At 34.9% G+C, this 72,089-nt stretch overlaps 6 protein-coding genes across 9 annotated transcripts; 2 read left to right on the forward strand and 4 right to left on the reverse strand.

Annotated features, from left to right (window-relative positions):
* Positions 1-2,053: 2,053 nt before the first annotated feature.
* Positions 2,054-2,779, reverse strand: LOC112099680. Its single transcript, XM_024187102.1, has one exon. The coding sequence runs from the start codon at positions 2,777-2,779 to the stop codon at positions 2,054-2,056; it is 726 nt and encodes a 241-aa protein (XP_024042870.1).
* A 12,455-nt stretch (positions 2,780-15,234) lies between these two features.
* LOC18046851 (phospholipase SGR2) lies at positions 15,235-29,737 on the forward strand. Of its 3 annotated transcripts, none has more exons than XM_006441594.2 (21): positions 15,235-15,612; positions 15,735-15,835; positions 16,639-16,827; positions 17,623-17,778; positions 18,286-18,357; positions 18,457-18,609; positions 18,868-18,918; positions 20,399-20,569; positions 21,327-21,476; positions 22,205-22,270; positions 22,379-22,924; positions 23,114-23,177; positions 23,287-23,408; positions 23,667-23,739; positions 24,363-24,465; positions 25,417-25,510; positions 25,618-25,680; positions 26,199-26,247; positions 26,571-26,674; positions 28,173-28,219; positions 29,005-29,737. In XM_006441594.2, the coding sequence occupies exons 1-21, from the start codon at positions 15,432-15,434 to the stop codon at positions 29,243-29,245; spliced, it is 2,796 nt and encodes a 931-aa protein (XP_006441657.1). In that variant the 5' UTR covers positions 15,235-15,431; the 3' UTR covers positions 29,246-29,737. The 3 variants fall into 3 exon arrangements, with proteins under 3 accessions (XP_006441657.1, XP_024043966.1, XP_024043967.1); XM_024188198.1 differs by having other exon boundaries at positions 25,618-25,674; positions 29,005-29,695; XM_024188199.1 differs by lacking the exons at positions 26,199-26,247; positions 26,571-26,674; positions 28,173-28,219; positions 29,005-29,737 and adding an exon at positions 25,801-25,903.
* A 560-nt stretch (positions 29,738-30,297) lies between these two features.
* Positions 30,298-32,361, forward strand: LOC18046852 (succinate dehydrogenase assembly factor 1A, mitochondrial). Of its 2 annotated transcripts, XM_024189184.1 has the most exons (3): positions 30,298-30,493; positions 30,699-30,743; positions 31,799-32,361. In XM_024189184.1, exon 3 carries the CDS (start codon positions 31,882-31,884, stop codon positions 32,149-32,151), a length of 270 nt encoding a protein of 89 aa, XP_024044952.1. In that variant the 5' UTR covers positions 30,298-30,493; positions 30,699-30,743; positions 31,799-31,881; the 3' UTR covers positions 32,152-32,361. The 2 variants fall into 2 exon arrangements, with proteins under 2 accessions (XP_024044952.1, XP_006441658.1); XM_006441595.2 differs by lacking the exon at positions 30,699-30,743.
* Positions 32,362-38,512: 6,151 nt separating this feature from the next.
* LOC18046853 (protein FAR1-RELATED SEQUENCE 5) lies at positions 38,513-39,496 on the reverse strand. Its single transcript, XM_024187104.1, has one exon. It carries the CDS (start codon positions 39,494-39,496, stop codon positions 38,513-38,515), a length of 984 nt encoding a protein of 327 aa, XP_024042872.1.
* A 429-nt stretch (positions 39,497-39,925) lies between these two features.
* Positions 39,926-41,140, reverse strand: LOC112099681 (protein FAR1-RELATED SEQUENCE 5-like). Its single transcript, XM_024187105.1, has one exon. The coding sequence runs from the start codon at positions 41,138-41,140 to the stop codon at positions 39,926-39,928; it is 1,215 nt and encodes a 404-aa protein (XP_024042873.1).
* A 3,741-nt stretch (positions 41,141-44,881) lies between these two features.
* Positions 44,882-47,153, reverse strand: LOC18046854 (F-box/LRR-repeat protein At4g14103). The gene is made up of 3 exons (XM_024187106.1): positions 46,640-47,153; positions 46,200-46,525; positions 44,882-45,406 (listed from the first exon to the last, which is right to left on the reverse strand). The coding sequence occupies exons 1-3, from the start codon at positions 47,151-47,153 to the stop codon at positions 44,882-44,884; spliced, it is 1,365 nt and encodes a 454-aa protein (XP_024042874.1).
* Positions 47,154-72,089: the final 24,936 nt, after the last annotated feature.

A 72,089-nucleotide genomic window follows, 5' to 3' on the forward strand; every position in this document is an offset into this window, starting at 1 on the left:
AATTGGCTAAGGTCGTAAAAGCAGATAGAGTGAAGATCAGAACTGATTCCTAGCTGGTTGCGAATCATTTCAGTGAAAGATTTCAACCGAGAGAGGAGAAGATGGAGCAGTACCTGAAGATAGTCAGGCAGATGATGGGGAAATTTGAGGCTGTGGAGGTGGTACAAATCCTTAGGGAGCAGAATAGTCGAGCAGATATTTTGGCCAGGATGGCAGCAGTAGCAGATCCAAAAATGCCAAAGTCGATCCCTCTGGAGGTGAAGTCCAGCCCGAGTATTGAGCAGAATTTAGGGGTGCTGCGGATAGAACAAAAATACTCGTGGATGGAGCAGCAACGCATGCAATAGTTGCTATAGACTACTTTACGAAGTGGATAGAGGTAGAAGTCTTTAGCAGGATCATAGAGAAGAAAACAATAGACTTTGTGTGGAGAAACCTGGTCTGTCGATACGGGATTCCTTATGCCTTGGTAACGGATAATGGCAGGCAGTTCGATAATCACAGCTTCAGGGATTTTTGCCAGAACCTAAGGATATAGCTGAAATATTGCTCGCCTGCTCACCCTCAATCGAATGGACAAGTAGAAGCAGCCAATAAGACCATCAAAAGGCTTTTGAAAATTAGGGTTGGAGCAAAAAAGGGTGCATGGGTTGATGAGCTGTTAAGTGTTCTATGGGCATACAAGACAACCCATAAGACAGCAATTGGGGAGACACCGTTCGCCTTGGCCTTCGGACATGAAGCGGTCGTACCAGCCGAGATATTAACGACCACGCACCGGACAGAACATTTCAATGAGCAGGAGAACGACGAGCAGATGTGCCCGAATCTAGATCTACTAACGGAAAAGAGGGAGCAAGCAGCAGAACGATCAGCCATTTACCAGCAAAGGGTTGCTCGTTATTATAACCAGAAAGTGAATGTACGGTAATTCAGGGTCGGAGATTGGGTACTGAGAAGAGTGAATCAGAGCACCAAAGACTCGACTCAAGGAGTGCTCATTGTCTTTTATTTTTTTATGTCAAAGCAAGTTCATGTAAAATTAAATCCTGCAATTAATGGAACGTCGAGGAATTTCATTCACTTGAAACTGTGATCAATTTTCTAAGGCATGCAAAGGCTCACCAAGTCTCAAAGTCTGTTTTATGGCGAGACCAAAGCCAAGCATGCCAGGGTCTGCTCGACCATGCGAAGGCGAGCAGAACCCCCAAACATCGAAATATTTTCTAAGGCATGCAAAGGCTCACCAAGTCTCAAAGCATGTTTTATGGCGAGACAGAAGCCAAGCGTGCCAGGATCTGCTCGACCGCGCGAAGGCGAGCAGAACCCCCAAACATCGAAATATTTTCTAAGGCATGCAAAGGCTCACCAAGTCTCAAAGCCTGTTTTATGGCGAGACAGAATTCAAGCGTGCCAGGATCTGCTCGACCGCGCGAAGGCGAGCAGAACCCCAAAACATCGAAATATTTTCTAAGGCATGCAAAGGCTCACCAAGTCTCAAAGCCTGTTTATGGAGAGACCAGAAGCCAAGCGTGCCAAGATCTGCTCGACCACGTGAAGGCTCACTAAGTCTCAAAGCCTGTCTATGGCGAGACCGGAAGCCAAGCATGCCAGGATTTGCTCGACCGAGCAAAGGCGAGCAGAATTCCAAGTCATGTAGAAAGACCATATGCTAAGCCAGAGCCTGCTCAACCAAGCGAAGGCGAGCAAACTCTCAAACGGAAAAATAACTTGTAAATACAAACGCAAAAAAGTAATCAAAAATAGTTTTCATTAATTTATCAATAACCAACAAAGCTGTTCATTACAACACAAGAAACATGTTCAAGAAGATGGCAGATCAGTAAGCCGAGCAGCATCGGTTGGTTGGACCTCCTCAGGTGCAGGGGGGTATCACCAGTTGTGTCCGGGGAGGTGCTCGCCTCGCCAACATCAATAGGGATTGCACGAGGAGGAGAGTTTTCCTCCTCAATCACGATTGGCTCCACCCCTTCGGCATCTTCCTTGGCCGCCTCCTCGTCCATATGTTGAGCAACACCAGCTGCAAGGTCATCTATTGCTTCCCGAGGATGGCCATGATGCAACGATAGGAATGCCGAAGTCCTTGGTCGTACTGGTTGTCGGCCTTCTTTTCCAAGTTCTCGACCTGAACTCGGTGGGAATCGCAGAGAGATTCGAGCTGAGCCTCATACATAGCCTTCTGCCTTTGAAGATCCTCATTGACCTTGGTTAGCTCCTCCTCGAGGGTAATGGCTTTTGCTTGAGCAAGAGATTCTTGCTCTATCAGCTTCAGGTTCTCGACATTCAGCTCCCCTACTTTCTTCTCGGCATCGTCAGCGCTGGTCATCGCCGACTGAATGTCCTCTTTCATCCTCCTGTCATAACGGCCAACCTTGGCCTTATAGTAGGTGGTCATGCAGCTGAGATGGAAAGCGCTATACTGCATGGCTTCCACCAGCTCGCCTAAGGTATCAAAGTCCTCCAGGTCCTTCTTGCTCACGAGTTTGGAAAGCTCGTTGAGATAGGGGGCCAAGTGTTCTGCTCGGCTGTCAAATAAACGAGATCTAGGCCCGACAGGAGGAGAAGAGGAAGCAGGATCAGTGGCTGCTCCACTAGTTTCTCCGACTTTGGCAGGATGAGGAGGTAGAGTCTTCAAGGGGGGAACCTGCTGCACAATGTTCACCCGCTTCGCAGTGGGAGCGTCCTTGCTCTGGTCCCTCTTCGCAGTTTGAGGTCGAGGACGCTTCCGAGTCAGAGCCCCAATCACAGCATCCTCCATCTTATGGCCAGGGGGCACCAAACAAGACTCGAGCAAGTTATAGGTAGTTATCAGCTCTCGACTCGAGCAGGAATTAGCCAGTACAGCCTCGACCCGTTTGAGCTGGTCAGGTTAGAGCGGGAAATGAACACTCCAAGAACCTACAACACAAACAGACACTTGGTTAGAGACAAACCAATAAAGTAAGAACAATTATGAATACAAGACATCTAAAGCGAGCAGGCAACCTGAGACCACGAAACGGGGTGGGACCCGATAATCCTTCCCATCAATTTGTGCAACCTGACCCCAAGGACCCCCAGCAAAAAAGAATTTCCTCTTCCAAGTCCCACCACCACCACCAGTTGGAAGGTCAGTTATGGGTTTCCTGCTCTTGGTACTAGATTGGAAGTAGTACCAGCCGGCATCTTTAGGGCTGCTCTTTAGCTGGTACAGATGCTTCACCTCATCAACCGTGGGCTCACTTTGGCATCATCTGTCCCACAATATGAAAAGACCAGAGAGCACTCTCCACCCGTTGGGGTTCAGCTGACCAGGAGCCAGATTTAGCCCGTTAAGTATCCGAACAAAGTAGGGTTGCAAGGGACACCTCAGCCCATACTTAAAGCTCTCTAGAAACAGGGTAACATATCCTCTAGGAGGCCGGCTAGGTGTATCCTTCTTTCCTAGGATCTTAAGAGGTATCTCACCAGGAATACTATACCTAAGTCGGATGTCATTGAGCTCGTCAAACGTGGTCGTGCACGTCATATAATCAATGGCATAATCCCGCGACAAGGCTCTACCTCCTACTGTACTCCGCCCTTCTGGTCGCGATGTTCCTGGTGAGGATCCCTCACCAGAGTCACCTCCTTGATCCTCACTTAGGGTGTTTTCCGAGCCAGAAGATCCCTCCTTACCACTACTTTCGCTCGTGGAGGTTGTTTGGGGGGACATCCTCCTAGTACTAGTCCCGACACTAGACCTAATGGGTTCTAAGGGGATCCCGGGGTCAAAAGCAGGATCGGTGAGCAGACTAGACAAGAAACCTAGTTCGTCGTCATCAATCTCAACGACTTTCTCCTTACCCTTCGACATTCCCTAGGTTATAACCAAAACACCACTACCAACTACTACCCCAAGCAAAGTAAAGAGAAAAGAAATTATCTACAACTAACCAAGACCGAGAAAATAGAAGAAATACCTGAAGCAGGGACTCAGTCAGAGAGATAGGGATGAAAGCTTTAATGCCGAGGTTCATTCGCCGGAGAGACAAGAAGGGAAAAATTGACGAGTTTGTGTTTAAGGATTTTGGGTTTTCTTACTGAGAAGCAAACTCTTGGGCTGCCAGCATTTAATGACGCATATTCCGAGAATCTTGCAACCGTAGGTTTGAAATTCAAATGGAGGGGTAGATTTCTGCCACATCACTGCATCCGCAATTAAATGCGACACGACTCTTGGCAGCCTTTTCCAGTCCCACGCGAGCAAGAACCGTTGAGTTTCTACTGCTGGTCCATTACATTACCCAACACCAGAAACTGGGGGACCGGTGTTTGAGGGAAATACCACGACGAGACCAGACGTGATGAGCAGATATTTTGTGGCAGAGTTCTGGGAACAGGTGTGTCCTGTAAGAGCCTGGTAGCAGGGGAACAAGAGCAGGAATATTCTGCTCGTCCACGAATATGCTATTCACGAGGACGAACTCCTGTTAGAGGCATAAGGTCATTCCTGCTAGGGGTCGAGGCGAGGAGACCCGGTCAACGACAGTTGACAAGACGTGCATTCCTATCCGAGAATCAAGGCGTGAAGTCCATCTTCATTCGCCCACAATGACGACAATGGGGCATCCACATCCGAGGGTGGGGAGAATAATGGGCGTGGACTACGGAAGACCTGAATTTAGAGGAAGCCTATAAAAAGGTAGCCAGCGAAGGTAAAAGGGTTAGATTTTTTGAGATTACAACGAAGAAAAGAGAGCTTTAAGAACTGAAACTAAAGAGAAGCCATAGGATTCGTGGCAAACATTCTCAGAACCTTCATATCTGACTTGAGCGTCGAAGGATTTACGCCGGGAAAACAACCGGCGTACTCTGACCTACTTCTGTGTACGCAAGAACTTTTGGAGAAGAAACCTTACGAGGAGAGATCTTGGTCGTGGTAGAGTTGGTCGAGCAGAGGTCCTGGTCTTGGTAGAGAAGGCAACCAGAATCTCGCATAAATAGTTATTTTAACACATTATAATACCAAACACATTGTTAAGGGTTGGGACGCCTGGCTTGGGCTCGTTTAAGCTTCAACCAAACTGTGGTTTAAGCTCCGACCGAACCCAAATCAAATATGTCCGGTTTAAGATTTTTGAATAAAAGGTGGATTGGTGAAATTTGGGCTCATCAAACTATCTAATCTCCCCTCTCCCCTCACTTTTCAAGTAACATCACATATTTCTAAAACTATCCTTATAAGAATAAATATTGTACTTTTTTTGGTCTCATCGGCTCTTTCTTGCACAACTGAGCATCTTAAACTCTTGATAATCTAAAATAGATAGCAATTAGCAAGAATTAGATATACAGTAAAAATACATGATTCATGGGGTCCCATTTTGGAATATAAATCATAGGGTTATCCTTTTGCTTCCTCATATTCATTATTATTACTAATTCATTTTACAGTTGCCCACCCACTTCTATGCAAGCGGTGATGGTATTTGCATATAAGATGGCGGTAATGGTGATTATGATCCATGAGAGACAGTGAAGATGGGAGGAAGTATATATGTGTGTGTGTGTTAGGCAATATATATATATATATATATATATATATATATAGCGCATGTGTGTGTGTGTGTGTGTTTATACGCATATGTTAGGAAATATGTGCATCTTTTTGTGAGGATTTGTAAATCCTAAGTTAAGATATTTCTTAATCTTTTCTTATTTAGCCTATTTTTAAAAATTTAGAATGATTTCTATTTAAGGAATAAATAGTTTTTTCGTTGGAGCTTAGCTTATTCATGAAGGAATGCAATTTACATAAGGAAAGAAATACTTCTCTTATAAGCAATAATCACTATATATAGGAGGTTAACATAACATAACAATCAGTTTCTCTACAAGTATACAATTTTTTATTTGAGAGAAATTGTAGATCTATTAAGAGATTGGGTGTTAATGGGATTTTAGGTGTGAAGAAAAAAAGAATACTAGAATGATTGTAATAATTTTTTAAGTAGTGAATTTTTTTCTCGTCGTCCTTGGCGGCCATGGTTTTTCTCCAATATCGAAGTTTTCCACGTAAATTCTTATATTGTGTAATTATTTTTATTCTCTATCCACTTTCTGTTTATTATTTATTTGATATTTTTTCTTCCAAGATCTTAGGTGATATTAAAATTCCCTAACAACGTGTGTGTGTGTGTGTGTTTACCCTAACTATATTCAAGTTAGGCATAATTAAAAAAAAAAACACATATTTCAATATACTATATGACAAAATATACTGCTTTAAAATATGTGCATTTTTTTCTTTTAGCTTATATCTGACTTTAATATGATCAGGAATCTTTTGTTGAAAACCTACTACACACACACACTGATGCATTGGTACCTTTAGATAAGTTAACAGAGCATTTTCACTTTCATCATCACAAGTAGAAGCTCCTACTTTCGAATGAACATTGACTAAATGTAGACTAAGAAGCAAGCAGAGGTCAAGAGAGGCGTAGTAGCACAAAATCAGTCCTATATAATGAAACGTAGTCTGCTACTCAATTGTCATGAGCAACGATGGGCGCACGGTAGACAGCTTATGGCCCATAGGGTCGAATTTTCTAAAGCAGAGGTCAATAATGGGCCAAACAGCGTTATCATCAGATGAGAAATATTGTTTAGGGACCGTTGATCAAAGGCAGGCATGGGATCAAGACTAAACAATTCGTTCAAGCCCACTACCAAATAGTTGAAGGGGTTACCCCGTTCTAGGGGTGTCAAAAAAGTTTGCCCGGACCGGACCTGGCCAATCCGGTCCGGGCGCATGCACATAAAAACCGGACCCGGGTTTGAAATTCTCAAACCCGGACATTTCCGGGCCCGGGTTCGGGTTCAACACAAAAAACCCGGAACCCGGACCGGACCCGGTTTTTTTAATAAATTTTAAAAAATAAATATATAAATATATAATTATGAATTTATGATATGTTGGATGTTATTTAAATTTATTGTGTGATTATTGTGTTGTTCAATTTAATTTATTTATTTTATATATAGATTGAATGAGTTTAAGTTAGAAATTGAATGAATTTAGGTATTAGAAAGTAGATTGAAATAATTTTTATTTATCATTTGTGCAAAATTTGCATTGTTAGTGTGTTATATATTTGTATTTGACTATTTTCTTTTTTAAAGTTTGAGATTGAATGAGTTTATTTGATTATTTTCTTTTTTAAAATTTGCATTGTTAGAGAAATGAAAGAAAAAATTGAAGTTATCACATGCGGGTTTAGAAAGCCCGGATCAAAACCCAGACCCGGAAGGTGCCGGGCTCAAGCCCGGACCGCACCCGGAAAAATCGGGTTAAAACCCAGGTCCGGCCTTGCATTTCTCTCATCCGGTCCGGTCCCAGGCAACACCAAAATTCGGACCGAACCCAGATTTTGCCAAGCCTACCTCGTTCGAAGAGACAAAGATATATAAGAAGAAGAGGTAGTATTCCATATTGTGTTGTGGCCTCCACACAAAGTCCGTGTCTTTTACACACACACACACGGTCTTCCTAAGTTACAATTCATGAAACATAAAGTCCACACACACACACACGCGCGCGCACGGTCTTCCTAAGTTACAATTCATGAAACATAAAGTCCATGCAAAAATAAAGTAGACCTCACTTTTATATTACTTTTTTTTTTGGCACATTTTAGGGGCAATGCAATTTAAATGAATCGTAACTTAGCTAAAGCCACACACACGGTGGGTTTCTAATAAAAGATTCTTCATCATATTAAAGATAAAGATAAACTAAAAGATAAATAGAGTATAGATTCTAATATACTACAGGATAAAATACATTGTATTAAAGTTTTTATTTTCTTCTATATATATATATATATATATATATATATATATATATATATATATATATATATATATATATATGTATGTATATATATAATCAGGAATCACCGACTATATTAAAGTCAGGAACAAGTTAAAAAATTTAAAAAAGCAGCAATTTCAATATATTATAGGACAAATGCACTGCATTAGAGTTTTTTTTTAATCTTTTAGCTTATTCTTGATTTTAATATGGTCAAGAATCTCTTATTATATATATATATATATATATGTAGTCATTATTTAATAAAGGATCTATTTAAATTATTAAAGTAGAAGATAAACTAAAAAGGCAAACAAAACACACACTCCAATATAATGTATTTTGTCTGTATATTAGAGTATGTGGTTTTTTTTTTTTTTTACTTTTAGTTTATCTATTATTTTAGCCAGGCAACATTTACTTCTAATTGGAAGGAGAATCTTGAAATTTGGAGTATGGAGTAGGAGTGAGAGAATGTTATTTAATTACATTGGAATGAGAGTGTGTAATAGGAATTATAATCTAATTTATGTGTTTATTTTGTCTTAAATTGAGAGTGAATTATTTAAAATTATAGTTTTATCTTTATTTAAAGAATTATAGTTTTTAATTACAAAGCGATAAAAAAATATATTTGTAAAACAAACTATTTATTTTATTATTAATTTTAATTATATAAATTAATAATAATCATTAATGTTCTTAACCTTGTAAATTATATTTTTTATTAATTTTAATTCAATTTTATAAACTAAAACTTATTGATAAAAGCAACACAAATGAAACATTATTATTAATAATATAGTACAAAATTAATATTCTCTTAGAATAAACTTATTATTAATTAATAATATTAAATAAATAATGCTATTATTTTTAAATAAATATAATATATTATATTTTCAAGATAGTGTATAGTAATATTATTAATTCTCCATGGATATAATAATACTATTTCCAAGTAATTTTAACTTAGAATCAACATAAATTATTATTTTTAACTAAATATAATAATATTATATTTAAATAAGTTTAGTGTTATTAGTTTTAATAAATGTAATATTATTAAATAATATAATATAATCATTATTTAAATAAATATGATATTATTATTTTTAACTAAATGTTACATTATTTTATTTTAATTATATTATATCTAATAAGGGAAGGGTAAAAAAGAAATAGTTAGGAGTGGGAATCCACTAACACCTCCCCCATAGAAGTTGAAATCTCGCTTCTCACTCTAAAAATTATGAGTCCGATCCCCTTCCTTGAGTTGGTAAATGCTGGATTGGAAAAAATAGACACTTCCCTTAATAACTTAAAGGATCCCTCATTGAAAAATTATTCACACACACATAATGTTTAAATAATTGTTCCTATATATTAAGGGTAATTTTAAATATCATCACTTTAAAACTGACACCAAGTTAAACCAAAACAGAGGTACTAGCTCAGTTTGGTGCCATTTTAATTTTTAAATACAATCCGATATATTAAAAAGTCATCATTCAGTAGAACTTCACCCAAGAAAAAGTAGTTTTTTAAGTTTTTATTTATAAAATGCATGCAAATCCTAAGATCTTAAATTATTTTTTTTTATGAAATAATTTTTGTCTCCATAACTCTAAATTTTATAATTTTCTTAAAAAAAAATTCAAATAAAATTTAATAATATAAATATAAATTATGAAATGAGGTGTATGTAGGATATTTGTTAAAAGATTAATTTATTTATGTGTTAATTGTATTTTTATTCAAAGAAATGAATTAAATTTTCTTTAATTATATCTGCAATTTCATTTTTAAGAGGTTTATAATAGATTTTTAGGGTGTCCAAGGACCAGCTCTTTGTACAATTCTAACTTTTTTGACCCTACAATAAGGGCGTCCTGAGGTCCAGATTCCATATGCATTACCATATTAAGATTCACGAAATAAATTATCACATACTAATACACCCTACAAATATAATCATAGAATTTTATAAACTGTGACTATAATAGTCTAACCCCTAACAAATATAGTCAGTTAATATTATAAAAATCAATGTCTCGTTGGGAGAGTTTTGCCTCCTTTATGGTTCTACCCGGCTCGAATTCGGATTAGACAGAGTCCAATGTAGTCTTTAGATACCGGATTGGTAGTATATCCCAAAAAAAAAAAAAAACAATGTCTCAATAGTAACTTATAGGGTCAATTGGAATAGAACATCCAACGCCAGAGAACACACTAGTTCTAGAGACGATAGATTTATTTACTCCAATCAAACTTTATGAACAATCAAAATCATACTTGCAGGGTGGCTGACTGCATTGACTTTCTCACATAGTTATTGGTTTTATTTGCGTTTTGGTGCATTAATATGCCAGCAGTGCTACACATTTTAAATTTTTTATTCTCAAAAAACTATTTTAAATGATATAGCATTCATCAGTTTGTTGATGAGATAAGATAGTCAATTTACTTAAATCTTATAAAAAATTACCAGCCACTTAATAAATGACGCATTATTTTATGATGAAATTTGGGATAAAAATTCAGAGATATCTATCATTAGTCTTAATATGCAACAATGCCAAATCCTTGTCTTGGTCATAACTAACAAGTTAATTTTGCATAAAAAGTTGATTGGTCAAAATAGTGATCCTATAAAAATAATTTATTGTTTGAAGTATTTTGTAGAATAAATAACCCCATTAAAAAAAATAAATCTTGTGGTTTATTACAAGTTTACAACCACACATTCACTTCACTCAAATCTAATTGCAACCAAGTGTCCACTACAAAAACTATTGAAAGATGAAAATAAACTTTTTTATTTAAAGTACAAACATTCAATGTGAAAATTATATATTACGAAGACTAGAACACTGAAGTTGGTTGACATATTTTTCCTAGAAATTAAAGAATTACAAAACTTTTAACAAGGAACCAAACAAGAAAGGAGTGAATAATTATCGACTTCATTGGTTATTAACGTTGGTATGTCCATATCACTTGGACGTCCCATCAAAATCTAGAATCATTCATCAAAAGTTTAAGCAAAACGTAAATAAATAAATAAAAGACATGTAGAATTTAATACCGGGAGAAAATGAATAATTATCTTTTCTCAAACTTTACATTGATTAAGAACTTTGTACAAACCGCTAACACTTTTCGATTCACAGACTTAATAACCTCATTTAAAAAATTTGAGTCTGTCATAAGCTTTATAAAAATCTATACAACAACACCTACTTGTTTCACCTCAAGTAACTCATCTATTACCCTAAACAGGAGTAAAAGCTTGCTTAGTCCCTATATTATGAGGTTAGTGTCTATTTAATTCCTAAATTTTTTAAAAATACCTTAAAATATCCTTACTGTTAAATATTGACACTTGTGCCATTATTTTTTATTCTTTTTAGCATGTTTTTACAATATTACACTCTTACAGTAATGTTTCTTTTTTGGATATTAATAAAAAATTAGATTATCAAATTAAACCCAAAAATAAAATAAAAAATAAAAAAGATATTTATTAATTTTTGTTGAAGCTCATGTGTGTCCAAAAAAATTAATTTTGTGAAAATTTTAATTATCAATTTTTTTAGAAAATTAATATTTTAACTACTCAGCAGAGTGTTCCACAAAAATTATATATATATATATATATATTGTTTTTATTTTATTTTTTGGTGTTAAACTGGTAAATTAATTTTTCTTTTTAATAATGTCTAAAAAAATAAATATTATTGTAGTATGGTAATATTGTAAAAATAAGTTAAAAGGAATAAAAGGTAATGGCAAATGTCAATAATTTAATGATAGGGATGATTTAGAGTATTTTTAAAAATATAGGGACTAAACGGACACTAACATCAAAATATAGGGACTAAATGAGCTTTTACCCCCTAAACAGTCTTTTTCAAACTAGTTTTCCATTATCTTTTAAGTATAGTTTTGCATTATTCATGTATAATACTTTGCTTACGCGGTACTTCTCACAACTTGACCTATTATTTCGTTCGTTTACTTCTTAAGAGCCCATCAAGCCATGAAGCCATACAAGATCACAACATAGGAATCATATTGTAGCATGCCAATGCACAAAGAGCGGTGTGGACCTCACCCTCGAACAAACACTTGATAGATTAAGATCGCTGATATCAAAACAGAAGCAGGGCATAATTCCATACAACTTCAAAGACTCTGGAGATTAAGAGTGTGCTAACCAATCAATAGACGACACGTGGCTAGACTGAACTAACACTTTTTCCTAACAATTTTTATTCTTTCCTTCACTCTACAAATTACTTACATTTGTTTTCTTTAGCTGCAGCTTGATGGTGCCCCATGTCAGTGGGATTTAAACGAGAGAATTATGATTTTCGCTGACGAGACTTTGCTAACTAAATTAATTGACACCCGCAAGCTATATTTACTATTTACATTTATCATGCTAGCATTTGATGAAGCCATTTTGAATCCATTCTCCATCCATGCGAAGTCAAGAATTCGGTGCAAATGAATAAAATTGAAGATAACCACGAATTAGATAGAAACTCCCGAAGCAATTTACATTCTCTTGACTTTCCAACTCTAAAGCAATTGAACATAGGTTAACTTTGTGTTACTCCATTATAGTTTCATTAACATAAATTTACCCTCAAACATTCCAACATTAATCATTCTAACCCCATGCTTTGTTAATTTTGTCAGATATGGGTGCCATAAAATCAAGATGTAAAATCTCTTATGGGTATGTTTGGAAGACAGTATTGCATGACATTAGGAAACTATTCCCCATTAAACTAATACTATCCTTTGTTTGGAATGAAATTGTAATGCAACAAGCGGGTGTGCTAACAGTCGAGCTAAGCTAATACAGTAGTTGTTGTATTATTTTTTTTTTTGGTAATAATAATGAATAAATATAACTTTTTTAATTCAATATAATGTATATATTACTAATTTTTATTTTCTTTTACTTTTAGAGTATAATTATTAATATAAATTTATAAATTATTACTTAACAATTTAATATAACTAATAATAAGTACATAAATAATAATTTAATGTAACTATTAATAAATATTTAAATATGAATAAATTTCAATAATATCAACTTAAAATTAATAGTAATACAAATAATAATATAAAATATTGTTACATATACTATAAAATTCTTATTTGGATTATTTAGCACATTTTTTTTTGTTAGTGAATATGTTACAACTATTGTATTATTTTATTTTTATTAACTTGTGGTATGTATAAACTTTTATTCTATTATCCTAAAATGACTTTTGAACTAATTTTGTAGGTTTTAGCTATTTATTTATGTTGTGATATTATTTAGAAAATATTTGATTAAATTATTTGTTCCAATCTTTATTTCACAAGTTATATATTTGAAAAATAAGTGAAAAATAAATGTTATGCTCTAGAAAATATAAGGCCACAGGTTTCAAATATGATTTTTTTATTATTTATACAAAAAAAGTTAAATTTTTTAAATTTAACACTTTTATATTTAGTACTTTTCTAAGCACTAACAAGTATTATTTCCTAAATATATAATTTAAATTAATAAAATAAATAAATATAATACAATGTAGCACCGAATATTATTTCACATTATTATAATATAGTTTTAAAACAAAATAACACAATACAATATATGGGTAATTTTTACTTACCTCCCTTGAGTTTTGGACTTTTTGCACTTAGATGGCGAAGATCCGTTTATTAGTGAAAACCCCCCTATGAATTGCAAACGTTAGTTTTCTGTTAGTTGGTTGTGGGCACTTTGGTAATCTCATTTGACAAGCAAAAGTTTTACACTTTTTGGTTGACATGAGCCAGTGAGTTGTCAAATCAGTTTAAAAAATTGTGTCTTAATTTATAAAGCAAAATTTGTAAAACAATTCAAAGTGGCATCTTCTCTTTTGTGAAGCACGGTTGTGGCCTTTTCTGTTTCAACAAGCACGGTTAAGAGCTCTGTTTAGAAGGCAATAAAATATTCTTTGTTGTAGAGCAGTATCCATTATTTGTGTAAAGTAAATAAGAAGCACAAGACCTACATTATGTATCGCTCTGAATTTCGCCGATGCTCCAGGAATTCAAATCGCTTTGTTGAAGCCGGTAAAAGGTTAGCCTCTTACAATTTTTTTTTTTTGTGTCCTAATTTGGAGCGTTTTGATACTACTCTAAGTGGAAAATGTCGAGTGGGTGCTTGATTTCTTGTTAATTGACATGATTTTGATGAGATTTGTAGAACTATAGAGTAAATTTGTTTACTTTAAAGTAGTAATACTCTTATACTAGCATATGTTATCAAACCACATTACACGTCCATTAACTGTTAAAGACATTTTCAACTTTTATTTAGAAAGACAAGAAAAAAAAACTTATCCAAATGCACTTAGTCATTTATAAAATATTTGTTTCGGAAATCATTTTTTTCACGATTGTTTGTAGAAAATAGAAAACTAACTTTGAAAAACAATACTAAACACCCTTAAATATTATTTAATGTTGTAATGTAATTAATGGATTATCTTCTCACTTGTTTTAGGATGATCTGAACATTGATATTATAGTCACATTCTTTGCATTTGGTATTTATTACATTTTAGTTTTTTCTTTAATATATGTATCATTTATTTATGTTGTTTTACGGTATTGCAGTGTGGTGTATTATGATGTTGAAGTAGTATTTTGGTTTATATGATTTATTGTTAGGGTTAAAATTGTCTTTTTATTTATTGAATTCAATTGTAAATAACCCATTTAAGGGGTATAATAGTAATATTATGGTTGTTATAAACTTGGCGCCAAATGTTTCAGATGTATACAAATCCAACAGGGGCATTTTAGAGTTTTTAACTTCCACTAACAGTCAACCATAAATTAACTGACGGTAAGGGGGTTTTCACTAATAAACGGATCTTCGCCATCTAAGTGCAAAAACCTCAAAACTCAAGGGAGGAAAGTAAAAATTACCATACAATATATTTACATTAAAATGATACAATTCAGTATCATATAATACAATATGCTAAATTCATAGCACGTTTGTGGTAGCTACGCGGTGGCAGCGCAGCTGCCCCAAACGCGACTTCACTCTATATTAAAAAAAAGAGACGCAATGACGAATGATGGCTAAGGGATTGGGTTGCTATTAAGCATTATTCACAAACTGGCGGCTGCGTGACTATTTCAGAATTCTTTAGGATAAGTTGATGTTAAAAAACAATTCATGGGTTCAAATGAAATTGATCCTCAAAAAAAGAGGAAAAAAGCAAAAAAATAAAAATAAAATGCAACTAAAACTAAATAAATAAACAATACCAATTACCGCTGAATAAATAAACAAGTAAATAAAAATGAAAAAGAAAAAGTACGCAACCGCCATTGCCGAGGAAGATGATTGTTCTCTAATTCCTCCATCTGAAATTCAAATATTCCATTTTCAACCTACCATTCCAATCACTCGCGACAATTGCTTATGTAACCACTTTTTTTTTTTTCCTATCAAATTGAAGCTCAATTGAAACCAAAAACGAAATAAAAAAAAAAAACAATGGAGGATTCGGCTGAGACGAATGCGGAATTGTTGAAGAACACGCCATCAAATATAGCGAGATTGGAAGATGAGATAGAGCATTGTAAAGGTCGCCAAAAGTACTTGGCGCAAACGCGAAGTCGTTCCGATGGCGGGGACGTTCGTTGGTACTTCTCGAAGTTCCCTTTGCTTCCCAACGGTCTGTTCCAATTTCATTTTCAGTTCCTTCAATTTTTTTTCTCTTTTTTGTTTTTAGTTTGAATTAGATTAATTACACGTGGCGTGAGAGTAAATAATTGGGAATTTTTGGTGTTTTCACAGAGCTTGCTGCTTCGGTTCCTAGTACTGAGATAGTTGGGAAGAGTGATTACTTTCGTTTTGGTATGAGAGATTCTCTTGCGATTGAGGCTTCTTTCTTGCAGGTCAATTTTTTTCTCCTTATTATCTAATATACATTGACTTTGCCCATGTAATGTTATGGTTACTGGTACTGCCACGCAGCATATTCCGTTAAATCCTCCATGCATAATGTGTGTCTGGTGATCCCAGAGCACTTCATTAGTGTAGTTGAAACTGTGTCTGACAATGTTGCTCACCTTACTAGAGTATGCATATTAGTGTGTTGAGCACAACAATTGATGCAGGATTTTATGAAATTAGTTTTGAGATGCTTGAGTGAAGCATAGTTAATTTCTTTGCTCTATGTTAATCTGAGTGACTCTATCCCATGGTGTAGTCAGGTTAATCCCAACTTAAAGTATATTGAAGAGGTGTTATAGAATTACGGAACTTATATTATTTACAATGACTTTGCATATGTTATGACGAGTGACACTGCCACGTTGTGCGGTCTGGTTAATTGACAGCTTTTGCACTCTACAAGGTATCATAAAGCAACTTTGCGCACTGCATGTAGTGTGATTCTGTAGCACCTCATGGATTTGGTTGAAACTATGACTAACGAGATGTCATTAGGTGGCAGTGTTGCTTACCTCAATAGAGAATGTATATATTCTAGTGTTGTATTTGATGTGAGAGTTTCTGAAACTACATTGAGTTACTTGAGGAGCATAGTTAGGACTTACGAGGCAGCTATTGAGGCCATGTGATATTAGTGTCTTAATTTCAATTAATTTTTGTTAGGTGTTATTTGTTCATTAAACCATGATATGAAGAACTCTATGGATGTGTTTTAATAAGGCAACTGGTTGAACACTTGTTACAGAGAGAGGAAGAACTTCTCTCTAACTGGTGGAAAGAGTATGCAGAGTGTAGTGAAGGTCCACGGGAACGAGCTAGTTCTATTAAGAAGTCAGATGTACATGCTTCTTTGACAGAGTCTGTTCGATCAGCTGAGCTATATGAAGTTGAAGAAGAAAGAGTTGGTGTCCCTGTAAAGGGAGGACTCTATGAGGTATCCTGCTTTCCCTTGGTGAATTTTTTAGCTCTTCCATTTGTTTACTTTTATTCTGTGTTTTACTATGAAGCCAAATCTAGAACTCAAATATTTTCATCTAGTTACATTGAGGATCCTTGCTCATAGTGATCAGTCTACCTTGAGAAAGTTCAGTCAACACTGGATTCTTTTTTTGCAATGAGCTAGAGTTATCTTTGAAAACTTCAAATTCTTGTTTTAATAGAGTCTACCTCTGGTTTATCTAGTGGCTTCTGGAACCTTTCTCTCATATTTTACTTGATTTTATTGCCAAGAAAAATACTCATTCTTATAGCAGACTTTAGACCGTAATTACTAAAACCATTCCAAACATGGATAACACATGTGAATCTTGATTAGATGAATTTTAAGAGGAAAGCTAAATAGCATCTTTAGCTGCGGATGTGTGACGAAGAAAATAAGCTAAACAACATATTATATACCTACTATATAACAATTTCTTTTGCTTTCGTAATGTGTTGCATTGGATTGGAACTTGGCTCATTTGCATTCACCAGCACCCCTGCCCCTCCTTCCTCCTCCAGTTGTTCTGGACTCTGTATGTTTTAACACTTTTGGTATTAGACAGTAATAATAAGAGGATTCTGGTTCAATGTTTCTTTTCTTTTCTTTTCAACCCTTACATTATTTATAATTGCTCTTGCAAGATTCTTAATCTTTAACTGAAATTCTGGGTACTTTTGTTCATTTCAAAGCATTGTTTGTTTTTTTGTAACTTGGAGAATACTTTAAAGATGAAGCCCTCAATTGCAGGTAGATCTAGTGAGGAGACATTGTTTCCCTGTTTATTGGAATGGAGACAACCGGCGTGTTTTGAGAGGCCATTGGTTTGCTCGTAAGGGGGGCCTTGATTGGCTTCCAATTCGTGAAGATGTAGCTGAACAGTTAGAGATTGCTTACCGTAGTCAGGTTTGCTGCAATAGTTATATTTAATACCTGAATAATATGTTATTTGATAAGGTTGGGTTTAATCTTATTGTTTCCATTGCCCATATACAGATAGTCTGTATTTATAAATATATCCCAACATGAAAAGTGCTTGAACTTGTGAAGAAGCTATAAATTTCATTGGTTCATGTATATCTCGCAGCATGAGAAGTGCCTAAATTTTAAGAAAAACTTTTTTTTTTTAATGCAAAACATAGAAGCTTATATTTCAAAAAATAGATGTGCAAAGAAGTGAACAAGAAGTCCACGAGGGAAGAATCCCTATAGATCACGCAAAGATCTATGCAAATTTTCAAAGAAACCGTATAATCAATATAAATTTTAATTCTATTGTATTATCTTCTTTAACCAATAGAATTTTGGCATGCAACAATAGAAGCGTGCAGTTTATTTTTAATTGTTATTCTTACTTATTTTTTGTCTTGAAACAAAAAAAAAGAATACTGAAGAATGCTGGACTTGTCCCAGGTTTGGCACCGCAGAACATTTCAACCTTCTGGACTTTTTGCAGCTCGAGTTGACCTGCAAGGCTCTACTCCAGTACATATATTTTCTTGTGAAATGCGAGATTTCTGTTCCCTCAATTCCTAATATGGATTGGTAACATGGGCACTAACTTCTCTTGGGTTGTCCATGTAGGGTCTTCATGCACTTTTTACTGGAGAAGATGATACATGGGAGGCTTGGCTTAATGTTGATGCATCTGGTTTTTCTAGCATCATTAGTTTCAGTGGAAATGGAATTAAGTTAAGGCGTGGTTATTCCCAAACCATCTCAGCAAATCCAAGCAAGGTTCTTGTCCTTCTCCTTTTAGTGATTGAATAAATCCTCCACTGCCTTTGTTATGTCTGTATTCATGGAATATGAAATTAGATTCTGTCTTTTAGGACATTATCTAATTTCTTATTTGAAATTAGATTCTTATTCTTAGGACATGATCTAATTTTTCCTTCTCTGGAATTTGATTTTATGAGTTATTGATGCGTAATTAAATAATCTTTTGGAACTTCCACACTTGGTACTCTGTAATGTCAATTGCACCAAATCCAGGATGAATTACGTCAGCAGAAAGAGGAGGAAATGGACGATTATTGTTCACAGGTAAGACTGTCCATATTTCTTTGATTGTTTGTTTTTATTTTATTTTATAATTTTTATAATATTTGGGCAACAGAGATATGGGTTTTGGAGACCAGTTGAGTGACACACACACACACACACACACATGTAAGTATTGTTCATGTTTGCTGGTCTCCTTGTTTGCTATGCAGTAGTAATTGGGTACTTGCTGACTGCCATGTTTTGCTAGCTGGTGGGAATTGGGAAGCTAACCAGCTAACTTCTAATCCTCACTGGAAAATTGTGTAGATCAACATAATGAAGGATTTGCATGATACTATAATTTTCAGGTCATTGGACTTGTGCCGAAAATATGAATTTTTAAGTGAAGTGCAAACGTGACCCAAGATTAATGTTATGACGGATAACATTATTTTTTAAATGAAATTCTGGGTACCCATTTTTTTTTAAGTCCTTGACAGATCTGCACATAACTTGCTGATTTGCCAAATGGGAAGTTATCTTTTGTTCCTTGTGTATGATGGCATTTGTTTTTTTTTTTTAACCTGAAAACTTGTTTGTCTTTTCAACTTAAAGAGTCTGAAAACCAGTACTTCTACATTTTTGCCCTTACAAATTTTAAATGCTAAATAAATAATAAATATTTCAAGGAACACAAATATGATAGTATTTTATCACAACATAAATCATGTTCAAGTGAATGCCTTTAATATTCTAAATAACGCTAATTTAAATAATATAAAAGGATAAAAATAATAATAATCTATTATTATATTATCAGTTATCATAAGTTATGGCATAAGTTATGGATATGAATAATAATGCTAATTAATAAGTTTTATTTAGGTAACGATGAAAATAATTAAGTAGATAGGGTTATTTTTAGAGAATATTTTTTCCTAATGTCATTCAGTCTTTTTAGATTTAAGTACCTTAGAAAATTGACTTAATAACTTAATGACTTGATGACTGAAAATTTTCATTAAGTTGAAAAAACAAACAAACTTTTTCAGATATTTTTTGGTATTCATTTTAGTGATTCTTGAGGTCACAATGTTGTGAACTTTACAGTTTCTCCCTGCTAAGCTCTTGAAATTTTGCTTCTACAAAACCGGTGTGTGAGAACATTTGTTGTTGAGTTTTTTTTTTTTTTGGTAACTTAGGATTTTAGCTACTAGAATTAAATGTGGGATTCTGATTGTTATATTCCACAACATATTTTATTAGTAGTGTATTTTTTTTTCTCCTCGTAATGCTTTAAAGCTATTAAATTGAATAAATGACTGCTTTTAATTGTCTGCTAGTGAATGTATAACAAATCTGGATGCTTTGCTGCTCTTCTGCTCTTTTATTAGATATTTATAATAGTGCATATCTTCAGGTTTGCAATGTTCTTTATTTACATCCCTATGTTCTCATACAATCACCATTTTTCAGTATCTTACCAGACTGTCAGTTGTGTTCTCAAACAGATAGGTGTAATCTTGTACTATTGATGTAGGTTCCTGTTAGACACCTAGTCTTTATGGTTCATGGTATTGGTCAAAGGTTGGAGAAATCGAATCTGGTTGATGATGTCGGCAACTTTCGCCATATAACTGTACATCTTGCTGAAAGACACCTTACTTTGCATCAACGTGGCACTCAAAGAGTTCTTTTTATCCCATGCCAGGTGAACGGAAAATCCTATTATTTCAATTCAGATTTCTTTTCCTATGCTGTTTGGTTTCATTGTATCAGGAACCCATCTATACTGTGTGGGATCTGAAAAGGAATCATGTTTGATGAAATTAGACTCTGCTTATCTGAAGCAAATGTGAAATGAGTAGATGCGTTGACATGTTGTCTTGATGGGTTTGTGTCATAACCATAATTGTTAAGAGCTTATTCTGGTTGGGTTCAACAAGAATCCTGTCTCTTTCTCCTATCATTTCCTGTTCTCTTTTATCTCTTGTTGGTGTGCTAGTGCATGTTCTTGGTTCATTAACTGTGGTAAACAGTGTATTGTGTGATTAGAATCCTATTTTGATTTGAGATTTGTGGTCTTAGTTGATAATTCTCACTTGTACAAATTCATAGGTGGTCTGTTATTTTAATTTTACCTTTTAATAAAGAATTTTATATTAGAAACTGAAAAGTTAATGAAATAATGAAGAAAAAAAGTGTTAGAGACAGAACAGTTGTCTCCAAGATCAGCAAATAAACCTAGGAGTGGAACCAAAAGGTGTACAAAAATCTTCTAAAATCAATCAAAGATTGATTTACAGTGAATACCCAACTACCCTAAAAAAGGACAAACAAACCTATACAATCCTGTTTACAAAGTTGTTCTCATGTTTCTTATAGTTCAAAAGCAATCCTGCATTCTTATTATTTTCAATAAATTGTGCCAAATGCTCATCAGACATAGCATTATATTTTTGTTTCAGTGGAGAAAAGGTCTGAAGCTTAGCAGTGAAACTGCTGTTGAAAAGATCACTTTAGATGGTGTTCGCGGTTTGCGTGTCATGCTGAGTGCAACTGTTCACGATGTATTATACTACATGAGCCCCATTTACTGTCAGGATATTATCAATTCGGTACTGCTTTATCTTATCTCTATTTTCTTACTCTCTTCTTTCATATTCCATTTTCATTACTACAGATGATAATTTTATCTGGACCAATTCTTCGTAAGATGTCAATGTTGCTTTCACTGAGCAAAAACCTGAAAAATTATAGGGTCAAACTTGCTGATGTCTAGACATATATGATGGCTTTGATAAATGTGCTATCAAGCTATTTGACTTACTCTGTTAGTTCCCATTGGTTAACTGTTCATGTTTACCTTGACGTTTCTTTTCAAAGTCTTGGATCATAAAAGGACAAGTGTATTAGTTGAATTCTTGAGGATCAAAGAAAAAGTAATATGTCACTTTTCTCATGCCCAAAGCATATTTTTGATGGTCGTTGAGAGGATTGTTTGAGGGACTCATAAAGTACTGATATAGGAGCCTTAATTTGGAAGGATTTATTAAGTTTAATTCCACTACGTTGATGATGGTGATGGAAACATCTTTCTGCTGGAGATGTCTTGAGCATGCGACAATTTCATCTTCTTACATGCAAATCCTGTCTCAGTTTTTTTTTTTCATTTATTTTTAGTATAAATGAAATTTCCTTCTATCTACTATGACATTGACTTGATGTTTTGGAAAGGAAGTGACTGTTTTTTGTAGGGGTCAGAAGCTTATGGATTCAAGATGTCTAGGTTGGAGTTGAAATCTAGTTTGAAGTTTAAACTGATAAATATGCAATTCTCCTCCAGGTTTCAAATCAATTAAATCGGTTATATCTGAAATTTCTAAAACGGAATCCTGGTTATGATGGAAAGGTATGGAAATATCTCTTTATTAGTTTATAATAATTAAGAATTAGTTTAGAACAATAAAGTGACAATTTACATTGTGTAATCCTTTAATTTATCCTAATATTTGTATAGGTTTCCATATATGGTCATTCCTTGGGAAGTGTCCTCTCATATGACATTCTATGCCATCAAGAGAATCTATCTTCTCCATTTCCAATGGATTGTTTGTACAAGGAACATGCCGGCAGTGAAGAATCTTCTCCGGATATGAACAATCAGCCTTCTAGATGCAACTCTTCAACCAATCTAGAGAATAATATCTCCACTATGATGAATGATACTAGGGAAAAGGTGAATCCTGCTGATGAAGACACAATGACTGTGCAATCAACTCAAGTAATGCACGAGGGAAATTCTGAAGATCTTTCCCCAATTATGGGTTCTGTCATATCAGATTCAGGTGATATTACTGCAACAGCTATGGTCTCTGAGCGAATAGGTGACAAAGATGTTCAGGAAATGGTTCATGGTTCCAGTGACACTTTTTTTGCACAAAATGATGGCTTAAATGAAGCTACCTACAAGGACTTTGGTGTCAAGGACATGGAGAAGATGATAGAGGAAGATTGCTTAAATACCAGTGATAAGGATAAAACAATTAATCTTCTCATTGAAGAGGTGGAAATTTATAATGCTTTTGGCACGCCTTTCTTTCAATTCTGTGTATTATTATAAGTTTACCTGAAGCCAGGTTTCTTTTGGCTAACAAGAGTATTGAAATCGGATAGTTTCTTCTCAAAAAGTATTTTGATAAACCTTTGGTTTCTACCAATACAAGACTTAAAATGGAGTTTTTCTGTGTTTCAGATTGGTTCCCTAAAATCAAAAATAGCGGAATTGGAGTCCAAATGTGATGGTAACGGCCTAAGTGGTGAGTTGCATTGGCTTGATATCTGTTCTTCACATTCTACTTTTTCGTTGTTTTCTATTGAAGGAGATTATGTGTGATATCTTGGAGTTTTTATGTGTTGCATAAACAGAAAATTATGAGGCTCTTCCTAACAACCCAGAGCAACCATCACCTGACAAGCTGCCATCTAAGCTAGATGATGCACCAAAGAGTTATACCCCTTATGTTAATTACACAAAGCTTGAGTTTAAGGTTGGGGACAAAAGCACGCTCATTCCTTTGTGGAGTATCTTTTTCCTTTAACCCTTTTCTTTTATTAAAGAGCTTTTCTGGAGTCAACAATTTCTTTCTTTTTTTTTAATTTTTCCTCATTTCGTAGATTTCAAATTTAAATCTTTGTATTTTGGTAGAAGAAATGAAAATTGGATCTTTGCAGAGCTTTTTATGTACATATGAGCTATTGTTTGTGTTATTTGAGGGATCTTTTAATTTGTTTTGTTTACTCATCAGGTTGACACATTCTTTGCTGTTGGATCACCTCTTGGTGTCTTCCTAGCACTCCGTAATATTCGTATTGGAGTAGGTAATCATACTTTTTCAAATGCTTCAATATCGGTTATTGGATATTCTTACAGTTGGACACGGCATTCAGTGAAAAATTTCAGCATTCTTAATATTTATATGCTTGGTAGTTTTGATGAACGATAAAAAAATAGCTCATACGGGGATCTGCTTGCAGACATATGCTTGAAGGAATTCTTTCATTTCAGGAAGTACAAAAATGTTTGAGCAATGCCATGAGATAAAATTCTTTTACATCTTGGTTTTTGGACTTTAATTAATACATGAACATATTTTAACTTCGAATGGTTTTGGATAGCTCTTTGAAGAAGTTAAAATGATTATGCGTATATTGTTTTATCAGTGTAAATTTAAACTGACATTAGATTTTGTGCATTGTTTTCAATTGTCAATTGTGTCGTTTTCATGAAAGCTCACATATATCAAATAAGTTTGTGTGTCTTGATGTTTAGTTAGTTAATTGTACTTTGGAAACTCTAATAATTGTTTTGCTTGAATCATCCTCTAGAGGTCTATCTTTATTGTAGTTTCCTTTTTCTTGCTTTGGAATTCTTTATAGTACTTGCCTCCATGTCAAACTCTTAAAGTACAATTTTTATGAGCTATTTTTTCCTCTCTTTCCAGGAAAAGGACAAGAATATTGGGCAGAGGAAAATGTAAACGAAGAGATGCCAGCTTGTCGTCAAATGTTCAACATATTTCACCCATTTGATCCTGTAGCATATAGGTTTATTTCACACCTCTTTTATTGCTATTATCATTCTGTTTACTTTTTCTGGAATATGTTGCATAAATTTTCATTCAAAAATGTGTCACCCACTAAGGAAAGGCATCCTGTTGCAATCAGGTGGGCCTATCATATCATGGTTTCAACATTTGCAATAAGTTAATTCTGCTTTTATATTTAACGTATTAGGTTTATATTTGAAGATTGGTGTAATTTTTTTTTTTTTTGAGAAACGTTTTCTCCAAAAATGTTATAAGAATTTGGTATTTGTCATTTTCTTCCATATTCGGAAGGTATTTGTATATGAAGTGTTATTCTTTCTTTGTACTAGATATTTTCTCCCGTTTTGTAGACTTTGTACATAAAGTGATTTTATTCTAGTTTTTCAAGCACTGCAAAGTCTATTATAGAGCTTTACTACAGTATTAGAAAGGGTGGGGAAAAAACAAATTTCAAAATATTTGGGAAGAATTATGTTCCTTTGCTCTCTCCTTTGTCCCTCTATCATTACTTTCTCTTAATTTCTGGCTCCATCCTCCTCTTATCTGCTCCTTTTCTCTACAAACTCTCACATTCTCTTTTTTATCTGTTGGGATTCTTCTTCTTCTCCATCCTTCCTTTTGAGTCATGTTTTCTTTATATGCTTTCCCATTGTCCTTTCATTTGCTTTCTTGTGCGACCAAAGCCTTAAAAAAGAGAAAAAGGAAAGTAATGCTTCAGACTTTGCCAATTTTGAAGTGTTTGATGAAATGCCAGAAAAACTGGCCTAGGAGATAAAGAGCACACCACATCATATCTTTTGACTCCAAGCATATATACATATATATATATATTGATGATGATATTCTGAGAGTTCTATTCTTATGATAATGTGTCTCTTTTATATGCTTTTTCTTTTCCGTTATTGTCTTTGATATGATAATTCAGCTTATATTTAGGATGTATTTACAGAATTGAACCTCTTGTTTGTAAAGAATACCTAGACAAATGCCCAGTCTTTATTCCTTACCACAAAGGTGGGAAGAGGTTGCATATTGGATTTCGGGTAAGCCCCTTTAATACTAGTAGAATGAATTAAATCTATTCCCTGTCTCTGTGTGGCAACTTCTTTTCCATATTCTTACTTTTAATTTCTTCATATCTGTGGCTTAGGAATTTACTGAAGATTTAGCTGCTCGTTCTCAAGCAATTTCGAATCATTTCAATTCTGTAAGGGTGGGTCTTGACTTTCCTGAGTTAATATTTCTTTCTTTCTTAATTTATGCATGAGGTTTTGCTGTTTAACTTTGTATTTCAGCTTTTTGGTATTGTCTTGTCTTTTACACTATTGCTCAGGCTGTAATGTGGGACATAAGGAGAAAGGGGAGAGATATAGAGGGAAGAGAAAAAGAGGAGGGAGAGAGAAGATAAACAGCTGAGAGATGGATAGAATGTAAAATGAGAATTTTCTCCGTATGTATATATTGAACTAAATATTTGTCCTAATCTAAACTTAACCCCAGTTCTTTGGTTCATAGCTGTAGAGATTTAATTCTAACACATTTGATTCATTTGCCTATATTTTTTATACATGCATAAACTTGTAATTATATAAAATTGGCGGGTATCAGTTGGAAATTAGTTGGATTGTTCTGGTTCATAAGGAACTGCCATATTCATTTTTTAGCTGTTGAACATTTTCTGATCATTTGTTGGAAACTATTGAGGTTCTGAATTCTATGCCGTTGAAACAGGTTAAAGTTTTAACTGCTTGTCAATCAAGAAATGCAGATGGTATAGAAGGTAAATAGGTCTTCTCCTTTATTGTTTGTATTGCTTTTTCTTTCAACCGCCCCTTTATATTGTTCTTTTTCAAGCATAAAAATAACAATATCTTCCATGAGAACAGCCCATCCTCCTGTATACTGGCAGCTAACCCCACCCCCCACCACCACCACCACCACCCAAAAAAAAAGCCCAAAAAAGGGAAAAGACCCATTGAAGGAGGAAAATATAAAGCATAGAAGAAAAGGAAACAAATAAAGTAGATACACTTAATTTAAGTTGCTTTTCCCTATTTATATGTTATTAATGACATCAATGATCTGTCCCGTATTATATTGCAGAAGAAGAAGAGCACGGTCAAGAAAATGAAGAAAGGTCCTATGGTTCTATAATGATGGAGAGGCTAACTGGAAGTCAAGAAGGACGGATAGATCACATGCTTCAAGTGTGTACCGAATTTTGATGCCAACTATTTATGCTTTACTGTTATTTCATGTCCTTGACAAAAATATGCTTCAATTGTGTTTGTGTACTCAAATGCCATGTTTTATTGATAATTTGATTTTGAATTATTCTTGGCCTGTGTTCTCATCCAGCCAGTGATGACCGTGCTACCTTATAAATTTTATGCAAAACTTTCCTACTTATTCTTTCTTTAGAATGATGTTACCTTCTTAGTTTAGGAATGTCTTCCCTCCACTTCTCCCATAAAACAGAGAAAGTTGATAGATCGGGCACGGCATGACTGTGGGTCTTTTGCTATCCGTCTAACTTCAGTTCTACCCTGTGGGCACGGCATGACTGTGGGTCTGCCATTTATGTTTTGCCTTTAGTGTAGGCTTAGAGGATATATTAATTTATTAATATATGTGGTTTTTATCAAATTGTTTTACAGTTAGCTTGCCTTATGTCTGTAACCATAGATGAATGTCATGTATCTTTATCCTAGGCTGTTACTATAACGTTCTCTTATTGCTTGACAGTCCTGTGCTTGTCAGTCTCGCAACTGGCAGTCTTTAAAAGTACTATGTGGCCATTAAACCTCCTAGGTGAACAAGAGCTAGCTAATTGGACATTAACCTCCTGACAAATTGAACAAATTGAACAAAAGCTAGCAAATTGAACAAGAGTGAAAATCCCTATATTTGGTTTTTTTTTTTTTTTTTTAATAAGCTATATTTGGTGTTGTAAAAGGGTGATAAGGATTATCATCTGACACAGATCAACCATACAAAGCAGTAAGATGGATAATGTAATACTGTTGGAAATGATTGAAAATGTTAGATTCTAGGCTATGGAATTTTACATATCCTCTATTGCATGCCTTGAGGTCTAAAAGTGGGCATTTAGGGATCTGAATGTTGATAAAGAGGAGGTTCCTGGACATTACTTTGTTGCATGCAACTTAGACTGAAAATGAGTGTGTGGGGATATGTTTGCAATACAGGTTTGTTTGAATAGGTGTTACATCAAAGTGGATGCCAAAAAAGCAATGTACAATAAGACTTGGGCACAGTATTAGTAATTTTCTTATTAATTTGATATTTTTTAGTTCAATAAGCTTGAATATGCCCCTACGTAGAATAACAATCTTCAATTTGTCCCCAAAAGTGTGAAAACGGCAATTTAGCCGCATTTGCTATTAGAAGACGAGAGAAATGTATCAGTGCAGCCCCCATTTGCTTTCATCTTCTGAATGAAAATGGGGTGTAAATTGAGGTTTTCACACTTTTTGGGGGTAAATTGAAGTTTGTCATTCTATCTGGGGGATGAATTGAAGTTTACCCTTTTTAGTTTGCAATTTTGAAGAACTTTCCTAATTAATTATAATTACTTTTATTGGTGGTAGGATGGGGTAATTTTAGTTTTAATCAGTTTAGATAATACTGCCAACTTATTCTGTTAATGTCTTCTAATCTTGCGTTTTTGTATTGATCATGCAGGATAAAACATTTGAACATCCATATTTGCAAGCCATTGGGTCACATACGTAAGTGCTTTTGAAAAGGATAATATTATCAAGTATATACTTGTGTCTGTTTTTCATTTCTTCCTACCGTATGTTTTATTATTCCATGCTTTTTATTGAACGAGCTGAGATAAGCTAGTTTGCTTGAGGCAGTTTGGCATGCATTTTTAAGGCTCAAACATGAGAAATATTGATTATCCCTTTGAAAAATGTTCAATAGATTAGCCTTTGTGCTTGAGATCATAGGAAATTCTGAAGTTATATCTGTACCACAGAGATGTATCTATATCCGTACTGCTCAGGGTGATATAGTTCTCCGAATGCAGATGTATTCCTTGTGCTATAAATCCTCGTGGCAGGCACCATTGCTTGATGGAACAGTACATTTGTTTCGTTGCCCCCTTGTTTGTCCAATAACTAACACTTGATAATTGACCAGCTAAACTAGCTGGATCTTTCTTGCTTCTCTTGCTAGCTAGATGGGACGTAAATTTGCATTTCTATTTATGGGTCTGGGTGGTCTGGGAAGGTTTCTTTAAGCATCCGCAAATGATTTCTATCTTAAATTTAAATAATGATATTATTTGGACTTTAGTTAACTACTAAATGAAGGGGTGTCATCTGCTCCTGTTACTTGATCTCGTGTCTTACATGAACTTCAAAAATGCATCCTATTCCTGTGAGCTCATTAGCTCAGGGGTGAGGCTCTTTGCTCATCACTTAATTATAATAGCTGTTTGCATGTAATGTTGCTTAATTTTAGGAAGTATAAATTTCCTTTTAATCATTTGAGTGTTTGTGTGCAGAAACTATTGGAGGGATGAAGATACTGCCCTATTCATACTGAAACACTTGTATCGGGACATACCTGAAGACCCGAATTCGCCAATGGAATCTGGCGGAGATAACTCAAAGGGTGAGAGTGGTTCCACAGGTTGGTCCGACCAAAGAGAATATGCCGAAGAAGAGCTACCGCTGACATTCTCTGACAGAGCTGTGGTTAGAAGCTTCTCGAGAAGAGCAAAGAAGTTCATAAAGAAGCGCTGAATAGTAACAGCTTTCCCTGTGTTGTATAGCAAATGTAACTGCCAGTGTAGCGGATCATATCGACGATTTAACCTTTGTAGTTAATATTTAGTAACCATGTCATGGCACGTTCAGGTTCATATAGGTTTCCCACGGCTGGAAAATTGCCGGAGTTGTCAAAGTGGTACATTTTCGAAGAGTGGATGTAAGTTGTGCAGCATCTTGTTGTAAACAGTAGCTTTTCGTACTATAGATATGTTCATTCTGTACAGAAAAGAAGTGTAGGCTTTAGAAATTCAAAATGTGTACATAGAATACAAGTTATAGCAGAAAGGTCGAAGGTTTGTTGCTAGTTGCAACTAAATTTGCGTACTTCTTTTGATGCTTAATAATTACACGTTGTGCTTGTAAGTGCTCCGAAACGTACATATTATCTTGAAGCTGCAGTTAGTATTAACGGTTGATTTTCTCATGAAGAAATGAAGAAAGTCTGAGATCGTGTGGATACAGTCATGTAGCACTTGCCGTCTAATTGTAACTTATAATGTTAACCACGCGTAATCTAAATTACTAATAAAGTAATTTCATATGTTATACTTGCAATTGGTATCAAAACATTTGTTTTTCCAAAGGGTATATTTATATCTATTTATTATTATTTTTAAATACATATTTGGAAGTAGATTTTTTAAAGATAAATTTAAATGTTTCATCGATTTCTTGTTATATAGGTAGATAAATTTATAAGAATTTTAAAAGAAAAAAAATTTAGGCAAACTACATCAAATTTTTGCATCTCAATTTTGTATGTTTTAGCATTAAATTGTTCATTAATTAAAGACTAATTTTTTTTGTAAGTTTTAGCATTAAATTGTTCATTAATTAAAGACTAAATTTAGATTCTTTTAACACAAAATTTTTTAGTCTCCATTTATTTGTTGGTTTTCCAGTTATAGCTTAATTCCATTGCAAACCCAAACCGTAACATTTTGGAAAGTCGTTCTTCAAATTAACTCTAAAAATCATAAATCAAACTTTTTCTTTTTCTTTTTTTCCTTTTCCTAATACATCAATCAACTATAAAACTCACAAATCAATTTTTTTTACCTTTTCTTCTGAAATACATAAATCAAAACGCACATCGGTGCATAAAAAACTTATAATTTAATTTTCTCTCAAAATTCCCAGATAGAAACACATAATATCTAAACTCTCCTCTATTTAATTCTGGATCCACCGGCGACCCACTCTCGTTTCCTCATTTTGCTGGTACAAGTTTAAGCTCATTCTTTTCTTTTTTTTTAAATTAATTTTTTGAACTTTGAATAACTTTTTATTTACAAGATAGGAAGCAAACTAGTTTCTGGGTTTAATTTAAATCGTTCTATTGATTGCTGGATGTTAGATCCAAAAAATAAGTGGAAAGAAGTTATTTGATTTGTTTTTTATATGATTGCCATGTGTTTGTTGAAAGTCCTCAATGGAAATAAAGCAAATGAAGAAGATGAACCGGGCCTATGTGAGTGGATTATTGTTGATTCATACATGTGGGCATTTGATTACTGATCACATTATAAGCTTTTAATCTGTATAGAACTTGACTCGCAGCCTTTAACTTGATTTAGGAGATGTTTGGGGTAGAGGTGATTCTCAGTTGTTGTGGAATGAAATCAGCAGTTGTCATATAACTGGGTGGGTAATTAGCAGACACGATCTGCCAAGTAAACGTGTTTTTCAAAATTAGGCAGATGCAAGCAAGACCGTTCTAAACATACCCTCAGGTTGATGCTGTGATAGCTTGATAAATAGCGAGCTTTGGTCAATTTGCTCACTGCCGTGATTGATCTTTCGTTGTTTATGCTGTAATGGTTAAGACGTTGTCTTTGTTCCATTTGTCATGGTTTGCTGTTTTGGTAGTTGGGGTATGTTTAGGATTCAAGTGTTGTGAAATCCAAAGTTATTGTAGAATGAAATCACTAACTGTCAAGTAGATGTTAAGTTGATAGTGGTGAACATTAGCTTCCAAGTATTAGTGGGTGTTATTTAGCTAGAAGCACTTTAATTACAAATTTACTCTTAGTTGAGTTCTCTTTGTGGTTGTTTCTTTAGTTTGTAACTATTTTCAGACTACGCTGAGTGGACTTCGGTCTGGACGTTTGTGCAATTTCTTTCCATTAACTAAGTTTTTGTTTCTTGTATAAGAGAAAAAGCATATAACAAGCTCGAATGGCAACTTTGGTGATAAATGTAGTTACATATTGAATTTACAAGTCAAACAAGGCTATGTGGCTCTCTTTTTTAATACAATTTTGGTTTGCCACCACATAGACTCCTTTCCCTTGTTTGTTAATGTACTTAACATTGGTATTTATCCTTGAGATATGCTTCCTTTGTTAAAGGTTGAATTTGCAAATGTGTTAATATTTCTCTCTATATCTTTTCTTTCTCACTTTTATTCTCTATAAAATAAATATTCTACTTCCCATCGATTATCCTAAACCTGCTCTTCTATTCACTCTCGATTTTTTTCAATCTTTATATTCTTAACAAAACTTAATATTTGTGTTTCTCCAGTGTACAAGGAAACATAATACTTGCTGTTGGGATTTACCTTTGTAAAGAAGTCTTTCAGCACAAACTTAAAACAAGAAGATGCAATGGGAGCCTCCAGGGGGCCAAGGCTTTCGGGGCTGCAGAAGCAAGTGCTTAGTCTATACAGAGGTTTTCTTCGGGCAGCTCGTTGCAAATCAGCAGAAGATCGACGTCAGATTGAATCAATTGTTTCAGCTGAATTCCGCCAGAATTCCAACCAAGTAGATCGAAAAAATTTCGTCTATATTGAGTACTTACTTCGTCGGGGTAAAAAACAACTTGAACAGCTCCAAAGCCCGAATACTGAAAGTTTGTCTCAGACCAAACAATCCTAAGGTTTGAAGAAACAATATCAATTAATTCCTTAATTCATTTTGGAATCCATTTTTGGAGAAATATGAACCACCTTACTTAATCGATATAGTTTGAGAGAGGAGACAAGAGGCAATTTTATTTTATAACAGAACAATTGTATTTTATAATAGTACAATTGTATTTCCATACAGAAGTTCTTAAACAGAATTGTACCTCTGTTTTATAGATGAAGGGGATAATATTTATTACCAAAATATGGATATAGTTCACTTATTCCTATAGTTCCTTTGCTTTGACCTTATCATGGATCTCTTATTCTTATATTTGTGAGCTTTTCCTCCATTTTCATCTTTTAATCTCTTACTAATCAACAAAGTAAATTAAACCAACAACAGTCACATGTTTTACGAATGAGTATTTTGAGACATAAAGTTTGTATCTCAATCTGCGTGGCACCAATATAAATTCATCACTTGAATAAGAAATAATAAGACTCAATAATTAATTATCACTTGATTCTATAAGGTCATGCCACTCTGTCATATAAATTGGGGTACAATCCTTATATCCCAACTTAATAAATTTATCATTATTGTTTTTGAATATGTAAAAACAGGGTCATCCTGTGGTGCCACAGTGACACGGTGTCACTTTTTTTTGTCTTTATTCTGTGAAGCCGTTGGATGGTTAATCGTTCAATCCAACGGTTTAAATTAATTATTGGAGAAAGGCCGCGAGAACTGACAACCTTTGTAGCCGGTTTTGGGTGAGTGTAATACCATCTAATAGTGAGCGTGCATTTCAGGATCTTTGATCTACGACATTTCGTTTCAGCGATTTCATTTGAAAATCAATCTGTAGACAGAAAGTGAACACACGAAATTGGTATTCCTGGAGCGCAATTATTGGTGGAATAATAGCAAACGGTTGATGTGTACATGAATATGTCCGCACAGTTGTAGGGAGGCGATGGTGAAATAAAAAAAAAAAATTCCCGGCATGTGCATTCGAAGGAATTTCTGATGCTGAAAGTCTGGGCATATCGAATGATCCAACGTAGTAGGTAATTCGATATAAACTTGCAATTTGTTTTAGTTGGAATATTTATAAAAGAGGTTTTTAGGGTTAGTTGAATAGTTGGTGGAAGAGTTCAGTAAACAAGTGGTAATGGGGAAAATTTTCGATTAAGTATGTAAACAAGGGTTGTCAAAGAATGTAAGGTTACTAGGGAGGACTGATTTGAGGAATCTCACTGCACTAATTGCCGGATTGAAGGCACAAGAGGGACTTAAAAGTGTTCGACGATGAAATGAAATTTGTTAGTAAGTAAATATCTTTTGTAAGTATCAATTAGTTATATGGGTAATTGATGAGGACATACTTTTATGGCATGTTCTTATAATGAAATTGTTAACTTTGTTTTATCTTCTGGTGACCAATAATGTATGGATGAGATGTTAGTGTTCAATTGTTAATTTGATTGTTGGAATCAATTAGGTGGTTGATGTAGACATGAATGTGTTTCTTAGAAAATCAAGAATGTTGATGGGCATTTATTGTGTGAAGCCCCTCGAAATGAGTCTATGAAAATGATTGATTAACATTGTAGGCGGTGGCATGGTTGTTACAGATAAGTCTGTTTGTAGACTGTGATCTTATTGTTGTGGTTTTACACATACCCTGTAATTAAATTCTATAAAATCAGAATGGTGCAGTTCGTTAAAAGCACTCATTTATAATTTCAGTGTAGCAATGAAGGTAGGGGAGGTTCGCAAGCGAAAATGTAGGGACGTAAACAGCTTGAACGAAGATATGGAAGGCAATCGAACAATAGAACGTAATACCCATTATGGATTCATCAGCTATTTGTAAGTATCTTTACTATCCGAATAAATAAATTTTAACAATGACGAGTGGATTGGAAATGACTTGAGTTACTTTCAGTGGTGCAACTGTGCGTAAAATGAAGGCAACAGATGCAAACACCAGCATTACAAGAGAGGTGCGTTAAATGGAAATAAAATATAGTGTACTGCAACACCTTTTTAATTGGCAATAAGCTGTATGTCCGTGTGTTTCTATTAACTGCAGGTTCGAAGGGAAATTGCGACGTCATTTAAAAATTTACCACCAAAGACGAAATGGAAGTACAAAGTCCGAGTCGAACAAGCAGTCAAAGGGGAAGCAACTAACACATATTTTACACGATGTGCACCAGACAGATTGGCAGTAGCTGTTACAAATCTATCTGATGAACAAAGAGCAGCTGTATGTGAAATGGGTATGGGGAGTGTGCTTGAGTTGAATAGTGGTAGGCTGAAAAGGAAGCTTTGTGGTTGGTTGGTAGATAGGATTGATGTATGTAGGCGCGTTGTAGTTTTGAATGGTAATGAGGTAGAGCTCAGTGCTAATAGCTTTGGTCATGTCATGGGATTAATAGATGGGGGCATGCCTTTAAGATTAGAGGGTGACATCAAAGAAGTTGAATCATATGTACAGATGTTCAGTGCATCATCTACAGGAATCAACATCAAGAAATTGGCAGAAATGTTGAGTAATTCGACAGCAGCCGATGATAGATTCAAAGTCACATTTATGTTGTTTACTCTATATACTGTTCTATGTCCCCCTGGTGGAGTACACATAAGTTGTAATTTCTTATTTTCTTTGAAAGATGTGAACTGTATCCAGAAGAGGAATTGGGCCACATTTTGTTTTCATAAATTTCTTGAAGGCATTACTAGGTACAAGGAAGAGAAATTGGCATACATAGGTGGCTGTCTTTTGTACTTAGAGGTGATATCGCATCTTGGAATGATATAGTGTCAATATTTTCCTTCTCTTTGTTCAGTTGAGTAACTGACTATAATTTGCATTGTTGTTTTTGTTTATTCCAGATGCTTTATTTTAATTCTATAGTGTATGGAAAAGTACAAAGAGACAGGTCTATGTGTCCCCTGGCCTTGTGGAACGTAGATGAGATAAAGCGGTTGATGAAATAGATAGAGAATAAAGGTGGTTATAGTAGCGATGAGGTAATCTGAAAAAGGAATTGTAAATTTGTGGGATTCTATGAAAGCAAATAATATGCTTACAATGAAAAACGTGCGATCCATGAATACTGCTTTTCAATATGTCCTTGCTTTACATTTATTGTAGTTGGATGTTACATATATATTTGGTTCAGCACTTTACTTATAACTTCGTACTTGTAAAATTGTTTTACTAGATACGAGTCTGTGCTGCATCTCTAATAAAGGCGAACTCAAGGTCAGGTGGATGCAGTATGCCTGTGGAAGAAGATTTTAGAGACTCGGATGTTAGACAGATGACAACAGCCCCGGGAATGACGAAGATAAAGTCAGTTAGTCAATTGGATAAGGCAGTAGTGATATCAAGTAGGCCATCAGGATATGTTGAAAAATTAAAGACAGATGGATCGTGCCGCAATAACCATGGCAATAACGATAAGGGGAAGGACTGGAGTGATGCAACCGAAGGAGAGGGAATTTGCACCAACTGTGAGAGTAAGCAATTGTACAAAAGTGCAGCAAGTGGCAGTATGTACCAGAATAATGAAATCAAGGAAAAAGATGTTTGTGAAGATGCACAACATATGGATTTAATTGATGTAGCAGATTTTGTCATGGAGACTCAGACGTCCCCACCATGCAGTGAAAGCTTGCATAGTAACATAAGGATTGAGGTTATCTGTAACTAATAAAAGTTAAATCTGAAATTTGCATTTTCTTTTAGTTGTTTTTTTGTTAACCGAATGTAATTTATGTTTTATAATTTTGTAATTATTATGAGGAAAATATGTTGCAGGAGCCTGCTGTGGTGCAGAAGTGTTCAGAACCGAATAAAAAGACTGGGAATGTAGTCCATCCAAAGTCACCACTTAATCAGATAGGTGCTAGCAGAGCACGTTATCGGGTTGGACCATATGTGATGCAAAGACCTTTGAGTACTGATGACGAGATGTTGATTAACTTCTGCATGGATGAAAATTTGAATAAGGGGTAACGTATTACTTATGTCGTTGAATTAGTACTGGCATTCATATAAAAAGTTACTTGATTGTGTTCGAGCTTCGAATAAACGGACTTAATTGTAGGAAATCAATAATTATGGGAAAAATGTCTGCATGATAGATTTTCCGTGGCAGGGAAATGGTTTTTAAGACGAACTTCAATTGCATCAGCAGACATGATATTATGTCTCTATCTCCTAGAAGTACAATCAATGTAAAGGTACAACCACCTTGTGTCAAGTGCTGTACTTGTATGAATAATACATACACATGTTATAATGATTGCTCTTGGAATTTAATGGGGCCTGACGTTTTTGTTATTTGTTTATATGTTGAATGAAGTCAATACCCCTTACATGCAAGTGTTAATACTCGTACTTTTTAGATTGTTTCTGCTGTCTCAGAATTGTTATCTGCGAAAGCGAGTGTAAACGTTGGAAACAGTAATTTCAGCCTTTTTCTGCCAGCGTATTCTGCTGTAAGGACTTTGTGTTATATTGCAATATTGAAATTTTATCCCCTAAGGGACAGTTTAACATAAAATTTCGTGTGTTCATTCAATATGGTGCATCTGTTTACTATGCATGTAAGTTGAGATATTGTTCTTGCAATTACATTTAACTAGAGCATTACAAATATTTGTTATTCAAGTTTGGCAACCCACTATTTCCATTGCCTATAATTTTAGTTTCGGTTGTGATAGCGTTGATGTTCTATAAACTGTACAGTTGCACGATAACATCAGTGGAGACCCCGCAGACCTTACTTTTGGCATTAAACAATTTATCAGTGGTGATTTATACCTGGCGAATATTGGTTCGTGTAAGCAAGTAAGCATTTTTTACTTAAGCAATCAGCAAACCTCGTTTTTAGTTAATTTTGATGTTATCTGTCAGTTTATTTCACCCTGGTATTGCAATCATCAATAGATTTTTGTCCCGGTGAACCATGGTTTTACACACTGGTACTTATTGGTTGTATTAATATACGAAATGCGGGTGGAGATATGGGATCCACTGCCCACTGCAATGAAGTCACAAATGTTCATTGTTGAATGCAAACGAGTGGTGAGTTACCAATGTAGATGCCAATCGAATGTACTTTGTTGCCAAAAAAAATTACTTATAAACGAACCATTGTTGTTGTAAATAATCCTCCTTTGTTTTAAAAGGAAGTGTCAAATATTACTATTGTTATTACTGCAATCTATCGATTGACGGATGTTCTTGCAGCTACAATTCATTGAGATGGCGTTGCAACATTGTGGCTCAAATTGTTTATCGGGAAGGTTAAACATGAGCGAGTTCGTAATCCAGCTTTGTACCAGACAGGCCAGTATACGTAACGAATCTGATTGTGCACTATATGTTATGTTGATGATGGAGAGACATAAAATGTGGTCATGCCTTTCGGAGGCAGAGGTGCGTAACATTTTTAACTGTTCAATGCTATAACCCAGGCCGTTAATATTATTTATGTATCGATTCAATTTTTGATGCCTTGTACTTATTGTGTTTGTTCATTTCATTCAGATAAAGTTTGATTTAGATAGTGAGAGGGCACGCATTCTGATAGATCTCATGACATACAGTTTCAATTGTTTGAAGGAGAAGGTTCATTTGAAGGCTGAGAAGCATCGATCGCGTGTTGACGATGAAGCCCATTCAATTTATGAAGCGATTGAAAAAAAGCGCGTACGACAGCTTCGGAGTGCGAGCCAAATGGGGCATGGTCGCCGCCATTAGCTGCATTTGATTTGACGTTCTATTGTATAAGTGCATCCATGCTTTCCGGAAAGAAAAAATTACTGGGTTTGACAGTTGCAGTTCATCATTCCAAAAAGCACAATCAACCTCTGACAATTGTGAGTGATAAACAACTTATGTTTTATTGCTGGCATATAACAATAAAGTTTCCATCGTGGATGCCGCAGTGTCTCACTACTGAACTTAATCATTTATGAGTTTACATTGCCGTCAATTTTTAATTTGTCAAGACGGCTGTTCCTGGAGTATTATATCAGTACATGCTGTTAGCTGAAATAACATCTTCTCTGAATTCTGCATATTATATGATACTGATACTTTGGCCTGGACAAGTTACTGAAATATTCATTTTATGTTGTAGTCTTGAGGAAGATGCTTTATGTAGTAACTGAACTGAATGAGGGATTGAATGAAGTTACGGAAGTTGTGCTTATTTAAGCTTGGCATAGGTATAAAAATTGTTTCTCAACTGCCTCCTAAATATTCTTTTTTTTTGCAATAATTAGAATACAATGGGAGCAAAAAAATAGTTGTATTAAATCCCCAACCTTTAGATCTTTTTGGAGTAGCGCCAATATTCTTTTACAGATTCCAAATGTGGGCGTAGTTAGTTGGTGTAGAAGATGAGGTTGCAATGCAGTTGGATACACTTGCAAAGGCACTTGTGTTTAGAGTTGGGTCGGTTGATTGACTTGCTGTACTGGCTGAAAATTGCTGGAACCATGACTCTGATGTGGGAGAAAATGGTCTACCATTTTCGCCTATTTGCTGCCACGACAAAACGTTCAGGTATCGTGTGGGTTGTTGCGGCGCGTGGTTTGTGTCTGCTGCGTCTGTCGCATTTGGTCCCATTACATTACTACCACAAAAAAATTCCATGCAATGGCTTGAACAGTCATCTAGCTGCTGTCCTGTCCCTCCTCTTTTTTTGCACTTTCTAACATTGTGGCCTCGCTGACCACATCTGCTACATTTTCGTTGTTGTGGTTGTCCCATCTTCGTTTTTTTAACTGAACCTTTAGTAAGAACAACTTTCGGATCTTGTACCACTGTCTCTCTCCTCGCTAAAGGTTGCCTTGCTGGTTCTTCGGTGTGAGACATTGCCTGCAACTTCAAAGTCAACTGGTGAATATCTGTAATTGCCACATTGTATGCGGCCAAACTTGATCCAGCGAATCTTAGCAAACTTCGACATGCTGCATATATTTGGCCAATACGAGCCTGCTCCGTCATGTAATGTGATTTATTACAACTTATATCGGACGAAGTGTGAGCTTTTATCTTTGCAGCTTTACTCCATCGAGAAAGAATCATCGAACTTGGAATTTCTGTCATATTCTGAGCCTTGAACACAACAAATGAATGCGAGCATGGAATTCCAATTGTCTCAAGCAACTTGCAGGTGCAGGATAAGGTTTTGCTGGTCTCATTAATCACTACTTTCACCTCTTTTCCAACCGATCCAAACCGCCTAACCCTGTACGTTGTTGACATTATATCTCGGTCACACATTTCTGCAATTAACAACGCTTCCTTGTCGATTTCTTCTCGTACGAGGCGAAACATGGCCCTTGTGAACTTTTCAGCTGCTTGCTGCTCTTACATCTTTAAATGTGTAACCAAAACAGGACGTCCATCAGAACTGTTAAAGTCATCATTCCCCTCTGCTTCCCTTTGTCGATCCATTAGTCGGTCCATCTGTTTAACAAATTCTATCAATCGGAGCCTTCTATTCACGTAATGGTTTAGATACGCATTCATTCCTTCCGACCTTTGAGTGCTTCGCATTCCCCCAAAAAACTTTCCACGCAAATAAGCCTCAGCCCACATATGTCTATCTTCAAACATCTTAACAACCCATTCATTTGCGGCAACATTATGGTTATCCACCATCAATTTCCATTTTCGGTCAAATTCTTCTTTTGTGTAAGCGTTCATCATGCAGCGGCGGAATTCCGTTGTAAATTCAGGGTTTTGAATATTTGTTTGAGCATTTCAGACCAAATGCCAGCAACACAACCTGTGTGAAGCTTCTGGAAATGTCTTGCTTATTGCATTTCGCATTGCTTTGTCCCCGTCGGTTACAACTGTCCTCGGATGCTTGTTGTTCATTGCTGTCATCAATGTCTCTAACAACCATGTGTACGTGTGTTCTGTCTCATCTGACAACAGAGCAAACCCGAATACAATTGTTCGCCGATGGTGATTTATCCCCAAAATAACCACGAGAGGCTTCCGATATGCATTGGTCTTGTAAGTTGCATCGAATGCAATAACATCACCAAATAATGCATAATCTGCGCATGATCCGCCATCGCACCAAAACAAGTCCCCAAGTCGATTGGAACTAGTGATTGTGAAGTCATAAAAGAATGACGGATCCGAGCTTTTTCTTCCATCGAGATATGATAGGCATGTCTCAGCGTCTGATTCTTTCAACGATGCATGCCTCTTGGCAGCTAGCCTATTTTCAACATCCCTCCTATTATACCCAACCTTGTCGTAACCTCCTGATCTGTCAACCATAAACTCGTGAATTTGAGATGGCTTCACTCCCACTTTATGTAATGATAAAGCTGCTGACAAGTCGGGACCCGTCACTCCTCTGTGAGACCTAATGTGGTGCACTAGCTGAGGCGGTGTTAAGTTGTGATTGTGGACGCGTTGAAGAAAACTACACGCCCATCGGCGAGTATCTTCATTGTAAATAACTCGAAATTGTGCTCTACATCCCGTCCTTGTAATAGCCTTGGCTTCTCGCCCTCTGCATCTGTTTTGCATGTGCTTTGCAGCCCTGAATCCCTGTCGGCTGCAAACCCACGTTCTGCCGGTGATATTCCCCTTGACATTTCTGCGTTTATTGTGTTTCCGAATGCCGAAGCCAACTGTCCTTGCATATTCTTGGTAGCATATGCCAGCCTCCTCCTCACTTGCGAATTCTTTTGCTAACATTTCCGAAAGCGCACTCTGGGCCTCACTACGATCATCAGTACACTGCTGTTGTTGAGTATCGTTCTCCAACTGACCATTTCCTCCACGGTTGTCGCCTTCGATGTTCAACTGCGGTTCAGCCACCATTCCTGCCCCTTCATTGTCTGTCTCCACTTCATTGTGAGCCGATGCATCTGAGCTGCGTTCATCGTCGGAAGTTACATTAATCTGGTACTGCATATCATCTCCGTCATACAATCCTTCGTCTGAATCAGTCATTGTGGTCATAGGTTCACCATCAGATAACGTAAAATTTCAGGTGGTTGAGATATTTTCTTCCTCTGTTAAAATATTTTTTGTCTGCAAGTTTATTCTTCTGCTTTCAGTACCTTCTACGAAACTTCTTTCAATAGGGTAGGCGGCACAAAGAAGCTTCAAGTTGGTGTCTTTTCCCGCGTGCAAGGAATTTTAAAACGCGAGGGAGGCCTTCACTTACCGCAGGCCAGCAGTTCAGCCCCGTCCCTCGGCCACTAAGACACGTGATATCATTCCCGCAGAAAATAATAAACTGGGTAATTTTTATAAACTTCCCCTGAGGTTTGAGGATGTTGCAAGTAGATGGGGAAAATTATTTTAATTTTAAAAGACCCCGTACCGTCAATCTGGGGTTTTTATTTTTATTGACTAACTGTTCACTTTGATAAGATAATATTACCCCTAATAATAATTTATAGACTGACACAACTAAAGTACAAGGGCTGAAACTTATGATGCATAAACCACTGACTTTATTTTTTAACATTTTCATCTTTTACAAGTACAAATATTCACAATTTTATAAGTTAATAAAACAATTATTTTCACCATGATCAAGTTTTTGATATTTCCTGACAATATTAAAAAAAAAATTACATATGTGCAAATTTATCAAAATTATGCTAGTATTTTTCTAATAAATTTTCTGCTTTTTCTCAGTCAATTCGCTGTGATTTTGTGTATGGCGCTTGCCGGAAAACGGTCACGATACATTTTGAATGGGTAATGACGGGGATTGATAGTAAAAGTTTGTATTTCTTAAATTTTTTTACATTTGACAACTCACTAATTCATGTGTAGGTCTATTTCAAAATTGTTATTGTTTATAGAGGTTGTTGGAAAATGGTCATGATGCATGTTGAATGGGTAATGATGGGGATGGGCAGTAAAAGTTGCTTGTGTTATTTGAGCTTCCAGAATCCATTAAACAGCTAAAATTGGAAGAAGAAATGCAAATTGTGTGTGTGTGTGCAGCTTGTGAGCCTTAAATTAATGTGCAAACCAATGGTTATATTGGTTTATATATATATATATATATATATATATAAAGTTTTAAATTTACTTTTTTTAAGATTTTAAAGAAATATCATAAATTGATCCTGGTTAAAATATTTGTTTTAATTACTTATGAAATTGTAAATATTTGTAATTGTAAATGGCGAAAATGTCAAAAAAATATAGTCAGTTCCCCTTACGCATCATACGTTTCAGCCCTTGTACTTTAGTTGTGTTAGTCTATAAATTATTATTGGGGGTAATATTGTCTTTTCAAAGTCAACAGTTAGTCAATAAAATTTTTAACTTACGGTACGAGATCTTTTACAAATAAAATAATTTGAACCCATGTACTTGCAACAACCTCCAACCTCAGGGGAGGTTTTTAAAAATTACCCTTAATAAACTATAGCATTTTAGGGTGACCCTTAAACCTTTTGGATCCGACTACCGTGCAACAGTTGCACGCTACCCCAAATTTTGTATTTTTGCAACTAAGCGAACGGATCAATGTGTAAAGGGTTCAACCACTACAATGTGTTTAATTGGTTGTATTAACACTTAAGTCCCTACTGTTTATTACAAATTCATAACAGCTTCAAGTTTTTAAATATTCACTTACATAACTTGTGTTAAAATTTTTAAAGTTTGATCCATTGACTTAATTTGGTAAAAAAAATGATTGATGCCTTGATCGTGTAAATACAATAATGTAATATCGCATAAAATGTTTAAAGACATTTTATATTAACCTTCATAGTTTATAAAATTATAAAATTAAAAATGGATTGGGCCACAGTGCAGCAATGGTACCGTGTCATTGTTGTACCTACCGTTGGCTGTATTTAAATGAGTGGGGTGTGTTTGGTACATTATATCATATTATATTGTATTGTATTATGTAATGCACATGTATTAAATTATATTATATTCTATTACATTAATAGTATATTATAATAATTATAATTATATTATACAACGTTTGGTAAATGGTATTATCCTGTATTGCATTAATCATCAGAATTTAGTCAACTTATATTATTCTATATTTGTTATTAATTATATAAAATTTTATTTTCATATACATTATTGTTAAATAAATAAAATTTTAACATACTAGAATAATATTATAGTATAATTTATTTTAATCTTTTAGATTATGATAATAAAATAATCAAAATGATTAAAATATATTTAATGCTTAATTAACGTAAAATAATAAAATTAACAAAATATATTGATGACGACGACGACAACGACATGAATATTAATATAATAAAAATAAAGAAAATTATTAATATTAAAAGTATTGAAATAATATTAACAATAAATTAATAATAAATTTAATATTATTAATATAATATTAATGACATTAATAAATAGTAATAAAAACAGGAGGAAACAATTAATGTTTTATTCAAAAGCACATAAAATGATTTTATGCAGAGACAATTACCTATATATACAAATTTGTAACTTATGGTATGTATTCAGTTTTCTTATAAAAGGTAGGGTAGTGTTTTGTAAATTTTTAAAACATAAAAAATTCAGTGGTACCGTTAATTTGTTACCACTGAATTCGGACCATTGTCATGTGCCCTAATATGAGGACCAACTTCAAGTGGTGCATTACTAATCCAAGGCGTCACATTAATACTTGCTTGCCACTTAATATTTGATGGCATTTGCTATAATGTGTACTTGGTAACGGATGTTTAATGCTTCATCAACATTTTGCACGTTGTGATGCCACCATGTTCAATTCACATGTTGTTACACCACCCATTTTTTGTTTCATCTACGCTTGTGCAGTCCTGATTTGCAACTCCTTTTATTCCTTATAAAACCACAACTATTCATGGACACTCCATATTTTTTACGTGAGTCACATACAACGTTTAACACTTACTTACTGTTACTGTTTGAGGTTGTCAATAAGTAATAGGGTTAATTTTGTCCTGCCCCCAACTGTTTCAACATTTATCGCCACGCACCCATATATTTCGAAAATACTCACTCCACACCCAATTCCGTTAATTTGACCGTTATGTTTAACGGAACTATTTGAAATTTAAGTAAATGTCCGAAATACCCCTTATCTTGAATTAGAGAAAAATAAAATAAGATAAAATGTTAATTTAATAATTAATGTTTACATTAAAAAATTTTATTTAAAGGTAATTAATAATAATTTCATCAATTAAATTATCAAATAAATTAAATTTATCATCATCAAATAATATTTAGGATATGAATTTCCAAATTTACCCTTTGACCGTTAGAATAAACGGTCAAATTAACGGAATTGGGTGTGGAGTGAGTATTTTTGAAACATATGGGTGCGTGACGAAAAATGTTGAAACAGTTGGGGGCAGTACAAAATTAACCCATAAGTAATATTACATTTTCGTTACAGCAGCGATTACCAAACGGGCAGGTCGCATAACTGGGTTTCTGTTTCAGCTATCCTCAATCATTTAGGTGCATCAACAAAGGATATGGGTCATTACATAATATAAATCAATCTGCCCAAGGGAACTCAAGGAAAGCAGTTGCAAATGTGTTTGATCGCAGTTACAAAAGCACATAAATATATCACAGAAAACACATCCAATGGAAATATTACATTGGATGTTCCAGCTCCAATGGAAGTCCCCCAGCATATCGAAATCCAATGACATAAATCGGCCCCAATAACACCAAACACATCTAGTTGACTGTTTCCCTAGTGACCCGAATGTTAACAGTAGGAGACTGTCTTCGAAAGTTGAGAATTTTACGGCAGAGTGTTTGCAATCTGGCGCCTTGAACACTTCCGTGGCAGTGGTATCTGAACTTGTCCAACACTTTACTATGCCACAGGAAGTACTCCACCAGGCGTACGTCATCTTTTCCGTTAGTAAATGCTTTCATCTTTATTTTTGTGACGTGTTGACTCAAGCAATGGGGCACATTCTCTGTCTCCAGCCAGCCAAGTTCGTGGTCGTTTACGTCGAACCAATCTCCCTGATCAGTTAAAACAGGCAAACCCATGGTTAACATATTGAACCCAGTTCCTGATGACTGCACGACTGTTGTCTTACTGACCTTTGTTAATATACAGGTACGCAAGTTGTAGGTGGCAGTGAGGATGGTATGCAGACCTTTCCAGCCACTTCGTCGAACCTCAACATCCAAAGAGGTGAGGTTGTCAAACCGAATCAGGGACTGCCTTTCACATGCCCGCTTAAGTGCCTGTGGTTTAATTGGTTATTAGACAAACAACAACAATAACAACGTACTGTCACTTTCAAGTAACAAATAATTAACCAACTTGAGCCCTTTTATGGAAATGCAAAACTTGGCCCGATTGTCCAAGGCTTGCTGACATTCCTTAACAGTTCAAGCAAAACAATACATCTCAGCCTTATGATCAATACAAAATCCTAACAGTCATAACAGATGAAAAAATTGTATATCAATCTCTGTCTACCTATCTCTCTGCAGCGCCGCTCTGTCAATATAATACTATGTACAAATCACATTCGGATTGAGGACAGCGGCGCAGGGAGAGTTTCATAAATTGTATAAATTTATGACAATAGATGTCGTTATTCATCATCCACATGTAACCTTCGTTAACAATCTATAATTCATGTCACATCACAAAGTTCAAACAGCACACAAACATTTATATCATCTTTTTGTGGTAATTGTTTTGCTACCCTGCAAGGACTCAACCACCACCATTGTTTTACGTTGGTGAAATTTAGGATCATGTTTCTGACATTCGCAATTTGACAGTGGAAATAATGACATTTTAAACTACTATATAATCCATTTACATGCAATTACTTACTTGCCCAGTTTAAATGTCAAACCAAACTTATACTAAACTTTATACTAATTGCATGTGTGTGATCATGTTGTTACATTGATACAATATGTCACATTGCAAATGTTACCCCTTATATGCTAGTTTACAACCTCAAATTACCCGGTGTTGTAGATGAATATTTAGATGCTGGTATAGTATGATAATGCGTACCAGAAGAACGCCACCGGATAGGATCAGCCGAGCTGTTTTCGCGACACCCTCGATGAGGTTGCGAGCACGTTGTGGATCAACTGTATCTGATTCCCAATGTTGAAGATCTAAAGTTGCTTGCTGGATGGATTGCATCTCATGTACCTCGTATTCCATCAACATGTTATCAACAATACGGATTAGTTGGAGATTTGGCGCCATAATGACAGCACGATGGTGGTATGACATCCCTCGCAACGAGGCGAAGAGAACAACAAACGTCAGTGTGTTAAGAGTTGTCGACTGAATGATGAAGTTCGCTGGAGGATCATCTGGTTGTATCAAAACTGTCAGACAGAGTTCCGTCAGTGAAGGGCAACTACAAAACAGCTTCTCGGTGACTCGGTTTTCAGGATGGGTAATATATATTTGAAGAATCTTCAGTTGGGGAAAACACACACCATCCGGAGGATCTTCTAAGCGAAATGCAGTGTGTAGTCGAAGAACTTCAAGCGTCATCGAGCTGTACACATATGCAGGCAACTGCATGGGTGTGTACTGGATAATATCGATTTCCATCTCCCGAACATTCCGCATTATTGCCTGAGATACCCACAAAGGAAACCGATCCCTACGTATAGCGTTGACACTCCGCAGCGAGAACGTATGTATTGATACGGGGTCCGTTCCAGCCATCACTGATTCTATGAAGTTGTTAAATTCATCCACCAGGTCAGGATTGTCGGCAGCAGCCCCCATGGGACCCCCATCGTCGAAGCAGAGGTTGCGAACTGAGGTCCATACATGCCTCCATCTTCGCGAAAGACTTGAAGTGGCCACTGCATCTTCGAGTGGCAGAAAAGTTAGGATATTGGACAGCACAGAATCAGGCAATGCACTGATCCTGTCTTCGGGTACTTTTTTTAGTACTCTTCCCCGTCTGATCCGCGGAACCGAACCAGTTGACCTCCTCATCCGTAAGGCAACTCACCCTGGCCTGTGGGACCATTAAATACATTTAAATTCATAATAATCTGCTACAAAAATCAAACCATTTACACAGACGTTATTTAGATGTACAATGCAGGTTGTTAAATTCACTTCCACACACATGGTCATAGTTAACATTTAAAAATAATTTAAATGTTTAATTAAGCAGTTACAGTATGAATTGCATTCAAGCATAGATTGAGAAAAAATGGAATTTTTATTGACTCATCCTGAAAATTATATAATCTATTGAGGTCGTTGATTAATCAATTACAATCAGGTGTAGAGAGAAAAAATAATACAGCTAAAAGTCCAGACATTGCACCAATTAGGTAATCCTTTTAGTATTATTCCCCAACTTAAAACGATATATCCTAAAACCATATCCTTTGTAAGCATCACGATGAATTTCCCTAACATATATCCAACACAAGCATTCAGTCTTTAGGTTCAGACTGATTAACAAAGATCCACCATTGTTAACTTATCGTCGTGAAAATAAAACAAATATGGCACATTCGCGAATGAACCAAACAATTCACCGAAATGATAGAAAGTAAAGATCCTTACCTAAGAAGCAATCGTCCCAGCAGCGGAATTTCCCGGTTGGCTGTCTAGTGGATTTGCAGGAGCGTTGTCGATTTGTTAATCTGCAAAGGGAAAGTCGTCGTGTCCTGTAATCAAGTCCACCACGACCTTCTGTTGATGTCAAACTAGAAGGGTTCAGCTGTCTAACGTAATGTTAGGGGCAACAATGGGGAAAAAAAACACAAAAAAAATTTATACATTTGTACTGGGAACTGTCGTCGTTATGTAGTGAGTTAATGCTTCTTTTGTTTGATGGTTATGCTATTGGCCACTGGGCTGTACATTCCCGGGATGTGTGACTATATTGATCATTGTCACTCTTGAGATTGCGGCTTGAGTGCAATCCGTTATGAATCCTTGTGCCGTTGTGGCAACTGGCAACTGCCATGTGAAATTGAAATATTTGCTTCAGACAATTACTCGGTGCTTGAAACAATAATATTGTGGGCCCATTGTTTAGGTCAGTCGGTTTCTCACTTCCCTTGTCTTTCTGGATTGAACACGTTTGGATGGTCTTTCAGTTCAACCTTTTTCATTGCCTCATTTGTCTCTTGTAGTGCTTGTCAACTTTAGATCCTTCCATACTCGGCCGGACACACAAAAATCATTTTTTAGATTGCCTGGGGCCATGGAAGTATGATGACTTCGTTCGGCATGTGCGCAATGTGACTACAAATTTTTCCATTTTCCAATTATGTCCTTTTTTATTTAATATGGGTCAGTCTACAGTGCAACTGTGGTACCGTACCACAGTTGCACCAACCGTTGGATCCACTAAAATGAGTGGGGTTCACTTAAATAAGTGGAAATCTAATGGTTGGGTGCAACTGTGGCACGGTACCACAGTTGCACTACAATTTTATCCATTTAATATTATTTAACCATAAGCTTATTATTATATTTGTTCTTTTCTAATTAAATAATAAAATAAAATAAAATAAACATAATCAGTAGTTAGCCTTAAAAATTGAGACCATTTTTTAGATTTTTTATTTTTTTGTTTAATATTATTTACACATACAGTTATTATTATTTTAACTAATGCTTTCATCAAACTAAATAATGCAAAATAATAAAAAAATCATTAGTTACAAGTGTTAACAAATAAAATGATTATTTTAATTTACCCATAGGCTTACAATTATAAATTAGCTGATTTGATTATATATATATATATATATATATATATATATATATATATATATATATATATATATATATATATATATATATATATATATATATATATATTTAAATAAAAAACCTCATTTTATTTTAATTTAGTCATGTAGGTGCAATGGCCAAGTCCGAATGTTCATATTTGACATTTTTTTTGCTGCGAGTTTAAACGTGTTAATATATATGCGAATTAATATTTATATTAAACTATATGTTTCTCTTTGTACATATTTATTGATATATAAATTTTATATGTTTCTCTTTGTACATTTGTCCCTGCTTTTTTAATCTTTATCGAAAGGTATTATTATGAAGATTCTATTTAACTTTATTTTGCTTCGTGTATATATCAATAATTTATACATTACACCCAATTAATTATTAACTACTTGTCCTTCAGAGGATTATGTACACAGACAAAAGAAGCAAAGGAATTTCGAGAAATTCATGTGCATTGAGATAAGCGCTAATCTAGGGACGAAAGAATTATGCACATGACCTTCTTAATGCAAGTATGAACTTGGTGAAAATTGAGAAACTTTTTTTTATGTTATTATTATTTAACTTTTTCAACATGGTTTCTAATAATTCGCACATTTGCTTTTGATGTTCTTTTGTTTTTATAGATCTTTAACATTTTATTTTTACTTCTTATTTTCATGACTTCTGATTTGATTTATTTTATTTTTGCAGCATACTTCTTTATGTTATTCTGAGGATAGTACACAATAGAGCTTCAACTTAAGAAGAGTTTAGACAAAGTTGTTGACATTTTGTTTATTTTGTATTGTAAAAAATAATATATATGTGAATATTATAATGTGATTCAATCACTGAAGTGGAATTATTTTAATTATATGTTACCTGTTCTGTAGTTTGTAATTTATGCATTTGTTTGAGAGCTTCCAAATTAATAAAAAAATATATTATGTTACAAAATTTAAATTACTTACAAAAACCTAATTCACAACATGCATCTGCAATTTTTTAAAAAATATGTAATAAAACAGTAGAACACAACATTTACAGCTTGTGGTTAAAAACTTTTCAGCAACATGCAAATAACTCATGTCTAAACCTGCTTTCGTATGAATGGCTCCACCAATTACCTCACCATGGAATACTATGATACTTTTGATAGTAATATTATGATTAAGGTGCATGATACGATTATATATAGCAAGAGCCACGCGTCCCGAAAGACAAATCGATGCACGCATTGAACAATTGACAAATTTGTAAGTGGACCAATGTACTTAACGCAAATAACGTGATTTTTAACGCAACACAAGAACTTGTTCTAATCACTACAAAAACGATAGTGGCAACATCCAAGGGATATCTTGTACGTACGCTTCATTGGTCGACCAAAAACGACAACAATAAAGTACAATATATATAAGTCCACATTTTCCCTACGGTCACATATACTACCAACCAAAGAGGCACACCCCAAATGAAGTTGCTTAATGTAACGCTTCCCTATGCAGCAGAATCAGGTGATGAACTCAAGTGGCGCATTGGGCAGTTCCATCAGCAGTCTCCACCGTAGTTCCAACGCCGTTAGATTGGGATCCATGGCACTGATCGCCTCCCTGCTAGAAGTCAACAGCGTTTATACAGACAAAAAAGAAAAGATCAATGCCACTATACATTTTAGAAAACGATGAATTGATTACCCCAACACGTGGATAAAATAAACCTATGCAAATGTACGATAATAACGACAGCCAATTAATTCAAAGCTTTGCAATCACAGAACTACTTCGAAGAAATTTTTTACCGTGGCCGGAGTTGGATTTACTAGCTTGCATGTGCGCTTCCCATGTCCGTCGGCCTTGCACACCGTACACCTGTACCTTCGCTTCACGCCCACAACTTAGGCACGTGGTACAATGGGTTGTACAGCCGTGGTTGCTGCAGGGTTTTGGTCAGAATGGGCCACCGCATCCCTCACCACCGGGACATCCTCTCTGGTATGGCACAACTTTGAGGGGGGCCCAAGTGTTGGAGAGTGAGCACCGTTAACGGAAAACCGAACTACAACATGGAGACTGCAGCATCCCTTTATGGACAAGCGGATAATGGTTTTCAACGCATCGTCTGTGTTGACGTCCACCATCCGACCATCCCACGGGAGAACGACTTTAGGATGGAAATAATGAACCGCAGGAGACTCTCTAGTCTGCAGCACGAGAGCTGCAATATTGCACAATCTGAGAAGAGTGTAGTGCATGGGCCTGATGGATTTAATCATCATTGCTGACCCCATGTACTCCAAGACAAAGGTGAATGGTGGAGGCGTTGTTGGCGTTACCGTCGCCATGTATTGGGGAAACTGAGATGTAGGTGCGAACTAAAAAAAATGACGATCAACTGCGATGTTCGTACTATGTGGTTATGTTAAGGTCATTCGTCAATGGTGGCAATATACACCTTCGTTGATAATAATACACATTACAGATATAAAATTCATCCAACTATTTTGAATTTAGGGGGAATTCTTAACCAACGTAATATCGTCACTTCACTAATGTCAGTAATCCATAAATATATGGGTATTTTATAAGGCCAGTGAGACATAAGAAGGTAATTGTTTCTGTTGTTTCGTTTAAAAATTCCAACCTTCAATTAACTCCCGCCTTTGAAAGAGGTTGGTTATGGGCGACAAAAAACCTTCCTACTATTTAGATAGCTTGCCGTTGAAGATTTTCCACTGACAAACTGACAGTGACAACTACTATCCTGTCTGCAGTGCTTTTATGGTGACTCACGATAATGAAGCTTCCTGTGGGGTGAAATGCGCTGAATGTTATTAATTGCCAATATTCACAGCAGTTGCATTCTGTCAGGGATATAGTTCCAGTCAGTGTCTTCTTGATGAACGAACATGAGGCGGCGGGTTGTTTCCTGTGGATGGCCATGCATTTATGTAGTGGCCGCCGTTGAGCGAGCCCGTCCGTCGCACCGGTGAAAGGACACGACACGAAGAACATCGCTTCACCCACGTGGCGACGTTGTCACAGAGGATGGCCGTGATATAAGTCTACATTTTTTGTTCACTTTTGGAGTGCATTGAATCGACTTGACTAGCTAAGTGATAATCGGAATCTGTACCATAGACAGGTCCACAATAATTATATGTTCGTGCCTCTTTCTTCGATACCCCCAACACGTGGTATGACCCCTTAAGGCCACGACTACAATGGTTCAGGTGCATTAATAGATCAGGTGAATAAAAAATTATAAAAAAATTTACACCGTTCGATGCAAATTCAAAGTAAATCAATGGTTAGATAATCGAAATAGAAGAAGCGGACAACGGGAGAGAAGTTAAGCGTGGGCCCTATCTAACAAGGGTTGTCAGATTGTTTTACCAATTACCACCGTTATCTCTGTTTGTGACGGCACCACTGTAGCAAACCGTGGCAGAACAGTAACACTGGTGATGTTAATTTATTATTGTTTTATAAAATATAAATTTATTTAGCTTTTAATATTAGGACAAATCTATGTTACCACAGTTATTATGGGTTAATGAGTTTAGGAAATACAAATAATTAAAATTTTATAATGTAAAACAAATTCATAATAACATTGGGCACTTATTAATATCTTGTATGATTTGTCAATTTCCAAAAAAAAAATCCACAAATATCGATAGTTATCCATATCCATATGAAACAGCTAAAATTGGATATGGATGAATGTGGAAATAAAACATGATGGCTATAATATAGTAATTATGGAGAGCTTGGTTTGAATCAAAACAACTACATTTATTCTTTTTAGAATATATTTTATCAACGTTAGCAAGATTATCTTATATTACTATATTGAACCAAGTTTCCACTAATCTAAAGGCATGGGTCCTCCATTTTATTGTTGATTACCTTCCCCTAATGACTTTGAGTCTATAAAGAGGTCTTATAATTCAAAACATATTTATCTCCGTTGATTTCAATTCAGTTGCCATCCATTGGAAAAAAGGTATCGCTTGGAAAAAAAAAAATTAATTGGAATAAGGATTATATTAGTGTAAAGAGTCATTTTCTTTTATTTAATGACTTCATTGACTAATTTCAATCAGTTAAGTTGGGCTGTACATTTGTTTTTTCAACTTGATGAAAATTTTCATTCATTATTAAGTTATTAAGCTAATTTTTTTAGCTAATATCATTAAAAGATATATTCTAAAATATCCATACCTTTAATTAATTTTTATCTCTACATAAATAAAATTTAATAAAACCTATTTCTATAACTTGTGATAATATATTATTATTTCTATCTTTTTATTTTTTTAATTAAAATTATTGATCTTCGTAATTATTATGAATTTTTTTTAAAAAAATCATAAATTATAATAAAATTATTTAACATATACTAATGTATAACATTAAAGGGTTGTATTCTACTGAATATAATTTAGATTATAATAATATATAATCTTATTTATGTTTTAACATTTATAATTTCTAAAGACACAAATAAAAAAATACGAGTTTCAAATTTTTTAATTTATAAATAAATTATTAAGTAATAATTGATAATGATTTTGACCAAAAGTTTGGTGGAGGGAAATATTCGAATCTGTCCAAAACTAACCGTTTTGCTAACATTTTTTTATTGTTGCATAACTTATTCATTACTTCCAATTAATTAAAACAATTACAATTCATTTTCTTAAACACATAAAATAACATAAATTTTGGTCAAAATCATTCAAAATAAAAATTTAATTGCTTTCACAAAATAATTGTATCCTACTTGAATTAATTAAATATTTTATTTTATTGGGAACATTTCTTACAAAATTTGAACCTCAGTGTTCACCGCTTGGACAATAAAAGCACAATTACAGTACTTGTGACATGCAGCATATTATCTGTGACATTATTGAGCATCAGTTGTGATAATAAGAGAGTAACTAGAGAACTAGTGACATGGTGTACGCAACTTGGAACACAAACACAAAAACAAGGGCAATTGTAAATTCAACCGGAATAACCGGTTACTTTGCAATGCTTATTGCACACATGTCAGAATTTAATTGACTTTATATCATGCCATAATGAACCATGCATACACAGGGTGCATAGTAGGAAGACCATGACCCTTAAGGCCACACACGTTCAAAAGTTATCACGGCATTTACATCCACAGCCAAAAGTTCAAACTGGTTTATGGGAAGTAATCTCTCAATTGGGAAGCTTCCTGTGGCCTTGCACACATCGGGTTCATTGACTACAGCAGTGGAAAACGAGAAGGGTATTGACGGAATATCAAATTTATTTGAATTGTTTCAAAACTGTCAGACAGAAGCATTTGCTTATTAGTTAAAGTGACCGTTAATATCTTCCCGTTGTGCACCATTACGTGGAAATTTCCCAGCAATGAATGGGAGTTTAAATACCGCCTTCTATCGTCTTGCATCTATGAGGGTGCACAATATTCTTCCAAGAAAACCATTTTTCGCATGTCTTCGTCTACCGATAGCACCAATAAAATGAGTAACAACCAGGACGGTGGACATTGTCGTAGGTGGATTAAGTTGAAAAATCGATATTGCAACTGTTATGATGGCCGTCGAGCTGTAATACGGATTTCTGAATCGTCAAAGAACCCACAACGACTTTTATTTTGCTGCGACACTTGCAAGTTTTTTCATTGGTGGACTCCGGATAACGATGAATGGCACAGTCTTCGTCAGTATGTGCAGGAAAGGACAGGAGCCTACCGTCTCAGTCGCTTACATGTAGTGGCCTGCTTTGTTGGGATCATTATCGCGAATATACTGGCAAGAGCGTTGGTTGTGCTATACTTATGGTGGTTTTCGGTGAGGACCTCGGCCGATCCAGGAGTGAAGAGGCAGTGGTTTTAGTTTCAGCATGGGTAGCAGTATGGTGGGTGTTAAAGTATAAATAGTTTCCATGTATATGTTTTAATTTAGAGCTGATCCGGCAATAAACAAGTGTGACCAGTAAATTTACATTGTGTTTTTTAAGGTATATAGTCATTGTTTGTGTGCATCGTGGCCTGAAAGTGGGGCTACAGTGTTTGTTTTATTCACGTTAGGCACAAATCATTCTGAGCGTCGTGTTTGCTATGATTAGTAAGGGGATTGTTAGGGCTAAGAAAAATGAAATATTTGACCTCCCTGTCAAATATTGTTAGTAGCTCCCATGCACTATATCGTTGAAGGCATATATTTTAGTGTGCATTAAGGTGTTGAATGTGTTGAGAAACATACACTGTTACTTCAAGTCAGTTCCCCTTAGTTAGGATAGAACGAAGCATGGTTGCAAACTGAAATTGTGGCCGAAAAAGACGTCATTTTATTAATCCACAAGGTGACAACGTTCTGGGCGGAGGGTGATATTTGTAAAAACCAAGCTGACAAAACAGGAAAACGCTATTGATGCAAGTCTGCAACACCAACAGCTCATTTTTTGACAATCTAGATGCTACCCCTTATATGCGATTACGAGGACAAAAAAAAATAATAATAAGACCTTCGCTACCATTAACGAGAAAAGGAAAATGAGTTCGCTATGTGAGCATTTTTCAAATAAGTGGCAGCATCTAGAAATGTGCATCTTCAGTGTGGACGTTAATGGTAGCGCATGCGATTGTAGACCAACCGTGCCAAGCCGAACATGATGGACGCCTCGTTGGCCTCGATGTGAAAAGTGAAATTTGAAAGAAAGCCGTCCCAAGTGAGAAACACATCAACGAACGACGACGTAAACAGCACCTAGCACGTCCGCGAATCAAGATTGACCGCTATGTGGAAGTTCATGATCGGGTGAGAAATCTGTTCCACCTTGAGGAAAGCCATGGTAAAAAACAATGTCATTTTACAGCAAAACAAAAAATAAAATTTGAATAACAGGAAAAAAAAATTCCACACTTCCTAATTGGATGTGGCCTGGAGTTTGGAAGCGGCAAATCGCGACAAAATTGCCGCAATTCAGCCCTTTTAAACTGAAACAACTACCGCCGGATAACAGATATCCGTATCGAAGATGCAAGCTATAAATGACCCACAAAAGAGGAATGAGGTACTGATTTAGAAAGCGATAATGGAGGTGCTGGGATGAGAAAGGACTGTTTGTAAACCCAAATGAAGCTGCGTCCCTCAAAAGATACATTTTTGTGAACTATAATTAATCGTGGACCATTATCAAACCATGGTGCGACTGATAGTATAACCCCCTAAACCGAAGCTTCACCATAAGTACAATAACATAGGGGGAACTGAAATAATGTGTTAATAGTCCTCATTAACAAAGTTGAACCATGGAGATGTATATTAAGTATATAACAAACGTTCAAAAGTTGTATGCTCAAGTGAACAGGTTGTACAAGTTTGGAAGAGGGTCACGTGGACGCTTGGGGGGACGTTAACGCAGGTCAGAGAAGTGGACCGGCCATGGGATCATAATATCAGCACCGAAACATTTTACCATATTTCCCAATACATTGATCACAGTTGTAAAAAAACAAAGCATCAAAGCAGGAAAGCATCGAACTGAAAAGATCATGTGCATAGAGAGAAGTGCCGAACCTGTGAATGCTCCTGTTAGTTGGAGTTTCGACCGGAGACGCGACGTGCTGTACACAGCAACAACTCCGGGAAGATGACTTCGAACTAACAGAAGGAAAAGTGAGGCGAACTTGTCAAAAGCAATGACAATCTTGTCATTGACTAAAATTATATGTGGACGATAACCAACGAGTGCTAGCATCTTAGGCCGTGTTTGGACGTGTGCAAAAAGAGGGAGATAACTTTTGTGTAAATTTTAATTAATAGTAAACACAACCGTACATAAATATCGTAATTTATCAACTGGGCAAAGCTTACCTTACATATAATGTAACAAACAACCAATGAATATAGGCCATTGCTTTTGATATTCCTTAAATCCAATGGAAAAAATTTTTTAACATAAAACAAAATACATGTGCAATACATATTTATAAAAAAATTTTAATTTTATAATCATATATTATATTTACTTATTTTTTCAAATACGTCCTCATTGATTTTTTATAACTAAATGATTTTTTCATCAATCTTTTTTACATTTATTTATTTGGGTCCAACTATGGTGCCACAGTTGTATGGTACCACAGCTGGATCCAGCCATTGGATCTAGCTCTGGTGACAACTGTGGGCTGGATCCAATGGTTGGATCCAGCTGTGGTACCATAGATTTGTCCTATTTTTAAACTTTATACATTTTTTTCAATATTTTCAGCCAAGATTTATATGCTTATTATATTCATAAAGATCCACAAACTTTGAATATATTTTTGCGCTTACATTTTTAATTTCTTGTCTCTCTTGAGACATAAACTAAAATTTTCTTCTAACACAAACACACATTCAATCTATTTTCGTTCTTAAATACATATCAGCAATGCCATCACACAGATTTTGTAATCTATATTTAGTATCATGAATTATAATAGACATTATATGTAATAAATATCTTATAAATTTAATGAATTCTTAAAAAGATGGTACAATGAATAAATTACCAAAGCCTCTAATAAAATGATTCCAATTCTTTGATCGTATCAATGATTCAAACATGTGGATAAATAATCAATTAAATTGACTGTTACTATATTTATTAAATTAATTACAAATTCTAAATTTTTCTATAAATGATATAGAAATGGTAAACAAAATATTACAAATTAATAATTTCAATGAAGGAATATAAAATAAAATAAAAAGTTAAGAGATCAAGTGATCAACTAAGTAAAGAATGTAATAAAGATAAACAATTCATAAAATACTTCAACATTAAAAATCATGATATATTAAACCAAGAGATTATTAATATAATGAATAACAATTCAATAGATATAAAATTTAACAAGTTATATCTTCAATTAAATAAAATAGATAAAATTGTTGAGCAGTTTTATACTAACTTTGCTATAAATATAAATGAAGAACTTCAAAAAAACTTGAAATATTGCAGCTTGGGTGCAAACAACCTGGAGTATAAACAATTTGGGATATAATGTAAAACATTAAAACTTATTGACTTTTTTAATAATTATTAATCTTTTCAAAGGGTTTAAGAATTTATAACTGTAACATACAACTAATGTAACATAAGCTTTGCCTATCAACCATATTAAACATCCATGGAAATGTATTGAATGTTATTAGTAATCGTGAATTTGATAATTTGTGTCATTTAATTTATGGGGGCACATGAACATAATTGTAGTAGTGAACATTATCATTATAAGAGACTTAGGTATGGTGGAACATTGCTTCCATGGGATGGAGTTGCACCTACCCATCGGATCAAGCTATAGTTAGAGATCTACTGGCTAGGTAGCTGGATCTAGCCATTGGATCCAGTTCTAGTGACCATTGTAGGAAATTATGCAGATGCCTGCATCCAATAGTGGTATGATACCAGTGTGCTACCATAGTTTTCCCGGTAAAGATGTAATAATTAGAATTGTTTGCAAGGAATGTTTTTTTTTTCCAATTATATGATGTAGGTCCCCCACATCTTATATTTGTATGTAAACATAGGGCAAAACGATAATATCACTTCAAGCAGCCAGTTTCATAGATTGATATTGCCAATTTTTCTTTTAAGTCGACCTTATATTCACAGAGGTAATACACATAATTACGAATCTAATTTTTGTGATCATAGTATAAATAAGTACTCGCAAAGAAATATGTCTTGTACAGTAAAATTACTGTTATAAATAACATACAAATTTGTCACTTCATTATAGGTATAACATAGTACACTCAATTTATTTCGCCCAAACTTATTGAATTATAATGATACATTCTTAACTGTTGGAGAATAAAGCAATTTCATTCTTCAACAAAATGTTTATTTTTTATTGAATGTAATGTAATATCTATTTCCAATATTAATCTCATGTAATAGCTTAATTTAAATAACAATTTACCATGAAATATATCATTTTTCACAAGTTTCTCTATTACTTGTCATCGTATCATTAAAATAAATAGGCAACATTATATTATTTCTTAATTAAAAACCAAAATAGTTATGGTGGTTTGATGAGTAAATTGTAAGGTTTGTTTACTTTTCTTGATTTGTTTAATTGATGCACTGCTTTCTTTCTAATTATTTAACTATCGAATGTCATGCTATCTAAAGTCTATATGTATTCAAATGAGGGGAATCAAGACCTCTCAACAAATTTCGAATATACAAGATTGAAACAGCACTATGTGAAATACTAATGTTCATTTTATCTTGGAACAATATGAAGAAGTTGTACAATTTATTAGGAATTGAACATAGTTGTCGAACGAATTGTAAAGCATAATCTGGGAATAGTAAGGAGATTGTTGTGACCAATACAACAAAAAACAAATCAAATACTAAGTAAAATGCTGTTAGAAAATATTTATGTCCACTGTTAACTTGGAATTCACGTGATATTCCCCTAAGTGTATTGATGGTGACATATGTTGCACGGCTTATAAAACCCCCGAAGTTCACAAATTACACTGCATAGGCGCGAGACTGGGGCCTGACATTTTGTATTATTGATACGGGCCGGGATAAACGTGCATGTGACAATTACATCGTTGGTCCTTGAAGATTAGGATATTTACTGACAAAGTGATATCATGGTTTCCACCCACTAGTAGGGATTAGTTGGTTAGAACAGGGGAGCTATTTGCCATGATGGTAGGTTTTTTCCGAACGCGAGGGAGTGTTGGTAAAAATCTGGGAAAAATGATAGCTCATCGAAGCTTCGTAGCAGACAAATGCGCCGGCCAAGTACAGTTTCCCACGCAACCACTGACAATGAAAGGAAAAAAATTGCAAACTTCCGGCATTTTAATTTATTTTTGTGGCAGTCGTTGCTTTGGAAGGTTAATCCATAAAAAAAAGATGAAATGATGGACGACATTTGCGCAGGAGAGGAAATTTCTTCCCAAAAATGTCATCATAGGGAGTTTCATAAATCTGTGCATGAACAGGATCCTGTAAAGACTACATGTGAAACCCATATATCGATTCGAAGGAATAACTGAGGAGTGGGAGCCAACAACGCCACAGAGAAGGAGAGTATGCTGAATACATCTTCACAGAGTGACACCAGGTAAACATCAAAATTATATCGTGCTCATGTTTTTTAATGACAAGTCTGTCTCACATATGTTCATTCCGCTGGGCAATGAAATTGCATGTCAGGGAAATGTAATAATCACTTTAAAACTGCTGTATGGGTAGTTTATTGTAGCACGAATCAGGTTTGCAATCGTACGGTAGACGCATGTTTACATTACAAATATTTGTTACGTTAGCTATTACTTACAACTTCTCTGTTGAACAGCAATGTGCATTTGGTTTAAATTTTTCATATTAACCTTGCATTTAAAATGTATATTTGGCCACACCATTGATTACTTGGGAAGATGGCCAGTTATGTGCATTATTTGAAGAAACTATCCCGCATTTCACAGTTTAGGCCGTCATGGAAGAGCATCAGCATATCAATTTTTTCATTTGCTCATGCTTGTGGTGATTTAATAAACAGATAAACCAAATTCAAAGCTAGTCATGGAAGAGGATCAGCAATCTGTTGTCAAAGGTATAAAAGAGCCAAAGAAGCGCAGGCTTATTAGTTCTACGAATCACGCTGGCCTCTCCAACTGTTCGCCAGAATATGTTCGTTCCCGTAGCTCAACAAATAGACGAACGACTATATTGGATACTGACACGGCCAAATTGCAAAAGGCATTACAGTTTAAGAATGAAAAAAATAAAAGAAAAGTGTCCAAGGAGCTATTTCCCAGTACAAAAGGCAAGGCCGAACTGGTAGATCAACAATGCTGGGTGCTTGGCAAGGGTAACCCAAGTTGCACGGAACACCTAAAAGGGAATAAACAAACCCCTGTGTTTCTTAAAACACGTTGGCCAACAGGGTGGTACTCGGATGATGAACAAGACACGTTGGCAGACGTAAACGATGATCAACAACAATTAGAAGGATACTCGTCAGAAAATGAGAAGGACAATTTGTACGGATTGGTAGAAAACCAATTGGATGAAGATGTGGGTGACTGGTTCATATTTGATGACAGTGTACATCATAGACTAGTATTATATCACGGCCAGCGATTTAAAGATGTGACCCAGTTTAGGAATGCTATTCAAGTGTATGCAATTCATGAACGGTTCAAGTTGTGCATTATGGAAAACCGATCCCACATTGTCAGTTGCGAGTGTTCTGATCTTTCTTGCGACTGGCAGGTTACAGCAATCAGAGATGTCCGTGGTAAGGGTTTTGTTATAACAGAATTCTCACCAAAACACAATTGCCCTCGACTTGACCACGCATTCCACCCTGCATCAAAGTGGATTTCAGCAATGTTTCTTCATTGATGGAACGAACAGCCAAGTATCAGCACAATAGAGGTCAGAAATGAGATTGAATCCATGTATGGGATTAAATGCCCTGAGTGGAAGGTGTTTTGTGCAGCAAACAGAGCAAAACAGATTTTGGGCCTGGATTATGACGATGGTTATTCAATGCTGCATCAGTTCAAGGAAGAAATGGAAAGGATCGATAGGGACAACATCGTGCTTCTGGAAACTGAGAGCCATGAATCACGAGAAGAAGAAAGGTTCAAGAGGGTGTTTGTATGCTGTGCACGTACATCCTATGCATTCAAGGTGCATTGCCGAGGTATCCTAGCTGTTGATGGTTGGGAAATTAACAATCCGTGCAACAGTGTCATGCTGGTGGCAGCTGGACTTGATGGAAATAATGGGATCTTACCAGTTGCCTTCTGCGAAGTTCAGGTCGAAGACTTGGATTCTTGGGTTTATTTTTTAAAGAATATCAACAGCGCGCTGCGTTTGGAGAATGGCAAAGGTCTATGCATATTGGGTGATGGAGACAACGGTGTTGAATACGCTGTTGAAGAATTCCTTCCTAAAGCTGTGTACCGACAGTGCTGCCATAGGATTTTCAACGAAATGGTCCGGAGATTCCCCACAGCACCTGTACAGCACTTGTTCTGGGCCGCTTGCCGCACCACGAGTGCTACAAGGTTCTATAACTATATGGAATTGATATCTCTTGGAAGTCAACAATGCCATGACTGGTTGAAGAATTCAAATTGGGAAAGGTGGGCACTATTTTGTATGCCTCATTGGGTTAAGTGTACCTGTGTGACATTAACGATTACTGAGAAACTTCACACTTCCTTTGACCACTATTTGGAGATGAGCATTACTAGAAGATTTGCGGCCATTGCACGCTCAACGGCTGAAATTTTCGAACGCAGAAGGATGGCTGTCTGGAAATGGTATAGGGAGAAAGTAACGCCCACAGTTCAGGATATCATTCACGACCGTTGTAGTGATGGTCGGCGCTTCATCGTGCGTAAGCAGACTGGCACAATATTGGAACTGACTGATGGTTGTTCATCATGTTATGAGCTAAACATGGATGCGATGTCATGTAGTTGCGGATTATGGCAGATCTCAGGAATTCCATGTGCTCATGCTTGTAGGGGAATCAAATATATGAGGCGCAAGATTGAAGACTATGTGGACAGCATGATGTCTGTACAAAATTATATGTCCACTTATGCGCCAGGCATGATGCAATTACCTCAAGAATATGCTTGGAAGTGGGACGCAGGTCACACCTTGCTTCCACCCATCAGTTTGCCTCTCAAACCAATTTCGGCCAAAGGCACCGAAGACTTGACATCCAACAAACATTTACTACACGTGGCTGATCAGTACCTCACGCCTACACGTAACCTTCAGGTGCATCTTTTCCTTACACAACTTCTATGTATATTTGCACTACACATCCTTAAACAATGTCGCCTTTGCGAAAACTTATATTAACTCCTTCACTACAATGGACACAGGATAAGAATTCGAGCAACTCTTCTGAACATACCAGCCTCCTTAGGCTCATATCCACCACCAGCTCTGATACTATTAGTAAGGATTCGCTGTGATTTTTACTATATTTTGCAACAAACTCATAAGTCATTCACAATTCCTTAGTGTCCATGCTTATGACAGCTGCTCTTAACTCACTAAATTATTTTTACCTCAACATTCTACCAAATTCACAACTAAACTATTTTCTGTTCGGCTGGTGCTTCTTTTATCTATGCCTATGCAAATATTGTGACAGTGACAGAACCAATGCTGCTCCTGACATAAGCAACTTTTCATATTCGCATACTGCAATGTATCTGTTGCTATTACTGCCATCTTTAACTAATGACCAAGAGCTTCAACCATGTGAGGGTGAAATAAAACTTTTGCACATTCGATTGACACCATCCTTGTTAGATGGTAGTGGTATCCAATTACTGTTATAAATGTGTCGAATATGATTGTGCCATGCTGAGAATGACGTCAATGTGAACTTTATAATTGCGTTGTTTCTTAATGACTATTACTGCCTATTACTTAATTTTTTATTTTTCATTGGTTGTTTCAACTGGGAGCCCAACACTTAAAATTTGTGCTCTATAAAAATCGTTACACACCAGTGCAATTTCTTTTCCTTTAAATATAGAAATTGTTTCTCTACAAAAGTTTCCATATTTTCACACAATATGGTCAATTTGTTGTACTGCAGGCCTCTGATAACGGTTTCAATTGGATGGAGGACTTGCACTTCAACTTTTGGCCCGCAAACCACCATTTTTGGAGAATGGCGCCAATGGGGTATTATATATGTATTGGTTTGTGGTGGGATGGTGCATGTTTTGTATTTGGCTTCTGGGAAGATGGTTACTAGTACATAAAAACTTTAACTCTCATATAACCAACTTTTGATATCCACCACAACAAACGTTTTTTGTTTGTGATTGCCGTTTAATTAACTACAACCAGTTTAATCTGCATCTATTGCCTGTATGCTTTTGCACTCTTTGTTTGTTTGCTTCCCTCTAATAACCGTAATGTCTCAAGACTCTCAACTTTTGATGCCGTAGCGTGTTCTAAAACATCTAAAATGTCAGCACTATAGCCATTATTCTCTTCTTACTACCGCTGCCTATAAAATAAATCCCGATTTTGCATTGTCCATCTCCATAATTCCTCCAACCCTTAGAATGGTTGTTTTGTTTTTCAGAACTGATTGCCGTTTTTCTTCCCTTACAAACTTTCTCTCTTCCCCTATTGAGGACCACCCACACAAATCTATAGTTCGGAGACAACCATTTCCTATTATCTACACAATTGTCCTGAATAATTATAACTGTCATTAAATCGCCTCCTCTATCAATTTCCACGGTTCTAACATAGTAGGATCCCAGTGATTACGTTCATATTCTTTTCATATGTAATCCTCTCCAGCTTTTATAATTCATACTCATTGTATGTGCTTCACCCAACACCGTCGTCGCTCTTGCTTTGCAAATTCAACGTCAACTGTTGGAGAAGAGTAATAGGCACTGGGGACATACCCATTCGGTGGAGCATATTATGCTTCCATTCAGTGAACCTCGTCCACGACCTTAACATAACCCAAACACAATCTTGTGAAAATCCCCCAAACCGTCCCACTCTGGAACAATTTCAGTCGGGGTAGTTTAGTTATATCCCCGCCAATCACCGAATTGCTCGGTAATTAAAATGCTGACCTGATACCCTCTAACTTTTGGAATAAATAAATATATATATTATGCATATTTAGGTACCTAATCAACCCAATTTCGATGCCACCAACAAATAGGATACGGGAAAAAAAAAATAACTATAACGATAGATCATCCAATTTTACGACTCAGTTGTGGTGGCCAAATGTTACCATCCTCCAAATATCTCAATAGAACAGCAAATACATCAAACATGCTTATTACAGTTTTACAAGGCCAAAAAAAACATTTCTAGGCCTTCAACACCCCCTTGCATTGCCTTCTCCAGAACCATTACGAAACTTCCAATACCTTGTCAGCAACCATCACCAGTGATTACATACGCTCATTCTTCTAAATCCTAACACAACATAAACAAAAAAAATACAAACATGTTTAACCATTGTAAACATAATAACTAACTTATATAACAATAAAAATTTACGCTATATAACTATACAGCCTCCACATCTGTTTCAATCTATGATTCCTCGTCCACAATCTTCACTTCTGCTGTACAGGTAGATGCCACAGGTATTAAATAAATACTAATGAGACCACAATTAAGTCAGTAGTACTTGCGTTTAACAAATGAAGATTTTTATATTACAGTGTAAACCATATACCTCCACAACGAGCACACATCCACTATTCAACTTTCACTACACATCATAGCCTCAACATGCCTTGGTGAATACACTACTTATTGGACTCACTGAATTTAAATAATGTTGGTATCAATAACACCTCCACTAATCAATACATAAACCATTAACTCACTTTACTATCTTTTACTAACCAATGCTCCAATGCAATAGTCCGCGTGTATATACCTATAAACAAATGAATGTCCACCATCAATTTCTGTTTCTTCATCGATTATAAAGGCATCCTACAGAAATTTCGAACTATTCACTTTTCTAACTTTTCCATGCAATCTCTTTCATAACTTTAAATTTATGCAAGTCTTTTCATCTTAAAGCCGATAAATGTATTATGCGTAGCAAACAAAGACAATTATATTATACATATACTTAAAGTGAATGACCAACCATAGCACACGCCTCACTAACAAAGTGGTTACAGATCGAACCACCAATATTATGTCATTTTTTCCATTTGTGACTCTGTATGTATGTAATTAACCATTATTTTTATGCACCCACTGTCGATATTTACTAATATACAATAAATAACTTACATCTACACATAGTATGAGCCACCGAAAATCAAAAGCATCCATTGAAACTATGTTTCTTTCAATAACCATTAACCCATAAATAAGGTTTAACATGTCAATGATTACCCCACTGCTCAAACCCCTTTACTGTATTTATTTCAAACCCTTTTACTATATTTATTTCAACCTGAGCAAACCCAGCCATTCACCTCTTCGCAACCTAGGCATTTCGAACACCCCATCTTCGAAATCCACTGCAAAAACGCATTCATAAACATGAAGCCTACCTATGCATGCCAAACGACTCTTCCAGTGCCTGCAAAAATGCCAGATTCATAATACCAACAAGGCCATCTTCAATAATACAGACATCAATACAATATAATTTCAGAAATCGGCAGCGACATCTAACTTAAGGAAAGAATCTTTACCCTTCCTTGCCTAACGAAATTTCCGGTTATTCCCCTCTCTCGCAAATGTTAGATTTGAGATTCAAATTTGTTTCACATCCTATTCTCGTATTTTTGTTTCCATGGACTTCGAGACCTTCATTAGACAACCGGTTTAAACGGTTGTTGTTAGTACCTGCGTCCGCTCTCCATACGTTTTTTTTAAACCGTTGGATTGAGCATACTTATATCCAATGGCTTAACAGAATAAAGACAAACCACAGTGGCACGGTGCCACTGTGGCACCGCAGGGAAGTCCGTAAAAACAATGAATTTTGAACTTCTTGGGATTCGTGTAATCGTGTAACATAAATTCTTTGGGTCAATTTTAGTGCCAATCCCTTGAGCAGGTGATACAGCACGTGAATATAATCCTCCATTTAAAAAGAATAGGGTAAAAATAGCAATTTTTTTTTCCTTTTTTTTTTTAGCACTGGCTTTCTGATTTCGTTTTCAATTATTTTGGGGGCTATCCCTCTATGTCGATTGAGAGGTATCACAATAAATGATTAGTACAAATGTCATATTATTAATTAATTGGATAATTTTTAAAAACCTCCCCTGAGGTTTGGACTTGTTGCAAGTAGATGGCGAGAATCTGTTTATTTGTAAAAAACCTCCTACCGTCAGTTAACTTTAACATTGACCGTTAGTTGACTGTGCAAAGACAATATTACCCTCAACAACAATTTGTAGACGGAAATAACTAAAAAAAAAATTAAAATTGTTGGCGCGAAAAGCACAAACCCTATTTTTTGATAATTTTATCCTTGTCAATTCCAAAAATTTACAATATTATAGGTAAAGATTATAACTATTTTATTTTCAAGTTTTTAATTTTATCTTTTTTATAGAAACTTTAAGAAAATATCAATAATTTAAAGAGAATTTTTAAAATTTTTAATTTTATCTTTCTTGTAGGAACTTTAAGAAAATATCAATAATTTAAATAGGGTAAAATAACCAATAATTTTGGTTTTTTTTAGTTATTTTCGTTTATAAACTATTGTTAAGGGTAATATTGTCTTTGCACGGTCAACTAACGGTCAATGTTAAAATTAACTGACGGTAGGGGGTTTTTTACAAATAAATCAATTCTCGTCATCTACTTGCAACAAGCCCAAACCTCAGGGGAGGTTTTTAAAAATTACCCTTAATTAATTTGATCAGTGTATGACCTCCTTTGTGTAACTGGATTTCATTTGCAAATTTAATATAAGAGTTGAATGTGTCGCCTATTCTTTATCACGTCCATCAATTACAAAAGTCATTGTTGGATAAGATAATTAAGATTCGTTCGCAAATTGGAAGAGTTCATATTAATACCTACTTATTAGTTGTGAATTTTATTGCAAACATATCAGTATTCATGGACAAAACTATCTTGCAACTGTACCACAATTACGTTGTATTACACATTAGTCCTTCTTATTTTCTCAAAATAATAAAAATTATAAGTTTTAAAATTTTAACATGTAAGTCTAATTTAAAAATTATTTATTATTTTCTCTCTCTTGTTTTCCATGGTTTAATATTAATCTTGGCTATCTTTTTCTCCTCCCTTCTTCCTTTTTTTTTTTCAATATGTTAGAGGATTTATTAAACAAAAAAGAAGAGAAAATAAGAGGATTTTATAGCAAATCAATCATTTGGATTTGATCTACTATTGGCTGTGCTTGGTCTCTTGTTTTTAAGTTGATTTTATTATAGTTATTGGATGATGGTCTCTCAAAGATAATAAGCTTATTTGGTCAATTTTTGATACAATCAATTGGTTTAATGATTAGTTTTTGCCAATAGTCATAAACATTTCTTATTTTTATTGGTTATAGAGAATGAATATTCAACTTTTATCACTCTTTTCATACTTTGTAATCCTTTCTATATCTCAATTGAATCTGAATTATCCTAGAGTTTTAAAGATTTTGTGACACTTGTCCTTTAGTGTTAGTATATGATTAGAATTTAATTATATTTAATTTTTAATTCATTAACTACCAATTGCTTAGTGAATTTTTTTGGGAAAATATTAGAACATGAGAGAATCCCAATTCAACCACCGTAGACCACAAAGTTTCAATTATTAGAGTTAGAAAGAAAATCCTGTTAAAAAATATTAGGATTTAACTACCTTTATTTGAATTTGATTTAATACGTGCAAACACTAAAACAACTTACCCATCTCAAAATGTATTATTATTATTGTTAAAAGTTTAAACCATATATTTTTCGCCTAATATGAAAGAAATTTAACTAAACACCGAGTAACTCTTTTAGGTTTTGACTAATCAATTGGACTTTACTTTATTTGTTTCTATCCCTTATACCCAAAAAAGAAAAAGATTTTTTTCAATTCTCATTTTGATTCATAAAAATCAAATTCACAAAGTGTTAAATTCATTATAAGTCTCTACAAATTTTACCAAATATACATAAAAGATAAGCAAAAAAAAAAATTTCGATACTCAGGTCCGTTATGTTCCCATAATAAAACTAGAGAAATAAAACAGAGGAAACAATAATTCCTCTTTATTTTTCTATTCAATTTTAATGTTATGTACTTTCTTAATATTACGGATAATTAATTATAGAAGTAGATATGGAAATGATAGCAATAATTGGTGAATTATAAAATATTGATGTATTTGTGGAATAAATCAAGGGATTTATCTTTCTGAAGTTAGGAAATAATCATAGGGTTTATTTTCTATTTAAAGAGTTGTGGCTCTTATGGATGTGCAACTGAATTAGGTATTATAATTACTCGATATCAATAATAAAAATCCTCTCAAAATTCCCTACACCTTCCTTATTCACATTATTTAATAAATTAGCCAATAAATAAAAAATTTACTAAAAGAAATAAGATAAAAAAACTAGGATAGAAGAAAAGAAAAATGAAAATCTAAAGGTTACCCATGGGTTGTGCACGAAAGAAAGAGGAGGATGATTATTGATGGGGTAAGAGAGTAAATTAATAATAATTATATTTTTATCTGACTTTTTAGGAAACGAGAGAGATTGCAATGTTAATAACCTAAGCAAACACATCTTGCCGTTGCCTTTACTCTTGCAATTCTTGCTTTGGATCCAACGGTTGGATAACAAAAGGACAAAAAAATTTGGTTAGTTTGAAATTGCTTACAATTTAATTTTTCAATTTTTTTTAGTTACTGTTAAGTTATTTTCAAATTACCCCCACCTAGAGTGACTGCATATAGGAGTAAATTAATGTTTTCACATTTTTTGGAATGTAAATTGAAGTTTTGTCACTATATATCGGGAGTAATATGAATTTAACCATATTTAAAGGATTGAGTGTATTAACATTACAAAATTTACTTCACTGTACTGAATAGAAGCATGCAAGAACTTGGCAGCAACCTCAAGCTTAGGAGCATCATTTATAGGAGTGAACACTGCTGGAAACTCAACACCTAATGGATCTACATCAGGTATATGATGTTCGATAAATGATAATAAAGTTAAAAGTCAATCTTAAAACTGAAACATAGCTTTATTTACATGATTTAAACCTGTTAATGATGAATGGTGATGAATTATGATCAACAGTTGAGCCATCACCTAATACTTCAATGCATATCCCAAAACAATCAACAAGGGGTTCAACATCAAGGAAAGCACCAACAACAAATGAAGCAGCAAAAACAAAGGAAGCATCAGGAATAAGCAGAGCAAAAGAGAGACGAAGGAATGCATCAACAGCAAGAAACGTAGCTTTTGATCAATTTTCGGTGCCACCAATAAGAGGCATTGAAATTAGAGAGGGAGGCAAATTTAATGGGGCCACTCCACAATCTAGCGCAGTTCAAACAAATAGAGATTTGAAAGGCAAAACAGTGGCTTAACGTGGCTGTAAGTTTTTTTTTTTCTTTAAAAATTAATCTTTTTATTCACATATAAGATATTGTTTTGCTAACATGGTAACTACGAATTGAGGCTTTATGTTGCAGAGAAATACTATTACAGTAAATGACATGATGGTAGCAGTATGGACATTTATAGAAAATGATGCTACTGATTTTGATATTTTGATACTTTTGAATACACTGCTACGACAGTGCAATAAATAAATAAATAAATAATTATGCAATTATAACCTAATTGTAGACTTAAAAAAACTGAGATGCAGTATGTGTGCTCATTTTTTTTAGAATTGTTAATTTTATAATTTTATTAACTATTTAGGCTAAATTACTATTTTTTTGGGGTTGTTGCAGTTAATATTTGGTCTGTAATTCCTTATCATAGAAGCTAAAAAGGCAAAATGTAATATTCTGTTAGTGATGGTGAATATTGACTACAACAACATAAGTGTAATATTTTGTTGAACTAGAAATACATATCACTAAATGTAATGCATGAGCTTCCTTGGTACATGGAAGTTTTCATTCAACTATTTAATTTTATTTAATTTCCACTACTTTCTAGCCTCACACTTCAGTTATGAGCAATACTAAGCATATACATCATTCAAAGTACCATCATGAACAAGATAATATGTAGCAGCCTAATGATTGAATATGATTTTACAACAAGTTTATTAATTCTCATCTCCAACATCTTCTTGTCTTTAATTCCCATATCATCATCACTTTCCAAACCATCATGCGACTTTCTCAATCCTTTTATAATTACTCTATACTTGTACATACTTGGTTCTACCATCTGAAGAAATTACGGCCTTTATTACCGCAATCTTTGCATGTTTTATTTTTGAACTTGAGCACCTTTCCATTGATCTCCAAGTTCTTATTTTCATCTTCATCTTCATCTTCGCATCAAACCAACTACCTCTTGAAGAGGACATACCTGCTGTTATTTCTGGATTTTTTGTTGTCTTGTTTCTAATTTGCCAACTATGAACCTTGTTCAAATATGTAAAATAATGGTAAGTTTGATCTTTGAATTCGAATTGTTATAGTCATAGAGAGAGAAGGATGCTTTTTTTTCTAATTTTCAAAATGAGTGGTTGAAATCACAGTTCAAATCTCAGTAAAAAAGAGTTATTTAATGGCATGCCTTATAATTTTCTTGAATCTAAAGCCCAAATAAGGAATCAACTTAAAACTTTTTGACCAAACAAGTAAATATACATTTTTAATATTATAAGCCTAACACTCCCATGTTTTTTGACAGAGATGTCACATTAAAACCTTTGGCAAAACTCAAATGTTTACACAATAATCCCGTTAGATAGAATATTCTGTTTCTTACAAGGATAATCCTGTAATTTCATTATTCAACGTCAGTCAACCGTTTAAAGTAACGACAATTGTGGGGTAGAGTGACGTTTTCTTATCCTTGTGGGGTATTTTGAAGATAATCACTGTAGTAAGGGAACACAATGAAATTTATCCCACACTAAAATAGTTGGGCAACAATACTACACTGATTGCACTCTACTAAGGGCCATAATGACAAAAAAGAAAAATAATGCCTTATTTGATTATGTTCTTTAAAACTTATCTCCCACTATAATATCCATGTGCAATTAAAATTTTTCTCTTTGAATTTTAACGAAAAAAAATCTGTCAAAATTATTTATGGTCTATCTTTTATTCTTTCCTTAAGAGCTCTTTTAAATGTAAAGAAATATAAGAGGCTTTTTACATTCTTTTAGGCTTTAAAAAATTATTATTTTGAGTATGTATATGATTTCACTATTCCACATAATATTTTGGCAGGTGGGGATAACCGATAACAGCTTATGTAAATCCACCTCATTTTAAAAAAGTTTTTACTAGACTTCACATTATTTTTAAAAAAAATTTTATAACGAAGAAAAAGGTTTAAACAATTAATCAACTAGATCTAAGATCTTGAATCTGAGAAATTTTAAT

Source organism: Citrus clementina, unplaced genomic scaffold (assembly GCF_000493195.1).
Source record: "Citrus clementina cultivar Clemenules unplaced genomic scaffold, Citrus_clementina_v1.0 scaffold_3, whole genome shotgun sequence".
Taxonomy (NCBI): domain Eukaryota; kingdom Viridiplantae; phylum Streptophyta; class Magnoliopsida; order Sapindales; family Rutaceae; genus Citrus; species Citrus x clementina.

What these genes read in the sequence shown, in the direction of transcription:
- LOC112099680 (XM_024187102.1), bottom strand. Translation starts at nt 2,779, where the DNA reads ATGGAGGATGCTGTGATTGGGGCTCTGACTCGGAAGCGTCCTCGACCT.
- LOC18046851 (XM_006441594.2), top strand. Translation starts at nt 15,432, where the DNA reads ATGGAGGATTCGGCTGAGACGAATGCGGAATTGTTGAAGAACACGCCA. An exon ending in ACCTGCAAGGCTCTACTCCA is followed by an intron (nt 18,358 to 18,456) that starts GTACATATATTT and finishes TTGTCCATGTAG; the next exon opens with GGTCTTCATGCACTTTTTAC. An exon ending in TTAATCTTCTCATTGAAGAG is followed by an intron (nt 22,925 to 23,113) that starts GTGGAAATTTAT and finishes TCTGTGTTTCAG; the next exon opens with ATTGGTTCCCTAAAATCAAA.
- LOC18046853 (XM_024187104.1), bottom strand. Translation starts at nt 39,496, where the DNA reads ATGTTTCGCCTCGTACGAGAAGAAATCGACAAGGAAGCGTTGTTAATT.
- LOC18046854 (XM_024187106.1), bottom strand. Translation starts at nt 47,153, where the DNA reads ATGAGGAGGTCAACTGGTTCGGTTCCGCGGATCAGACGGGGAAGAGTA. An exon ending in CTTAGAAGATCCTCCGGATG is followed by an intron (nt 46,526 to 46,639) that starts GTGTGTGTTTTC and finishes TCTGTCTGACAG; the next exon opens with TTTTGATACAACCAGATGAT. An exon ending in TATCCGGTGGCGTTCTTCTG is followed by an intron (nt 45,407 to 46,199) that starts GTACGCATTATC and finishes ATTAAACCACAG; the next exon opens with GCACTTAAGCGGGCATGTGA.
- LOC18046852 (XM_024189184.1), top strand. Translation starts at nt 31,882, where the DNA reads ATGGGAGCCTCCAGGGGGCCAAGGCTTTCGGGGCTGCAGAAGCAAGTG.
- LOC112099681 (XM_024187105.1), bottom strand. Translation starts at nt 41,140, where the DNA reads ATGACTGATTCAGACGAAGGATTGTATGACGGAGATGATATGCAGTAC.